At 37.8% G+C, this 69,070-nt stretch overlaps 3 protein-coding genes and 1 pseudogene across 3 annotated transcripts; all 4 read left to right on the top strand.

The window, feature by feature from the left end:
* The first annotated feature begins 12,143 nt into the window (after positions 1-12,143).
* LOC133795026 (GDSL esterase/lipase 1-like) lies at positions 12,144-14,020 on the top strand (annotated as a pseudogene).
* An 815-nt stretch (positions 14,021-14,835) lies between these two features.
* LOC133795024 (GDSL esterase/lipase 1-like) lies at positions 14,836-16,584 on the top strand. The gene is made up of 4 exons (XM_062232479.1): positions 14,836-15,100; positions 15,202-15,323; positions 15,669-15,890; positions 16,052-16,584. Exons 1-4 carry the CDS (start codon positions 14,836-14,838, stop codon positions 16,544-16,546), a joined length of 1,104 nt encoding a protein of 367 aa, XP_062088463.1. The 3' UTR covers positions 16,547-16,584.
* A 6,260-nt stretch (positions 16,585-22,844) lies between these two features.
* LOC133795023 (GDSL esterase/lipase 5-like) lies at positions 22,845-35,158 on the top strand. Its single transcript, XM_062232478.1, has 5 exons — positions 22,845-23,133; positions 23,349-23,470; positions 28,817-29,050; positions 33,010-33,265; positions 34,920-35,158. Exons 1-5 carry the CDS (start codon positions 22,845-22,847, stop codon positions 35,156-35,158), a joined length of 1,140 nt encoding a protein of 379 aa, XP_062088462.1.
* Positions 35,159-45,390: 10,232 nt separating this feature from the next.
* Positions 45,391-47,273, top strand: LOC133793493 (GDSL esterase/lipase 1-like). Its single transcript, XM_062230831.1, has 5 exons — positions 45,391-45,685; positions 45,812-45,933; positions 46,127-46,357; positions 46,454-46,709; positions 46,813-47,273. Exons 1-5 carry the CDS (start codon positions 45,451-45,453, stop codon positions 47,049-47,051), a joined length of 1,083 nt encoding a protein of 360 aa, XP_062086815.1. The 5' UTR covers positions 45,391-45,450; the 3' UTR covers positions 47,052-47,273.
* Positions 47,274-69,070: the final 21,797 nt, after the last annotated feature.

The raw sequence follows: 69,070 nt of genomic DNA, 5'->3' as shown, positions 1-69,070 counted from the left end.
GAACCTCACCTTGGACAACATTGAGGCAACCTTCTTTAGCATCTCCCAAACATGTCCGATCGAACATTGTATAGACTTTCCTTATGAAAGTCTAAGTCTCCATTCTCTTGCATGAGACTCCTCCTCCTTAGCTATTTACCTTGGACACGTTCGAGCCAACACTTAGAAAACCTTGGGAGGCTTGCCTCCTACACACCCTTGGGGTCTCCTAGGACCACACCCTCCTTGGGGTCTCCTAGGACCACATCCTCCTTGGAGTCTCCTAGGACCACTCCCCTTAGCTCTCCTAGGAGGCACTCTCCTAGATGCATTCTCCTTAGCCTCCTAGGATGCATTCTCCAATTTTTGGGTATAACACAAACATTATATAGATATATGCATTGTAGCTATACATTTATGTTATTTTCGTTTATCAATATATGTTTATATATTGAATTTAACATAATTTATCAATTATTATTTAATTTAGATTTAAATGTGTATATATTTCCAACATTTTATAGATATAATTTTATTAAGTTATAATTTCCTCATAATAATAAAATGTGTTAGTCCCAACATTACTATAGAGATATTTTACTATATATATAATTATAAATAAGAGGAAGAAAGTGAAGTGGTTGAGCCATGCATATTATGCAATTATCAACTAAATTCTAATGCAAAACGAGGTTGTTTTAAGAACTTTTTTGCTAGACAGTTTTTTGTCAGTGATTCAAGCTTAAATCGTCGGTGTTAAAGCAGATTAGTTTAGTTGTTTTTGTTGTTAGGTTCTTGGTTAAAGTTGTTAACCTTTTGGTTAACTTTTCTGTTAGTTGTTAGCTGGTTGAGCTCAGTTGTTTTAGCTCTGTAATTCTTCAATAAATAATATACACTTTTGGCCTCACTTCCTTAGCCTTAATATGGTATCAGAGATTCTAAGCTTCTAAGTCGATCCTTTTTCTTCTTCTTAGTCACAATCCTCTTTCTCCTTCACCCACTTTCTTCTTCTCATCAACAGGATTGTTCAAGCTTCCACCTCGAAAGCCACAATCAATTTCAAACACTCATTGTCCATCAAGCTTGATGACATCGTTACCTTCTGCTTGTAGATCAAACTCTACAGGAAGATGAGTTACTTTCTGCTTGGCAAACTCTTTTTCTATAACGCCGTCATAATAAGACCCATGACCCTTTTTGATACTGTCACTGTCATCTCTTGATCCTTCCATACTTCATTAGAAATTTTGCTACATTTATTATTTAAAAGCATTCATATAATATAATGGTCATATAAATTAATCAATAAAACGTAAGAAGATGGTTTGCAAAAATAAGTAGTGGAATTCAATAGATTAAAAAGTAAGTGTTGTTCGTATTTTCTACCAAGGACACGTGGCACTGCCTAATAGGCTTTGTTAACCCTAAGGGTAGGCCCAGGCCCAACTTAGGTCCAATAAATAATGATTGCCCGAAGTATGGTGAGAACCTGGACTTGAAGTGAAGGCACGGACCAACACCGTGACCACGAATGGCCCGTATCAACCTGGATAAAGGCCGTTACGGTGTATAGCCCAACTCAATGAAAAATTCCCCCATTTGAGAACCGGATGGTATCTCTAACTCCATCTGTGCTTCCCAGTTTGTTACACTAGGATATATTCTGGACTCACCATCACGAAAGACTATCTACCTTTGGAAATGAATCCGAACGCTCCGTCCGAGAAGCGCAAGACAGACACGTCATCATGCTGATGCCATCCCTGAGAAGTTTGGCGCTTGGTCTCCTCAACCAACCTGCAAAAGTGGTGTGCACAAAAGGTACAGTATTCTTAGGGATTGGCAGTACCATTACTGTGACACAACCTGTCCTCCGAATCCCCATGACGGCTCACGCGCGCCAATCACTGTCAACGTATAAAGGACAGCTAGAGTTTCCAACGTACAAAAGTTGTTAACCTTTTGAATGAGGACTTAACGGAGGAAGTATATGTTTAGCAACCTCCTAGTTTCGAAAATTCCACTTATCCTCATGCTCTTTGCAAGCTCCACAAAGCGGTTTATAATATTAAACAAGCGCCTCACGCATGGTTTGACAAACTCACATCTGCTCTCTTATCCTTTGGGTTCAGAGCATCAAGAGCTAACCATTCCATGTTTCTAAGGTATCATGGTAATCACACAACAATAATTCTGATTTATGTTGATGGCATTCTCATTACAGGGAGATGTCCTACATACATTAGTTCCCTTAAACCAACTCTACATAATACCTTTGCACTCAAAGATTTAGGTGAGATAAACTTTTTTTGGGCATAGAAGTAACTCACTCTATAGATGGAATTCACTTGAGTCAAGCTAAGTATCTAAAGGATCTTCTTGCACGAACAAAACTTCAGTTTGCAATGAATGCTGGTTTAAGGCTATTTGCCTATGGGAGTGATCCGATCGAAAGTCATTAGTATTACAGCTCTGCAGTACTTGACTGTGACAAGACCAGAGATGCCTACAGTGTTAACAAAGTTTGTCAATGTGGAGACCTTTCCTAAAAATCCTAACTAACCTAACTGTATTAGCTGTCAACTAATCTTGGCAGCCTATATATATGTTGTTGTCTTTCATTTTAGAGGGGTGAAAAAGTGAGTGTGAAAAAGATAGAGGAGATAAGTTGTATTGAGAGAAAGAGGGAATACAAAGAAAGAGAATTTGAGCGTGTGTGTTGTGAGGACTGAGAGAAAAACACAACTGTTAGAAAGTGTTTGAGATTAGAACCTTAGAGAGAGAAAGGTTCTTGGGAGTCCTGAAGTGCTTGTTCTCAACTGTAATTGTATTAAGAGATTGCATCGATTGATGATGATGATAGTGGATCAAACAGGATGTAGGCCAGTTTGATCTGATTCGAACCTGTATAAAATTTTTGGGTGTTCTTCCTTTATTTTTCTGCATTTAACTTTTGATTACTAGCCTTTCATTATTTTTAATCTGATATATTAGTTATTGTAATTGTTTTATGTCATTGCTGATTAAATTCTAAGAATCTTGATCACAGAAAACATAAGAGTTTTCCTACAGTCAATTCATGCAAAATCTTCTCCAATCTCACTAGTGTGTTGTGAAGACAATTTTCAGATATCCTTCAAGGAGTGTTGACTATGGTTTGCCCATTTAGAGATCTTCATCTTTTGATTTGGTAGGTTTCTGTGACGCTGATTGGGCTGCTAACCCAGATGATAGGCGTTCTACAAGTGGTTATTGTATTTTCTTTGGCAACAATCTCATTGCGTGGCAGTCTAAGAAACAACAAACCACTTCACGATCCTCAACATAAGCTAGTTCTGTAGCCTTGCTAACCTCACAACTGAGCTAACATGGGTCCAATCTCTACTCAGTGAGCTTCATGTCCAACTTCCCCATGTCCCAATAGTTTGGTGTGATAACTTAAGCACTGTCATACTCATTGCCAACCCGGTTCTGCATGCCCGTACAAAACACATAGAACTAGGCCTTTATTTTGTTAGAGAAAAGGTCATCAGCAAGGCTCTAGAAGATGTCTCAGCATATGACCAAATTGCAGATTGCTTCACCAAAGCCATTTCTAGCTCAAGATTTTCCATTTTACTTGACAAACTCAAAGTTGAATCACTAACAACTATGAGTTTGAGGGGACTGTTAAAGCATATTAGTGTAGCCGTTTTTGTTGTTAGGTTCTTGGTTAAAGTTGTTAACTTTTTTGTTAGTTTGTTAGCTGGTTGAGCTCAATTGTTTTAGCTCTGTATATATACCATTAGCTCTGTAATTCTTCAATGTATAATATACACTTTTAGTCTCACTTCCTTAGCCTTAATAGTCGACAAAGGTACTATTTCCGTGAAACGCGCCACCGAAAAGCTATTTTCCTGTGGTGAGTCTTCAGAAACTATATTAAATCAAATTATGATGATTGATTAGAAGTAAATACTTTCACAGTGTCAATAAATATACATATTTGCACAGAGTTTAGTTCCAACTTTAAGGAAGTCAGTGGCTATGCAAGGGGACAATCCTCACTCTGTGATTATGTAAGTGTCTTACTTTGTGTATTTTGTATTTTGGCAATTTCATGATTTATCGGTTAGTTTTTCAGTTGCATCTGTATTTTGTATTTTGACAGTATTTCAGTTCATCTGCTATTTTGCCAGTTGCATCTGGAAGTTTGATATTTTATAATTGTCTGTTTGCTTACGTGGCTTTGTTTAATGTGACTGTGTTGTTAGGTTTCGAGTTGTTAGTGTGTGCTGAGTTAATTAGTTTTCCTAACGATTTTCTGTTTTGAGTGTGGCTGGGTATTTGAGTTGGTTAGAACTCAGATCTATAAATGGGTTAATTGGTTTTTCTTAGCTGTGTGAGTTTTTGGGGGTTTTTCGTATGGTTTGTTTTTGTTGTCTTTCTTTTACAGGTTGAAGGACTTGATATTCAGAGGGTGTTCATCCATGGCTAGCTGTGACTGTTCTTCAGGCTAAGTATTGGAAGAAAGTTAGATCTGCAAGAGTTCAAGTGTAAAGATTCAAATAAATCAAGCTAAGGAATTTTGCAAGAGAGACAAGTATAGATGATTTACTGTTTTGGTTGTAAAATCAGAGATACTGTGTAGAACTTGCATATTATATCTTAGTGGAATTCTTTTTCTGGACTAGGTCCCAAGGATTAGCCATTACTTTGTATAATGGTGAACCTTGTAAAAATTGTTTGGTGTGATTCTTTTACTTGCTCTTTGTTATTTCTTTAAATCTTGTTTTACTTCTTCAATATTTTAGATTCTTAGGTAGTATATCACCTTCACATTCTTCTATTTAATTTCTCTATCAACTCACTTTTTTGTGTTTCTTTCTTCGTGTTCATCTCCCGACTTCTAACAAAATTTCCTAGAATACACCTTAACGCTTCTATTTCTTTAATTTATTAACTTGTTTTGATCTATAGACCGTTCTAATATTTTTTAATGGAGTTGAATGGTGAGCTTTTATCATTATTTTTATGGAAGTATGAGGTGAGTATTGATGAATATGGTGTTAGAATTTTATATGGACTAATATAATTACAAACATAATTCCATTATCACAATCATTTTCTAGAGTGCCTACGAATAGTTAAAGACCATAATGGGATGGTTAATATTAATCTAATTGCAATTGAGGCACATGGTAGCACCCTAAAGACTATAGGTTGGCCCATTAAATCATAGTCCACCATATCTGATAATATAAGCCCAATAGGCCCAATATACCCCTTAGGGTAAAAAGGCATATGAGACATATATATTGAACATATATGTTGTTGGGAAAAACACTGTGGCATATGGTTTGGTAAGGGTTGCTCTCCATAAGATCTCTCTTGTATTGTTTTCTAATATTGTCTTGTGTAGATCGTGAGAGATTCAAGGATGAACATTGGAGACTCAATGTCAGGTATGTTTCATCTCTATATATTCAATTCAATGCTCTAAATAAAAAGTGTTCCTGGATTATTGTATGAGCATGCTATGTTGATTTGAATCTAATTTATGAATTTATGCTCATAATATAATTTATATTTAACAATTGGTATCAAGAGCCAGGTCTTTTGATTTTAGAGCTTATTGTCAAATACCCCAATTTTTTGTCATTTTTTTTTACAATGAAATTTTGAATTGGGCTATGAAGAAAATTAGTATATTAATCATCAATGGGTTCAGACCATTTTTTTACAAAATTTTGGGGAAATTTATTGAGTGTTTTCGGCCATGGATACCAATTTTTTCCAAAAATTTTCATAGATAAAAGTATATATAATTGTTGATTTTGAGAGTTTTTTAACCCAAATGGAGGCCGGAAATTGATAGAGGATGAGATGTGGAGCAAAACCCCTAAAAAAGAGTCGGATTTGGTGGCCGGAGATGGTCTATACGACCGGGTCACGTAGACCCGAGATGCAGACCCACGGGTCAAAACTGGGTGACAGGGACGATAAAAACGACATGTCGTTTTGCCTCTGTCAGGAAAAAACGACATGTCGTTCGTACGGAAACGACACGTCGTTTGACGTCTGAGGGGGTTGAATTTTATTAAAAAACGACACGTCATTTTTTGAAACGACCCGTCGTTTTGAGGTGTGAAGGTCGATTTTTATAGTGACAAACGACAAGTCGTTTTTGGTAAACTACATGTCGTTTTTGTTAAACGACATGTCGTTTTTTTGGTAAACTACATGTCGTTTTTGGTAAACTACATGTCGTTTTTTGAAATTTTTTTTTTAAAAATAAATAAATAAATAAATAAAAATTTTGGGGCGCGTGGGGGCGCGTGAGGTGTCCTTTTTTGGCCAAATTTTTACCATTTCACTCCTATTCTTACACCCTATTTTATATATGTTTATGCACAAGATTAACCTATGAATGCTATTCATAATTGTATTTGTATTTAATCTTTTGTGGCATAAATCTTATTATATATTGTCAACAATTATTGTTTATTTTCTTGCCTGTCGTAAGAATAAGCATGTGAATTGTTTGGTAATGAGGAACATTTAAATATTAATTTATTTAAATTTTGTATCATCCTCCAAATTTGCATTAAGATCCATACAAGTAATTACTTATCCTATCGATAATAATTGCTTGCTAAGGATGCTTAATATGGTGAAGAAAATTTATTAAATATTATGAATCACAATTTATCTATCCTTTCGATAGTAAATTAATGTATTTGATTATAATGTTTAATAGATTGTTCTTACCTTTGTATGAGTTCTATTTTGTGTGTTTGTCTAAGAACTCTAGCATACATAATGATCATTTGTTATTTTGCGATCATATATTGATGAGAAAAGAGCACAAATGACATGGTTTATCATAACATGTATTTAATAGTTATTGCTCTTGTTTCTCATTCAGCTGTAAGCATTCCTAGATCTCCTGCCGTCTTGACGCTGAATGCAACCAACCACAAGCAGTGGATTGAAAATATCACGATGAACTTGACCTTCATGAAAGTGGACTTGGCCTTGAGAATTGATGCACCATCTAAGCCTGCTGATGATGCTACTGAGAAGGATAAGAAATCTTACGAGGACTGGGAACACTCCAATCGTTGTTGCTTGATGCTTATGAGATATCACATCATTCGTGATAGTATTCCCAAGTCTGAGAATGCAAAGGATTTTCTTGCTGCCATTAAGGAAAAGTATAAGAAATTCTCAAAGAATGAGAAGAATGAACACTTGAACATGCTGCATCACACTGTTTACGATGGTTCAGGTGACATCAGGGCTCACATTGACAAGCTCATGGGCCACTATCATAAACTTAAGGCCATGGATATGGACCTTGGTGAGGATTACATGGTGTGGTTAGTGATGGAGAATATTCCATCTCAGTTTGATTCAATCAGATCAAGCTACAATGCTCAGAAGGAGCAATGGACTGTTGGGGAGATGTCTGCTATTCTTGCCAAGGAAGAGGAGGACATGAGAAAAGGTAGGGCAAGAAGTATCTCCATGGTGATGAACCCAAACAATCCTCACAAGAGAAAGTTCACTTCCAACAACTCTAGTGACCAAAAGCATCCTAAGAAGAAAGCCAACCATCCTAAGGGAAATGGGCAAGCTAGCTCATCTTCAACTGGTCATAAGAATGAGTTTTTCAAAGGGAAGTGCAACTTTTTTCAATGCTTTGGGCATAAGAAAGTTGATTGTCGAAAGCTCAAAGCTCACTTAGAGAAGAAAGGTAATTGTCTTGTGATGGTTTGTTTAGAGTCCAATATTATTGATGTGCCCTCAAACACTTGGTGGTTAGATACTGGAGCTACAATTCATGTTACTAATTCCTTGCAGGCAGTGACAAACCGAAGAAGACCGAGTAGGTTGGAGGAGCATGTATACATGGGAGACGATACTAAAGTCAGAGTTGAATTTCTTGGGACTGTCAGACTGCAGCTAAATACTGGGCATTTTTTGGAGTTGCATGATGTTGCTTATTTACCCTCTATTAGGAGGAATTTGATTTCTGTATCTATTTTGGATAGACTAGGTTATAGTCTTCATTTTGGATCTGGAAAACTGACTTTGTATTGTGACTCTATGTTGGTTGGAAATGGAACTTTATGTGGAAACTTATATAAGCTTGATTTACATGATGTTGTTCCCGTTACTTCTACTTCTTCTTGTTCTTCTTCTCTTAATGCTATTGTTGGGTCAAAACGTGCAAGATCAGATTTGAAATCTTCTATGCTTTGGCATAAACGTTTAGGCCATATTTCTAGAGATAGAATGGAGAGATTGGTGAAGGATGGTGTACTTCAGGATCTTGATTTCTCTGATTTCACTGCCTGTGTTGATTGTATAAAAGGAAAGTTGACTGCCAAGGTTAGAAAGAGCAAGTCAGACAGGTGCACAGATGTATTGGACACTATTCATACTGATATTTGTGGGCCTTTTGTTCCACCTGCTATGGGTGGTTATAGATACTTTATCACCTTCATTGATGATTTTTCCCGGTATGGTCATGTTGAGCTCATTCGTGAAAAATATGAATCTTTGGATGCTTTTAAGATTTTCAAGACGAATGTTGAGCTTCAAAAGGGAAAGAAGATTAAAATTGTCAACTCTGATAGAGGTGGAGAGTATTATGGACGTTATGATGAAACTGGAAGGAACCCCGGGCCTTTTGCCAAATACTTGTAGGAATGTGGTATTAATACAAGATATACAATGCCAGGGACACCCCAACAGAATGGAATTGCTGAAAGGAGAAATCGCACTCTTCTTGACATGGTGCGATGTATGTTGATTCATTCTAGCTTGCCAGATTTTTTATGGGGTGAGGCATTAAAAATTGCAGCTTATATCTTGAATCAAGTGCCTAGCAAGTCTGTCCCAAAGACGCCTTATGAGCTATGGTCAAGTAAGAAACCAAGCTTGCGTCATTTTCATGTTTGGGGTTGCAAAGCAGAAGTGAGGCTCTATAATCCACAATCTAAGAAACTTGATCCGAAGACCATTAGTGGATATTTTGTGGGCTACACCATTGGATCAAGGGGTTCCAGATTTTATTGCCCATCTCACACCACCAGGGTTATAGAATTAGATAGGGCTGTCTATTTTGAGGATGAATTTGGTTCAAGTCAAGGGTCAAGAGAAATTGTTTTCAGGGAAGAACGTATTTTTGTCCCTGTACCTGTCGCTTCCGCTCCTATTGATGACCCTGTGATTGAATAGATTTCGGCAGAAACTCATGATGAACCTCAAAATCAAGAACAATGTGAAAATCTTGATATTGGGGATGATGAAGCTATGATGAGAAGATCACAGAGAACCCGCAGGTCTGCTATTCCTAATGACTACCTTGTCTATTTACAGGAACATGAGTTTGATGTCGGAGACACTTTTGAGCCAGTCACCTATCAAGAAGCTATGAATAGTCCTCAATCTGTGTTGTGGATGGATGCAATGAAAGATGAGTTGAATTCTATGTCACAAAATGAAGTTTGGGAGTTGGTTGAATTACCCAAAGGTTGCAGACCCATTGGATGCAAATGGGTGTATAAGATCAAACGTGACTCCAATGGGCAAGTGGAAAGGTATAAGGCTAGACTTGTGGCTAAGGGCTATAGCCAGAGAGAAGGTATTGATTTCAAAGAAACCTTTTCACCTGTTTCCACCAAAGATTCGTTGCGAATCATTATGGCTATAGTTGCTTATTTTGATCTAGAACTCAATCAAATGGATGTGAGGACTGCCTTCTTGAATGGAGATTTATTTGAAGATGTTTACATGACTCAACCTATTGGTTTTGAGAAGTCTGGCAAAGAACACATGGTTTGCAAGCTCAAAAAGTCTATCTATGGGCTTAAACAAGCATCAAGGCAGTGGTATCTCAAGTTCGATATGATTGTCTCTGCAAATGGCTTCAAGGAGAATGTAGTAGATCAATGTATATACATGAAGGTCAGTGGGAGCAGCTATATTTTTCTAGTATTGTATGTTGATGACATCCTGCTTGCATCTAATAATTCTGATCTGTTGTCTGAGACAAAACAACTTTTGTCTAGCCATTTTGATATGAAGGATCTTGGCGAGGCTTCCTATGTGCTTGGGATTCAGATTCTTCGAGATAGGGCTAATGGTATTCTTCGTTTGTCTCAGAAGACTTACATTGATCGGATCTTGAAAAGATTCAATATGCATACATGTTCTCCTGGGAAGGCACCGATAGTGAAGGGTGATAAGTTCTCAAAGGCCCAATGTCCACAAAATGATAAAGAGAGAGATGAAATGAAAGTCATTCCTTATGCGTCATTGGTTGGTAGCTTGATGTATGCTCAAGTATGCACACGCCCTGATATTGCTTTTGTTGTCAGCGTGTTGGGTAGATACTTGAGTGATCCTGGTCTTAGCCATTGGAAAGCGGCTAAGAAAGTCATGAGGTATCTTCAGGGTACAAAGGATCATATGTTGACTTATCGGCGAGCTGACACTCTTGATATAGTTGGGTTCAGTGACGCCGATTATGCAGGATGCGTGGATGATAAAAAGTCCACTTCAGGCTACATTTATATGATGGCAGGAGGAGCTGTTTCATGGAAAAGTGTCAAGCAGACACTCACAGCTTCTTCTACAATGGAGGCAGAATATATGGCATGTTATGAGGCTACTTGTCAAGCAATATGGCTGCGGAATTTCATTTCAGCTTTGAATGTTGTAGACTCTATTTCGAGGCCGCTGAAATTGTATTGTGACAACTCCGCAGCAGTAGCTTTCTCTAAGAACACTAGGAGTACTTCTCGCTCAAAGCATATTGATATAAAGTACTATTTTGTTAAAGAGAAAGTCGCTGAGTCCCTCATTTCTATTGAGTACACGCCTACCACTAGCATGTTGGCAGACCCACTAACGAAAGGCTTACCCATATGTGTATTTCTGGAGCATGTTGCTCGGATGGGATTGTTAGGAGCCTAGCTTGTTGAGCTCAGTGGGAGTTTTGTTATTATGTATCAAACATGCTAGTATTTTGTATGGATTGCTTATAGCTTGCGTTTTGTTATGAGCATGCATAATGATAATTGAAGTCACTTCTTATTGTTGCTGTTACGTATATATGTTTATATAAGTATATACTATTGTTCACCGAAGTGACGGGTACAAAAGGAGATGAATGCGCATAGTCTCAAATTAATGTACCACATGCATGTTTGGTTTAATGATTGTTATTGTTTTTGAATGTCCTCAAGACCGAATCATAAATAATATATGTATCCTATCGATATGATATTATATATGATTTATTAGACTGTCTTTTGTGATGGACAACATTATGGTGGTTTGATTATATTGTCCAAGTGAGAGAATGTTAGAATTTTATATGGACTAATATAATTACAAACATAATTCCATTATCACAATCATTTTCTAGAGTGCCTACGAATAGTTAAAGACCATAATGGGATGGTTAATATTAATCTAATTGCAATTGAGGCACATGGTAGCACCCTAAAGACTATAGGTTGGCCCATTAAATCATAGTCCACCATATCTGATAATATAAGCCCAATAGGCCCAATATACCCCTTAGGGTAAGAAGGCATATGAGACATATATATTGAACATATATGTTGTTGGGAAAAACACTGTGACATATGGTTTGGTAAGGGTTGCTCTCCCTAAAATCTCTCTTGTATTGTTTTCTAATATTGTCTTGTGTAGATCGTGAGAGATTCAAGGATGAACATTGGAGACTCAATGTCAGGTATGTTTCATCTCTATATATTCAATTCAATGCTCTAAATAAAAAGTGTTCCTGGATTATTGTATGAACATGCTATGTTGATTTGAATCTGATTTATGAATTTATGCTCATAATATAATTTATATTTAACATATGGTTGATATTGTTTTTATATATTATTATTGATATAGTAGATGTAGAGAAGAATTAGATGAAGCATACCCTAAACAGAGCCTAATTATGTGATCATGTAAATATGATCATATCAATTCAACCTTTAAAAGTTGAAAGTTCCTATGATGATCTTTCGGAATTCGGAGAAAGTTCATAAGCTTTTAAATAATAATTAACTTAGACTATAGGTTTTAGAAACTCTATATAAATGCTCACCAAACGTCTATAAAATCTAAATTAATTGAAAGAAGTCCTCATGGCGAAATCAAGCTTTGTTACTACTGTTCTCTTAATATTTTGCCTTGTAATTCCAACAAAATGTTACCGACATTATCCCCAGCCCTTAAAAGATGTAACCGCCATCTTGTTTGTTTTCGGTAATTCACTAATTGATGCTGGAAATAATAATTATATATCAACACTATAGGTCAAGCCAATTACTATCCATATGGAGAAACCTTCTTTAGGTACCCATCTGGTAGATTTTCTGATGGCCGAATTGCCCCCGATTTTATTGGTAAGATACCAGTGTTGTTTATTTAAGTTTGTTACTGTGTTATATATATATATATCCACCTATAACTAATTAATAATTATTAAAATGTGTGTATATGTATTTGTATGCAGCTGAATATGCTAATTTACCATTCATTCCACCGTATTTATACCCTGGAAATTACGACTTGAAAATTGGGGTGAAGTTTGCATCAGCCGGATCTGGTTAACTGAAATTGGAGGAGAATTTGTACGGAACATATTTACTTTTGTCTTTGTTGATAAATATTGTTAGACGCCACAACACGTGAAAACGTAACTACTTTATTGATACAAAAGTAATTACACTAAGACTTGATTACAATTCTTGACCACGCACACTAAACACTCTAGCTTATATTTTTTGGAACACTTTTAGATACACTTTGTGTACTCACTCTCTTTTTCTCACTTTTGGGACACTCATTACATTTCATTTGTATTTATAGGCTACAAAGGAAACATCCACGTCTTTCTAGAATTTTCTAACTTTATAATTTATTTAACTACTTTCTACATTTTTCTGAATGTTTCTAGAACTCTCTATATTGTCTAATTAGTTATAAGTTTATTTAAGAACTTTCTATAATATTCTATGTTCTTCCTAGTATATTCTAGAGCATTCTAGATACGGTAATGACTTTTAACAAATATAACATTGAAAATAATTTATGTTAGAAGGAGAATATGATACTTAATACTACAGATAATCAACAAGGGTGTTCCGAATTGATCTGATGCTTATTTCAGGTAATAGATCTCAAAACTCAACTTGGCTATTTCAAGAACGTTAGTTATCAGCTGAGACAACAAATGGCAGAAGCAGATGCCAAAACTCTGCTTTCAACAGCTATTTACCTCTTCAATGTTGAGAGCAACGATTACTCATTCCCTTTCGTCATTAACTCCACTGTCATTAATTCCTACACCACCAAGCAATTTGTGGGAATGGTCATAAGCAATATATACTCCTTAAATATATTAACTCCATCTTTGAAAACATTCTTCTGTATGGCTTTCAATATTTTTTTTCATTCATTATATGTGATTAAGGAAATTTACAACATTGGAGGAAGAAAAATTGGGTTTGTAAGTTTGGGTCCCTTGGGATGTTCACCATTCGTTAGAGTGCTTAAAGGGGGAAATAGTGGTGTCTGCTTCGAAAAATTCACACCCTTTATAAAATTACAACACACTTATTGACCTTTACTCATTTACGGAAGAAAGAATAAACCACCCCTCAAAATATGGTATGCACTATGCACTAGTAGTATATAGGGATTTAGTTTTTTCTTAAGCTAATTTCTTTTATACTTGACATAACTTTGTTGTTCTCTTGTGGTATGCTAAATTAAGGCTTTAAAGAAGGGAAGGTGGCATGTTGTGGAAGTGGTCCGTACAGAGGACATTCGAGCTGTGGAGGTAGGAGAGGAGTGAGAGTATGAACTATGTGACAACATCAAAGACTATGTCTTCTTTGACTTTGGTCATAACGCAGAAAAAGTCAACGAGCAATTTGCCATAGAAGCATGGAGTAGTGGAAAAAGCCTAGTATATGTCAGGGACTTACAATCTCAAAGCTTTATTTGAATCCAAATAAACTTCAAGGAGATCCATTACTTTCAATGTGTGTCTTTTAGTCGGTATTAGGTATTCTATTGTATTCTCTCAATTTTTTTATTTTTTTTCCTTTTTGTACTTATATATAATTATGTTTATCCTTTTATTTTATGTTCTAAGTTTTCTTGACTTGAAAAAGTCAAAATGTATATTTTGACTGGGATTCTGGTCAAACCAACGATGTCATACAAACTTGGTGATATTATTTTTTCAGTCTTTATTTAAAAAATTATAAATTTGTGCTATATATATTAATATAAACCAAAATGTTATAAACAAATGAGAGAAAGAAATAGCTAAGGAAAATTAAATAAATACAGAATATACAAATTGATCTTAATATTATATGATGAGATGAGCTTTGGTGAATGTTTACATTATTTGTGTATTATTATTATTATTATTATTATTATTATTATTATTATTTCTGACGTACGTAGTAAAAGTAGAGAAGAGCATCAAGCGCATGTAATAGTGTGATCATGCTAATATGATAATATTAATTTATGCGCTATCGGTGAGCTAATTAGATTGTTAGGGACTCGGTCTAGTACCTGCTTTTATTTATTATATTAAAATTTTCATTCAACCTTCAAGGTTGGAAGTTCAAATTTAAATTACAATTTTAATTGTTTCGTATCCCGATTATCGTCTTTTATTACTTAACATATATGTATATATTATTATTTATAAAATAATGTTCTCTAATTTAATATCTTTTGAGCATCGAGTATTATCTCTATATAAATGCTCACAAAACCGTAGCTAAAATCTAAATTAGTTGAAGAGGTCTCATGGCAAAATCAAGCTTTGTTATCACTTTTCTCTTCATATTTTCTTTTACAAGCAGCCTTGTAATTCAAAGTAAATCCTACCGTCACTATCCTCAGCTTGATGTAACAGCCAGTTTATTTATTTTTGGTGATTCCCTATTTGATCCTGGAAATAATAACTACATCAAAACTTTACGTCTGGCCAATTTTTATCCATATGGCGAAACCTTCTTTAAGTATCCAAGTGGTAGATTTTGTGATGGTCGACTCATCTCAGATTTTATTGGTAAGATAAAGTCAATTCTTGCATATACTTAAGTTTATTTTAGTGTATTATGTTGTAAATCTTCACTTAGAATTAACTAGTAAATATTAAATTGTATGCAGCTGAGTATGCTAAGTTACCTTTCATTCCACCGTATTTGTACCCTGGAAATCATGACTTCAAATATGGGGTGAACTTTGCCTCCGCAGGATCTGGTGCTTTGTTTGAGACTGCAAGAGGATTTGTATATAACATATAACCATTTTTGTAATCTATATTTATATTTACTTTCTCTCTTTCGACAGTATAGCATGTGAAATTAAAGATCATTTCAATTAGAGATCGATAGTCTTAATTAAGAGAGCATTGCCGGTGCTTATATTAGCTTATTAGCACTTGGTATTGATTAGGAGATGAAATCTACTTGTAATGTTAAAGATAGATAGTTAGATATACGACTCTCTCTTACATTCTTTATTCCCATGTTCAGTTCACCTTATTAACATGTAAAATAATTCATGTAAACCTTGATAAAAAAATCTGATCACAAAGATAATTATCAACAACAGTATGATGGTGGCATTTTCAGGTGATAGATCTTCATACTCAACTTGGATATTTCAAGAATGTTAGCAATCAACTGAGGCAGCAAATAGGGGATGCAGAGGCAAAAGCTTTGCTTTCAAGAGCTGTTTATATCATTAGTGTTGGGAGCAACGATTACTCATTCCCATTCGTCAGAAACATCACCATCCCTAATACCCAACAGTTTGTGGGGATGGTCATAGGCAACTTAACTGAAGTGATTAAGGTACTACACACACACACACATAAATATATACATATATAATCATCCTTGTAACCATTGTTCTCTGTTTTTCAAAGTTTGTTTTCTCATTAGGTACTGGACAAATGAATATAATAGATATATTTTCTTTCATTATATTCTAAATTGTTATGCGTATGAGTCAGGAAATCTACAATATTGGAGGAAGGAAAATGGGGTTTTTGAGCTTGGATCATTTTGGGTGCTATCCATACGGTAGAGTGCTTGAAGGGGGAAACAATGGCGCCTGCTTCGATAAATTCATACCCTTCATAAACTTACACAACACACAACTCTCCATACTGCTAAAAGAGTTGCAGACAGAGCTTAAAGGATTCAAATACTCACTTGCTGACCAGTACACATTCACGGAAGAAAGATTAAATCACCCTTCAAAATATGGCTTTAAAGAAGAGAAGGTGGCATGTTGTGGAAGTGGTCCATACAGAGGACATCCTAGCTGTGGAGGTAGGAGAGGAGAGAAAGAGTATGAACTGTGTGAGAATGTCAATGACCATGTTTTCTTTGACTTTGCTCATTCAACAGAGAAGTTCAACGAGCAATTTGCCTTAGAAGCATGGAATGGAAAGCCTAGTGGCTTAGGGTCTTATAATCTCAAAGGACTATTTGAGTCCGAGTAATCGTGGAGTGTAGACCCTTCAATTCATCACTGGTTGTCATTTTGTTCCCATCTTATTTACCAATAAGTTGTTTGTTTTAACGTATCAACTATATCAATAGTATCTACTCTCTATCAAAAGTATTGAAATTATGTATCCCATTTTTCATGTTACTAGATCTTCCACCTCTTGGAAAAGAATCGCCCCCTCAATCAAAATTATCATAATTATTTTAAATAACATAGTTATATAATTTTTTTTTTTTGAATAAAATAGCTATTTTTAGAAGTAGTCATTAAGGCCGGAAACGTAGTTGACTTTTTTGAGGTCAGGTTCCAGTATTGTCCTAGAACTGTAAATGAGGTTACCCATACTTTAGCTGGTTATGCTTTATCTCATGCTGGTTATGCCTTGTTATCGTGATTGTATTTGACTCTCAAGACTGATGCCTAGTTTTGATTGAATTCATAGCACTTTTTTTCCTCATGGCTTTTATTTCATTAGAGCATCTACATTGTTGGTAACACTGTTAATATTAGGAGAAATGTCAAAGATTATATTTTACTTAATTAGTACAAACTTAACTAAAAAAAAAAAAGCAACATTGCCAATAGCGTGCAATGTTGTCAAAAAATAGAATTGAATATTTGGTATTATGTTGACTTTGGGACCTACATAAATATAAGGCAACGCAATATTGATGGTGCTCTTAGGTTTTGCTTTTGGAGGTTTGAACAGACCATTGACAAGAAATGATAGAACACTCGCAAGAAATTAGAGTCACTATGAGTAAAAGTGATAGAATATTTCAAATGAAAATGTGTGGTGACATTCAATGATACATAAAAATATGAGGTTTCATCAAAAAATTAATTGATCATAAATAGAGTAATGCATGCTCTTATATTGAAATAATTGAATCGTTCTAACTTATTCCCAATATAATATTTGAGCAAAAACCAAAAATTTACTTCTCAATTGGAATAATTTAATTTAAATGTGTTTGTCAAACTTAATTATATTTGGGTTGTTTTGTGATTTTTTTTCTTGAAAAATATAAAATTTCTTATTAATTATAAGGTAAATAAGCATAAAATTTAAATCAAAGTTGTATAAATATATTTTAAAAAGAGAAAAGTCTAATTGAAAGGGAATTATTTTTATTACACACAAGAAAAAGGAATTTTGGGCAACATTTTCTTGCATGTGTCAAGGTAATAATTATTCTTAATCCTAATCGTTAAAGAAATAAGCATGTTTGGCATTGTTTTCTGTTTTTTGTTTTCAAAATTATGTTTTCATAAATGAGAACAAAAAACAGTTTTTGTAGTTTTAAAAAAAACAACAGATGTTTGGTTAATGTTTTCTAAAAATAATTTTTTAGTTTTATTTTGTTGACCCTCGTTTTGGTCAACTGACACGGAGTCAAATGCTTGATGTGATGAAAAGTGTTGAAATAGATCTAATGGAAAAAACAGTAAACGACACAACAAATTATAGTGGTTCGACCCCACGAATTGGTAATGACCTACGTCCACTTAAGCTATTATTAATATTAGTTCTCAAAGGAGTGATCAAAGAACTAGGGTTCTCTGAGTTTCACAAGCCTTAGAAGGATCAATAATACAATCAGAAGATAATAGATTTAATTCTCTTGTAAAGCACAAACTTAACTCAGCCAAAAAATCTCTCTCCCTTCCTTGAGCTATTTCTTCTCTATTTATAGGCTCAAGGAGGATTACATAAATTTGTTACAGATATTCTTTCCTAAATAATCGGATACTCAGGAATTATGGGAGATAATCTCGGATATGATTATAAATGTACAAGATCTTCTAAAAAAATACGAAGTATACGACCAAGCTGGTCGTATATAAATCCCAGATGTTATGCCAAGGGAATCTCCCTGGTCGATATTCAAACAACACCTTTGCCGGGTGTCAGCCACGTGTTAAAAAATGTCTGCCACGTCATCCACGCCTATTCTTTGGATAACATTTGCCCCCTAAGTTTATTTATTGCGACCAGCAATAAGTAAACTTAGGAAAACAACATTTCATATGCCCCACGAAATCTGTCAGAGCCCTTGTGCGTTTTTGAAAACCGTGACCTAATCACGTCTAATCAAGCCTTTTCAGTTTTCAAGAAACCACTTGGACGGCTGTTACACTCCCCCATGCTTCAAAAAAGGGAATTAATGATTATTACTTTTTGTCACACTTCGGCTTCTATAAGTAACCCTCTCATTCACCTTTTAACCTTTTACTCGCCATTTTATGCTAAGAACACTCAAGAACTTCATCTCAGAACTCAAAACTTCGAATGTAATGCTCTGGTTACCCCAGAACAGTTACGGTGATCGGTGAACCGGAAATTTGACCCGCTACCCGAGTCCTTTGGTTTAAAACGTGTTCTGAGTGTTATTAACAGGTTAAGGTGAAAAACAATAAAAAGAAAGGGATATATTTTATTAAGTATATAAAATGCTCATGAGCTATTCAAAACATTTACAAGTTATTTACAACTCAAAATGGCCTCTACTGTTTCAAATTTACAACCCCACCGGCCTAAGCGACAAAAATAGGGTAAACCCCCTAGTTCCTCTGAGTACTCCTTGGCCATGGTGGTCAAGTGGCCGCATATGTACACATCACCACCTAAGCTCTCCACTCAAGGCTGGGTGAGCTTTTCTTTCCCTTTACCTGCACCACATAGCACCCATGAGCCAAGGCCCAGCAAGAAAACATAATATAGCATGATATAATATCAACAATGATCATAATAATCATTCAGGACTATTAGTCCAAAGCAGATAGGTGACAATCACAAAAGTCACTAAGATGGGGACAGTTCCCTTTAGCCTTGTGACGATAGGGTCACCGGGGCTTAACAGGTAAGTGAACCTTTCATTAGCTTAACCAGGATAGGTGCATGGTGACTGGTCACCAACATAACCTTCCTCATGACCATAGAGTCATAACCCTGGAACATCGTTCCCTAGCCATGTGACAAACAGTCACCTGGGTCTTATGCCCTGGCTCCCAGTAACTAGTCTTAGACTAGCCAAGCGCTTATAAGTTCAACGACCTTAGGGTTGGTCTAGTGTTAATGCCTTAGAGCAATTCAACACTGATATCGATTAGATCTAATCTTCATTCAGCCCTGCGTTCATGACGCTTATGCCGTTTCTGACTCTTAGGTTAGTGTCCCTGACTAGTCAGTGCCATATACAAGTAATCAACATTCACTATCATTTAATATGCAATCCATGTCCACATTATCAATCAACATGCCTCAATAGCAAATACGCATGTCATATATAAATGTTTAGAGAAGAGATTATTTTCTTATTAATATTATCAGCCTTTAAATAGGCAAATACATGATATTTACAATATATCTTGGAGAACTAATTCACGTAAAGTAATGCTAGAAAATAGCAGTAAGACTAGGTAAGAAAATATTAATTAGAATAAATATATATACAAAGCATATAACAGATTAGACTTTAATGTGGAACAGACTTTGCATTGTTTATATCTTCTATATTCCCCCGCAAGATGGACGGTGGTTGAGCAAGTCCAATCTTAGTAAATAAGAGATGAAGACGAGACTTAGGTAGTGGCTTTGTGAGACAATCAGCCAATTGATCATGACCTGAGATATGTTGCACACGAAGTGTGCCTTTCTGAACTTGATCTCGTACAAAGTGGAAGGCCAGTGCAAGATGCTTCATGCGTGAATGAAAAACTGGATTGGCCGCATAATGAGTTGCTCCAAGATTATCACAGAAAATACTAGGAGGTTGTTGGAGATGAATATCTAGCTCTTGGAGAAGAGACTGAAGCCATATAACCTCAGCACTAGTGGTTGCCACAGCTCTAAATTCAGCTTCTGTCGAAGATCGAGCGAGGCTCTGCTGTTTCTTTGAACTCCAAGAGAGAGGATTTCGTCCCAAATAGACAATATAGCCAGTGGTAGATAAGTAGTTATCCATGATCGAGCGAGGCTCTGCTGTTTCTTTGGTTTATACATGATGATGTATGTTTTGTTTTCAAAGCTAACCATGCACGGGTTGTATTAAACTTTTGGGTCCTATGTTAGTAGTTGCTGTCCTACTAGGCTTTATAAGCTTACCCCTATCTCTCCCATTCCAGGAGCCTAGGTTCGCGTGGAAAAGATGAATTATCGATGGAGCCAATGTGTTTAGCCTATTTATATTTCCTGTCTTTGTCTTATCTTTTGAGCATTATGTATGTATTCGACTTCGAATCTAATGATCGATATATCTGAATGAGCTATGAAACAGTTAGGGAAGAGGAATGGTGGATGCTAGGTATTATTTTGGGTGTTTATGACTTATTAACTTTAACTATTTGGTGATTACATAACTGTGAGAATATTATTGTTTTATGTATAATGATAAGTGATCATACTTTTATTACTAATATTTTTATATATAATTATAGGAGTTATTTCATTATTTTAACTTATAATTATAGTACGATTTAATATAAATTAAATGATCATTTATAAAGACTATTTTTCAACGAGGGTCAAAGTTTGACTTTTGACCACCCAAATTATGGATATTACAAATCTACCACGGCCTAGGGCTCGGGTCGTAACACTCATCAAAACAAGTTATCTCTATATAAAGTCAAACGAACTTGTTCATGTATATATTTTCATACTTTATTTGAAAATTAATAAATTTGTGCTATATATAATCACAATATATAAATCAAAATGTGAAAAAATAAAAAAATTATTACTCTCTTTCACACAATTTATAAAAATAATTTTTCAACTACATTTTCTTAAATCAAAATAATTACCGTTTTTAATCCTCTATTCATGAATGAAATATCTTAAATAACTTGAGACTTCTTCCTTGTGAGGAGAGATGCAGTACCACAAGAGTATGTCTATGGCCACTTTTAAAATCATCTATTTTTAATTTTCTAAAACCATTTGGATTTTGGGATATATTTTTGAGAAAAAGAAAAGAGGTCATTGTTTTTTCTTACTCAATAGCTAGGCGCATATTAGTGGTGTCCCTTTTTTATTACTTTAAGTGATTAATATCCATCTATCTATCTAAATATATATAAATATATTTTGATACACCACACAAATAAATAGCTTTGACAAAATTCAAAAGGTTTAAAAAAGACTCCCATACCACCACCAATAATTTTGCAACAAAATGATCAAGTTCCATAACCCTTCAAAAGATAATAATAATAATAATAATAATAAATTAAAAAAAACTCCCAAACGTATATTAAAACTTTCATTAGCATCAACTTTACGAAAAACCGACCAATCCCTTAAGTGATCCATGTAGAAGCCTTTACAAGGTATTGTTAAATAAAATTCTTAAAAATCCACGTTTTATTATAGTAATAAGACAAGTATTAAAATGATTTTATTTAGATTTGTTTTACTAAAATACGAAGATTTGTACGTTATATAGTTTTCCATTAAAAATCAATTACATAATAAATTTTTTAGCCTTCTTTATTTGATTTTAAATGAAGACAATCCATACGAAACCATTTTAAGAAGCTATACAAGTTCGGTCAGGGTGAGCGTGGCACCACATGCATAAACAGGCCAGGTCCCTGGTCTAAATGTATTATATATTATGGGCCATGGAACCCCTTCCATCAGTTTCTTACTCCATGAGCCTGGCATGTTTCAATCCATGGCCCCATCTCAACTTTTTTCTAACTTCATATTTTATTTCTCAACTTTTTATTGTTCTTTTCCTGAGATCTCAAACCTATGCAAAACGTTGAACTTCGAGCAATTTTTTTTGGTTTTATTATGTTTGTGTCAAGAATGACCATAAATATATATAAACACTGTCCAAAGTTCAACGGTTTTGAGTTACTTGATTTCTAAGACAAGATTTTGACAAATAGGATTGCTATTGCTAAGATCAGCTCCACTGAGGTCTGACTTCTGCGCAACTTAAATAATACAGGTTGCAGGGATACGTTTTTGTTTTTTAGCCATATATTTGGTTTTAAACCGCTAATTAATTATATAATCAAATTAATCTTGTTCTGCCTTGTCTAACTATATATCTCATTATAAAACTCAAATCGAGAATATATATAGGAAACCCAAAAGGCTGGCTAATAAGAGGTTTACTAATTCAAAGTCAGACAGAACCAAAGTTGCTTGCTCTGTATATATAAATACAGATATATATGTACAACAATTATAATAAAACAAACCACATTATTGGATGAACACAACGTTAACATTGTAAACTTGTACGTTCTCTTGTTCTGAGAAGAAGTGAGTCATGGGCAGATCACGTTGTGCGTTGCTTGCAATTTTTCTTGATATTTATGTGGTCATACTGCTACTCATCACATCACCTGTTTGTGAGAGTAATACTGTTTTTAGTCCAACTTCAGAGAAACATGGAGTTGCTTTCTTCATGTTTGGAGATTCTTACTTGGATGCCGGTAACAACAACTACCTCAACACCACAACTCTTGCCCAAGCAAACTTCTGGCCTTATGGAGAGACTTACTTCAAGTTCCCCACCGGAAGATTCTCCGATGGCCGGTTGATATCCGATTTTCTTGGTGAGATTTGCTTATATACAACATATTTATATTAATTTATACGTGTACATCTCGAGTCGAGCTACCATTGTTGTCTAAATCAACTTTGATCTAACTTAACATATGCCTTGCATGTCTGCTATCAGCCACTCCCATAATAATATTTAATAACCCTTTGAGTTTATTATTTGTTCTTTATTTTGTATGTGTCATATATGTATATATGTATTTTGCAGCTGAATATGCTAACCTACCACTCATTCCACCTTTTCTACAACCGGGGTTTCGCCATTATTATGATGGGGTGAACTTTGCTTCTTCAGGAGCTGGTGCTCTGGTGGAAACGTTTCAAGGATCGGTATGTTATTTGTGCTAAACTATTTAGACTCTAATATTGAGTGAGACTATCAATTCAATTCAAACATACATTATAGTTGTTAGGCACTACTGTTAGTTCTGTTATAGCTGAGTTGTAATTAGTTAGCTTTCTGTTATTTCTTAGTTAGATTTCTGTTATTGCTGAGTTGTAATTAGTAATTCTGTTAAACAGAATCTTGGTAATTAGTTCTAAGTGCACCGACTGTAATATCTACCTCTGTAACAGAGTATATATATATATACTCTTCTCTTCAGTAAAAGAATTCATTCTCTCCAAAATTCTCATCTCAATTTTCACTTTCTCAACTAGTATCAGTGCCTAGGTCTTTTTTTTTTCTCTTCTTCTTCTCTCGAGTGTTCTTCATTCCTCTGTCAATGGCGTCTTCATCGAGCAATCTTCCTCAAGAACGTCCTACCACACAAGCTGCTGCATCACAGGCCAATTCTCTTCCGATGACTGGTCCTCCACTTCCAGTACACATGGCTCCTCTGAATCTCCGATTAACTCGCACCAACTACATGTACTGGAGATCTCAAGTTCTTTCGACCGTTCGAGCTTACGATCTTGAAGGTTTTCTCACCGGTGACCGATCTCGCCTGCCGGCAACCATCTTAGATCCGCTGGACCACGATCATCACATTTCAAATCCTGAAGTTGCTTCCTGGTTGCGGCTTGATCAGTTTCTAATGAGCTGGCTTTTCAACTCCATCTCTGAAAACATGTTCGGTCATGTAGCTCGATGTGTCTCCTCTGCTCAAATCTGGTATGAACTTGCTCAACTATTCTCCAATACCTCTAAGGCTCGTATTCTTCAACTCCGTACTCATCTTCAACTGGCCAAAAAAGGATCGGCACCTATTGATGAGTATATTCTTAAGATGCGATGCTTGGCTGATGCTTTAATGGCTGCAGGACAAGCAATCACAGATGATGAACTTGTTTTGTACATTCTAGGCGGACTAGGTCCGGAATATGAGTCTGTTGTGGTTAATCTTACTGCTCGAGAGACAGTCACCTTATCTGACCTACAATTCAATCTCCAAAATCATGAGATGAGACTTGAGAATCAACAAGTTGTAGCTACTGTGGATCTTCAAAATCCATCAGCCAACTACACTACTTCCACAAAGAAAAGTGGAAACTCATACAACTATACTCCGGGATCCCGTGGTCGTGGCTATCCTCCAAGAGGACGTGGTGGCCGTGGTTATTCACCGCGTGGCAACAACAACACCTCCAACAGACCGGTTTGTCAAATTTGTGGCAAAATGAGACATATAGCTCTGAAATGTTATCATCGATTTGATCTAAACTACCAAGGTGATGCATCAACAATCAACAACAACACTACTCCTTCTAATGGCTTGTCTCAGGATCCTACTCCTCAAGCACTTCTTGCCACTCCTACAACTATTGCTGACAATTCCTGGTATATGGACAGTGGAGCTTCTCATCATGTCTCGGCTCACACTGATTCTCTCACCTCTCCCACCAGCTACAAAGGCAAGGAAAAACTGGTTGTAGGTAATGGCTCCCAACTTCATATTCATCATATTGGTGATGCTTACATACATTCTAGTAGACCTCTACATCTTAAAAATGTATTACATGTCCCTGCCATCAAGAAAAATCCTATCGGCATATCTAAGTTTACCTTAGATAATAATGTTTCTTTAGAATTTACACCTAACTTGTGTTTTGTCAAGGACATTGTTACGAACCAGGTACTACTTCAGGGGCATTTACATGAAGGACTATATCAGATCATGCTTCCAACCTCTACCAAGACTTCAGCTCCCTTCAATCCCAAACCTACTGCCTATGTTAGCGATTTTTCTTCTGCTTTCAATAATTCCAGTAGCAATAAATCTTCTACTGTTTCACAAATTCCTCATTGTACTCAGTCCTCTCGAGTTGTTGCTCTATGGCACAATCGACTTGGACATCCCTCTCATGTTGTTCTAAACAAAGTTCTTAATAAAATTCAAGTTTCTTGTTCAAAATCTCTTTCTAATTTCTGTGATGCCTGTCAATATGGTAAAAATCATCTAATGCATTTTCCAAGTTCTACACTAAAAACAACTAAACCTTTGCAATTAGTGCACTCTGATTTATGGGGACCCTCACCAAATCTATCACCTGAAGGGTACAAATATTACATTCTGTTTGTTGATAATTTCACCAAGTATTCTTGGATCTATCCTATGCGTCTCAAATCTGAAGCATTTAGTATTTTTTTACTGTTTAAAACAATGGCAGAAAAACAACTTGATCTACCCATAAAATGCTTACAAACAGATTGGGGGGGAGAGTTTCGCCCATTTCAAACTCATCTTCAAAAGCTTGGTATCTTGTTTCGCCACCCTTGCCCTCACACCCATCAACAACAAGGTCGAGTAGAACGAAAACATAGACACATCACAGAAGTTTCTCTTACACTCCTAGCCAAAGCCAATCTACCCTTAAATTTCTGGTGGGATGCTTGTGTTTCTGCTGTCTTCCTCATAAACAGACTACCCACACTCACTCTTCAATACAAATCTCCTTTTGAATGCTTGTATAATATTGCACCTGACTATACCTTTCTAAAAGTCTTTGGTTGCGCTTGTTTTCCATATCTACGTCCTTATCGTCATCACAAATTTGAGTTCAAAACCACAAAGTGTGTATTCCTTGGTTACAGTCCATTTCACAAAGGATATCGCTGTCTACATCCCACTGGCCGTATATATATTGCTAGAAGTGTAAATTTCAATGAACTTGAATTTCCATATACTCACTTGTTCTCACAGTCCAATATCCCCTTCTTATCTCGGCAAAACACTACAGCCCCTGCCTTTATCATACCCTCTCCTTCGCCTATAACACCAACTCCTTCGAGCTTTCCAACTCATTCTTCCCTTGAGTCCACTCCTTCCATTTCTGGGCAACATATCTCACTGAATCAAGCTGATCCTTCATCATCATCCTCTCAAGTAGTACCTCCTTCCAACGATGTTCTTAACACAACTGAGGTAAGTGCTTCTTCTACTGATTCATTATTATTAGAGGTACCACTAAACTCTGCTGATGTTCTTCCTCCTGTACCGCCGGTCTTACCAAGTGGGCATCCCATGCAAACAAGATCCAAGTCTGGCATATACAAACCAAAAATTTATGTTGCTGCTGCTTCACACGAGATCTTGGGTGCTCCTACTTCTGTCAAAGATGCCTTAAGTATCTCAGCTTGGAAAAATGCTATGGAGGTTGAATATGCAGCCTTAATGAAGAACAACACATGGAGTTTAGTACCACCCACTGCCAACATGAACGTTGTAAATTGCAAATGGATATATCGTACCAAGTTCAAAGCTGATGGCTCTTTAGATAAGTATAAAGCTCGGTTGGTGGCCAAGGGATTTCAACAAACGCTGGGCCCTGATTTCACTGACACTTTCAGTCCAGTTATCAAAGCTTCTACAATAAGAGTGGTCTTTGCTCTTGCTGTTACTTATGGCTGGGATATTCAACAAATAGATGTCAACAATGCCTTCTTAAATGGAGTTTTACAAGAAAGGGTCTACATGAAACAACCCCCTGGTTTTATTGATTCTCAACATCCAAATCATGTTTGTCTTCTACATAAGGCACTCTATGGCCTTAAACAAGCTCCTAGAGCATGGTTTGATCAGCTCAAAACCACCTTACAAAGCTGGGTTTCAAGAGTTCTACTTCCGATCACTCCTTTTTCTACAAAACAACGCAAGGGTCTCCCTTGTTCATCCTTGTTTATGTTGATGATATTCTGGTTACTAGTGCAAATTCAGAGTCTATCGCTCATCTTATTCAGCAATTGCACACCAAGTTTGCGTTAAAGTCTCTTGGATCTGTTAGTTATTTTTTGGGCTTTGAGGCGACAAGGACAGCCACTGGGTTATATCTAACACAGTCCAAATATGCATCTGAGTTACTTGTCAAGACAAGCTTTTATGACTCTAAACCAGTTCCCACTCCAATGGTTCTTGCCAACAAGTTGTCTCTTGGTGATAGTGCTTTATTTGACAAACCTGAAGTGTATAGGAGTGTCATTGGTGCTTTACAATATCTTACACTTACACGACCAGATCTTTCATACTCAGTTAATAAACTGAGTCAATTTCTCAAAGCTCCTTCCATAAACCATTGGAATGCTTGCAAACGCATCCTCCGCTATATAAGAGGCACACTCCATCTTGGCCTACACTTTCAGTCATCTCCTATTCTTAACTTAGCAGCCTATTCAGATGCCGACTGGGCCTCTAATTTGGATGATCGAAAGTCTACCAGTGGTTACTGCCTCTTTCTTGGTGCAAATCTCATTAGTTGGGCCTCACGAAAACAACAAGCTGTTGCTCGCTCTTCTACAGAATCTGAGTATCGCGCTCTAGCCTCTGCTGCAATAGAATTAGTGTGGCTGCATTCGCTTCTTACTGAAGTAGGCATCAAACTATCTTCTCAGCTGCCAGTCCTTTGGTGTGACAATCAAGGAGCACAAGCTTTAGCTCTCAATCCTGTGTTTCATGCCAAAACCAAACATATTGAAGTGGATGTTCATTACATTCGGCATCTCCTAGCTAACAAACAACTGGAGGTTCGGTACATATCTTCAGAAGAACAACCTCCTGATATCTTCACCAAACCAATCTCCTCACCTCGCTTTGAGTTCCTTTGTAACAAGCTAAACTTGGACTACTCCAACTATAGCTTGAGGGGGGATGTTAGGTGCTACTGTTAGTTCTGTTATAGCTGAGTTGTAATTAGTTAGCTTTCTGTTATTGCTTAGTTAAATTTCTGTTATTGCTGAGTTGTAATTAATTATTCTGTTAAACAAAATCTTGGTAATTAGTTCTAAGTGCACCGACTGTAATATCTACCTCTGTAACAGAGTATATATATATACTCTTCTCTTCAGTAAAAGAATTCATTCTCTCCAAAATTCTCATCTCAATTTTCACTTTCTCAACTATAGTTAATATTTCTCTAAAATCATCATTAATGGTTCGGTTTCCTCTTTTCCATGAAGAAAAAGGGAATCTCTTTTGGAAGTATGGACATGTACCTAATGTTTTATGCATGTCCACAAGTTGATAAAGTGGACACGTGGTATAATATGAAATATTTATATATATATATATGTATAGGATTATTTTGAAGTCAAAAAGGCCGGAAATGGTAGGCTCGAAAGCAATTAATATTGCGATCAGGCTTTTACCAAAGAGAAAGTGATCGAAGTAGAGATTAGAGAACACATGCATTTGAGTTTGAGTACTTTGTATATAATTTAATTTTATATATAATTTTGTAAAGGTGATCGATCTGAAAACTCAACTAAGGAACTATAAGGAGGTAGAGGCTTGGTTGAGAAAGAAGTTAGGCAGTGTTGGAGCTGAATTGGCATTGTCTAAAGCTGTCTACTTGGTTAGCATCGGCACCAATGATTATTTGAGCCTTGCCTTAAACAATTCCACAATCCTATACACATACTCCTCCCAATCACAATACGTTGGGATGGTCATTGGTAACTTGACAGCTGTCATCAAAGTAAGCATTTTTACCTTCTCATGATTTCTCTTGTTTTATTTACGTAAATTAAATTTTTTATTTTAACAGTATTTTTTTTTAATATTAACTTTAATGAAATATTCATATATTTAACATAATATTATAATATTTAATTGTAGTTTGTAAACACTTAAACTTAAATAAAATAAAATAAATAATTAAAAAAATTAAATATGATATTTTTTAGATATTTTACAATAATAATTATTTAAAAATAATAAATAATTAAACAAATTAAATATATGATATTTTTGATATATTTTACAAGGATAATTATTTTTAAAAAATAAATAATTAAACAAATTAAAATATGATTTTTTTGAGATATTTTACCATGATAATTATTTAAAAATAATAAAATTATACGTTTTATAACTTAAAAATAAAATTTAATTAAACTTAAACTCACCTATTAGAATAATATCATATTAAACATATAATATAATCTACTGTGAATTAGCAACAAATTATTTAAAAAAAAAACTAGCAAGAAACTTAAATTTAAAATCTAAGTATAATATTTAATATTACATTAAACATATAATATATAATTTATTATTGTCACTCCCAAATTCAAAAATTAGAACAAACATAAACTTAAACAAAAATAAATAAATTATTTAATTAAAATAAGATATTTATTTCAAAATTTATATGACATTAATATAAATTTAATAAAAATAATTAATAAATTTTATAAATAAAACTAAGCGAACGTGCATATTGCACGTTGTTTGTATCTAGTAAAAAGTAAAAAAATGTGTAGATAAAAAAAATTCTTGGTTTTAATGGGTTTTATTTATTTTTGGTTAATTTTAACGAAATATTCTTATATTTAACGATAGATTGTAAACATGACTTAAACTTAATTAAATAAATAATTAAAAAAATTAAAATATAATATTTTTGAGATATTTTACAAATGATAATTATTCAAAAAAAATAAAACCATATATTTAATAAGTTAAATAAAATTTAATTAAACTTAAACTTAATATTATATTAAACATATAATATATAATATTTTGTTGTCACTGCCAAATTCAAAAATTAGAACATTAAACAAAAATAAATAAATTAATTAATTAAAATAGAATATTTTAAAGATATTTTATGATAATTTAAATAATTAAATCAAATTTATTTAAAAATAATAAATACATAAATATCATTTTTTTATCTTATAAATTTGTGTGATAGTTTGTTTTTTATCAAGTAATTAGAGCTTTTTTTCTTCATCAAATTCATCAAAGGACATTGTGAGATACATTAGAAACTAAAAATAGTTTATGTATGTATATTACTGTCTTCACTATGACTTAATCTATTTTTATTTTATTTCTATTATTAATTTTTTTTTATATATGTCATGTAGCCATGTAAATATATATCTATGTCAACATTGTGTTTAGATGTCATATATGTAGAAATTATTATATATACTATAGGAAGTATAATTTATTATATATATTAAAAAAAAACAGTGAACCGGTTTTTTTAAAATTATAGATAATGTTTACAACTTTAAAACTAAGCAAACGTGTATTACTCGTTGCTTCTACCTAATATATATATATATATCTAGATATTACAAACAATACCAAAATATAATTATTACACGTATAGACACTACTACAAAATAGAGTTTTCTCCACAGTTTTTCTCCTTAATACTCTACTGCTTTTTAGAGTAATCAGAACCGCAGTGTATTTGACCGCAGAAAAAAATTCACGAAAAACCTTAGAAAAAAGTGCTACTTTAATATATAATTATTTTCGTTTTCTTTTCATATATTATTTGATTTCGGATTAATTTTTTTAATACCAATAAAATTATATTAATGATACTATATTCAATACAAAATTATATTTAAAATTTTTAATATAAAATACCATATTTTATATAAGTAAATTTATATAATAATATAACATATTCTTATATACCTAATTTTATAAATTATTATATAAATAAACATAATGCATAAATTAAAATTAAGAAAAACATTCACATATCATTACTAATTAAAAAATGTCACTTATATATATATATACATAAGTAGTTCAATATACATACATAAGAAAAATTAGACTTCATAAATAAATGACATCAATCTTGCTAACCAGTGAGTTTGTAGTGGGAGTAGGTTGTCCTTGACACTGAATACGCTTTTGTCAAACCACTACAAAATTGACAAATAAATATAGATTAGATGATTAAGTACTATATATATATATATAGTTTTTCTTAAGCAAAAAAAAAATATATATATAACATACTTTCTTCTTGATAACTTCTTCTAGATTTGGTGCATTTACAAGATCATAAATGTATCTTAATACATAAAAACCACATTTTGTGCCCATTCGACAAACGACGAACCCATGTGTTAGTGCAACATATTGGACATCCCTGGTAACCTTTTGTGCTTAACCTAGACAGATTACCATATCTCGGGAAATCATTAACAGTCCACAACAACACAACTTTTAAGTTAAAGACTTCTTTCTTAAAAGTGTCATGCATAATTTCAATAATTATATCAATCTTTTAAAAAAATGGGCAGATTTTCCTCTATTTCTATAACATATCCCAATTTATTACTACCTATAAATTAAATTCAAACAAACACAAGAATCAACATGCATAATTTTGTCCATAAACCACCGCAGCATACAGAATTTGCAGAACCTACTTTTTTAAAGATGAATATCTAATATATTCAAACTTCTCCCATAATAGTTTGTATAATATCAAAAATAAAAATAAAACATTAAGTAGTAATTATTACTCACCTTCAAAATTAATCTTTAACAATTTCAACGCATACACTTCAAATTCAAACAAGTATTTCCTACAATAAAAGTTTAAACAATGAATAATAAATATGGTAATTGGTGTGATTAAGAGTATTCAAAATTATTTATTTAATTAAAACAAGTAAACTCGAATTTTAACTAGTAATTTTCTAATAAATTAGTTAAACCACTAAAATTAAATTTACTAAACCATAATTACAAAATTAGTGATAAATTAATAATAAATTTGGATTCCTAAAATAATTAACAAAAATTAACTTAAAAAATTTCATTATGTAAATAATATAAACATACATTAAAACCTCATTAAGCCTACTCGAAATTTCTTCATTTTTGACCTAAAAATTCAAAATAAATCATTTTTATAAATATATACATGATTTAAAGCATTAATGTGGAAAAGAATTAAATAAAAACACATAAAAAAGGTGAAGATGGTGATTACTGTGGTTGAGGTCGATGAATTTTCCGTTCTCGCGCGCGACTGAAGTGAGGAAAATGAAGAGAGTGAAGGATCGGGGTCGAGTATATGGGGAACGAGATTTTTCTCCGCAGTTATTTTGAAAAAACTGCAGAGAAAAGTAGCAGATAAAAGTAGTGAAGTTTTTCTCAGCAATTTTTTCAAAATAACCATAGAGAAAAGTCTCCGCCTCCCCTTTCAAATATTTTCTTAGCGCTTTTTATTTAAAGTTAAAAAAAAAACGTAGAAAAAACGTATAGTTGTAGTAGTTAGATTAATAGTAGGGTAAAAAAATAAATTAATCACTAGACTAATAATGCACTGGAACTGTCTAATAATCTTTAGAATTGACCTTTTGTTTAATCAGTCATAGAAGTATAAGATGTCATTGTCATTTGAATGTTGTTCTACATATACAGTGTTACTTAGTCTGAGAAGAAGTCTAACACACAAACTAAAAATATATTTTTATTGAGAACAAGTCTAACACAAACTAAAAATATTTTTTTATTGAGTTATGTTTTAAAATTTAAATATATGTTAGTCACATTATTAATGCATCTAAAAAATGTTTGACATCTCAAATTCATTGTATATGTGATTATATGATGAACTCTTCTATATAGTGGTGAAATATATGAAATGGAGTATCTAATTGGCAGGATATATATGACATTGGAGGTAGGAAATTTGGGTTTATAAACTTGCCAGAATTGGGTTGTTTACCAGGCGTAAGAATAGTTAAAGAAGAAACCAAGGGTAAGTGCTTTGAAGAAGCATCATCTATAACAAACTTACATAACGAAGCACTTTCAAAGCTTCTCAATAAACTATCGAAGCAGTCGAAGGGCTTCAAATATTCACTCTATGACTTCAATACCAATATAAGAAAAAGGATGATTCTTCCCTCCCACTATGGTAAGTACGCTACTTTTTATATATATGCACACTATCACTACCACTACCACTAACAGTAACTTTAATTTAGTAACTCTTTCACTCATTTTTATTAGATTTGTCAAGCAAAAATTTCAGAATACATCTGCTGTTTTAAATCGTTAAAAAGAACATGTTAATTTTTTTTTAAATATTTTAAGTGTTTTTTTTTGCACTTAAGTAAGTGTTTAATTGGTTGGAGTAAATAAATAAAGGGAATATATATTATTTTAGTCGTACGAGTTTATACAAAATACCAAATATGTCTCTCATTTTTTATAAATACTAAAATAATACCTTATGTTTTGTTGTTCATACCAAAATAGTGGTTAAATTTATTTTTTCAAAGAACCTTATACTCTCACCTATATATTTTTTCTAAGATTAAAATTATTTTTACTTCTTTTAATAAATTAATAATAATACTTAAACTTTTTTTTAAAAAAACATATAAAATAAAAAGAAAAAAATGATAATGAAATAAATACTTAAAATAAATAAATCAAGTATTACATCTTATTATTATTTAATATTTGACTTTTAACTTAAAAAAACTTATAGTATTATTTATGTAAGTATATATATTTATTTAAGTTTTATTATTATTTATATTTTATTTAAGTTTATTTAATTTATTAAATAATTATAAATATATAAGTGAGGTAAAAGTGTCTTTAAAATGACCAAAAATAAGTGTAGGGTACCATTTTGGTATGAACAATAAAACATAGAGTACTATATTGGTATTTATAAAAATTGAGAAACATACATGGTATTTTGCAAAAACAAAGGGAATTAAAATCGTATATTCCCATAAATAAATTGGTTGGGCTACGATGCGGTAGAAAATTAGAAATGTCCAAATATACCAAAAGTTTTTTTTTAATTATATGTATAAGATAAAGTCACTGTTTTTGAAATAAAAATACAAAATATTGTATAATTGTTCAAAATTATTCGTCCGATTATTATATATATTTTTTGAATTCTTTTTTTTTCTAGGAATTTCACAAACTTATGGTCAATATGATGCATTTTTATTTTAAAAATATCGCAGTCATAATTTTTGTGAATGTTTTGTGATTCATTACTACCAATAATAAATGTGAAGAGATTCTTAAAAACGTCATTATGGAGTAATAGTTCTAGAAAAATCATTTTGACCCGCAGTACTCACACGCGTATCCATTTCTCCGTAGTTATCTGAAAATAGACGAATGATTTTTTTGGAGCAAATAGTCTCAAGACCACTCTTCATAATGATATTTAGTACAAGCAACAAAAATTCTGATTTGTTGTGACATTTTTAAAAACCTTCTAGGACTCGTACTCAGAATTTTTGCAACGGTCCTAAAAAGTCACGAAATAGATAATTCAAAGTCATAATTTTGTAACTAGTCTTAAACAAGTTATTTTTAAAAAATATCATTAAAATATATTTTTGACCGAATTACTACTCAAATCCTAATTGGAAATCCTTTGTTGCCTTTGTGTTTTCAACATCCTAGCTCTATTGTTTCTCTCCAATTCATTATACCATAGATTAGTGACATGTAGTTTTACCTATATACTAATAAAGGTAAGGGATTAATGTAAAAACAAAATTATGTTATTTTAATTTAATTTTTGAATGAAGGGTTCAAGGAAGGGAAAAGTGCTTGCTGTGGAACAGGGGAATTTAGAGGAGTGTTTAGTTGTGGAGGAAAAAGAATTGTGAAGGAGTATCAACTCTGTGAGAATCCCAGTGACCATGTGTTTTGGGACTCTTTCCATCTCACTGAAATGGTTCACAAACAATTTGCTGATGAAATGTGGACAGGCCCTCAAACTTCACTTGGGCCTTACACTATGAAGGATCTCTTTCAGGCCCACTGAACAATCTGTCTTCTACTAAATGTTATTATTATCCTAAACTTTAGTTTACAATAATATCAAAAGTTACGTTTGTCCCAAATAAAGAAAAGGAAAAATAAATATAATATTAGTAATGAATAACTTATTAAATAAATACTCCATATCTCAAATTTTGATATTGATGATCAACCCCAGTAGCAATTTTATACGCATGGGATAATTGTGGAAAGAAAGAGTTAGAGGGCGGGGGTAATTAATTGGTAAAAAATAAATAAGATAATAAGTGTATATATAATTTATTTTTTTGTTAATTTCATTTTTTATCCCCACATCTTCATATATATTTTTAAAATAATACGTACATATGTAATTTATATTTATTATTTTACTGTTACTTGTGTTTCTATTATATTTTAGACTATAAAAGAGAAGAAGAAAAAAATACAGAAGGGGTGTACCTAATTGTTTTTCTTTTTGACATGCGGGTGTGCATAATTTAAAGGATATATATTTTATTTTAATTTTTTAATAATTGGTAAGGGTGTCTTTAGAGCGATTTGAGAGCCATTGAACTATAATATTATATATTAGGTTTTAGTTATTTTTGCTATTGTTGATTGCGAAATGCCTTACCATTTGTCAGTGTATTATTTTTACAGATTTTTCTGATCCAAATAGATGTTGTTTATTGTTTATTCTATCAAACACTGAACCGGTTGACTCTTTATGGATGACACATTGCTGGGTGGTTTTAGTTAACAAATATATCATAGAAAGGAACTTTATTATTTAGAAAACGGGTTTGAAGCCAAAGAAATAGCTGTACCAATGTCACTTAATTTTGTTTTTTATTTTTTGGGGTTTTTGATGAAAGGATAGCCCCAAAGCAGGGCACCCAGAAACTGCATTAAGAAACCATACCGAAAACGGCAATGAAACAAACACCAAAAACAAAACAGACCTAGAGCAACAAAACCTAGACATAAAAAACTTTGCTTAATGTCATCTATGACATGAATGATTAAAATCGTATCAATTGGAACAAAGTTAAGGCTGAAAACAATTAAAGTTTAAGTTCAGTATCATCTCTAAGAAGATCCAAATCAATTTGGTAATTTCGGCCCCATAAGATTGATTCGCAACGCCCACTTTGCTAGGTTATGAGCCGCAAATAGTTCCATCGACGATCGATCTTTTCAATTCCCTAGGCCAATAACCTGTCAGCAGCCACGTAAAACCAAGACCTTAGTTAGGCAAGTGAGTGGAGAGGAGTCTTAGTTCTGAACTCAAACGACGAGACCACATGAGCCGAGTCGATCAGATTGAAAAATAACCCAGTGCCGCGTATTTTTCACAGCCAGCTCGACTGCTTTTACCACCTTAAGGCCTTCAGCAATATGAGGATCTGTTTGATCAATCCAATCTGTCCAAAGACAGACAATTTCCGCTCTTGAGTTCCTTACCACCAAAGCAACCATAGAACCATCGTCCGAGACAGCCACATCAGAGTTCACCATCAGCCACCCATCCGGAGGAGAAATCCAGCCCACCTGGGCAGGGGTATGATCAGGAGGATTCAAAATCTCCCTGTGCTCATCGAACCGCTGGTTTATGGTGGTCCGGAGGCTGGACACGTCACACTTCTCCCCTCCAAAAACCACAGAGTTTCGTTCTTTCCAAACTACATCCATAAGAACCGAAGCTCCAGTGAGAAACTCATCAAAGGAAAGACTTGGTGGTCTATTCTGGTTCGAACTGAAATGCTTCAACCAAGCTGCCCACGAAGTAACATGCACCTGCATAGTACGAATGCCCCATAAGGCAGTAAACCATAGGACCGACGCCACTATCTATATTGACTAACATAAACGTTCAATCAATATATAGCTCCGAATAAAATTAGTATCTTTGCATCATGGCGAAGTTAATTAGGTTCAGCCATTGTCTCCTTATCATTTGTACAATCAACCTTATACTACTTGCAATATCTCTAAATTGAAATGCAGCCTTGTTAATAATTGGGAAATCAGCTTTTGATGTTGGAAATAATAGCTATGTCAACACAAGTTTTGAGGCAGCAAAATTTTTCCCATATGGCCAAACTTTCTTTGAGTATTTAACTGGAGATTTTCAAATGGTCGTCTTGTTCCTAATTTCATCGGTAACAAGCAACAAATATTAATTATGTTTATAAGTACATATTCAAATAAAAAATATTCAAATAATGAAAAATAGAGAAAATTACATGTGGCATCATTTTTATCATTTTTAATTTCAATTTTACAGATGTTTTTTTTTTAATTACAAATTTCACTTTTTTTTACCATAATTAAAACTTGAGAATCTAATGGGTACTATTGTGCCCAATACCATAAAGAGAGATGACATATGAAATTTAATATCTAGTCTCACACAATTTAATTTAATAATTATTGTAAGGAATAACTAATCAATTAAATTGTGACATCTCTCGTGGTGTTAGACACCTTAATGTGCTGAATAAAAACACTCTTAGAACTTAATGTATGATATTATTGACATTTTATGACTCAATTGTTCAATTTGCTCTCATAATACATGTTTGAAACTAATTTTCTCTTTCTCTTTTCTCTCTTCTCGGCAACTTTAAAATTCTTTTCAGGGCACACCACTTATCATTTAGGCTCAAGGATGCTATCATCACGACTTACTCTTCAATATAATTATTTTGATATGTGGGAATAATATATATTTTTGTTGTCGTCGGTAAAGATGACTGAAATTAAAAGTAATTTTTTAGTTTATTTTATAATTAGTTTTTGTGTTGTGTTTGAAAAGTAATTTTTAAGTTTCTTTTCTACTTTGTTTATAAAAAATAAACGAAAATGTGTCTTTAGTAATTGTAATTTGTTGTCGCTTTTATTTATTTTGAATAAAATGAAAAGCTTTCATTAATGGTTACTATCCTCTAAGCATAAGGATAATTAAACAGAGGGAACAATACTCTCTCTAATACTACAATCTAGTTGAGAACAAAATGTCCTTGCAATATGATGGGCAACCTTGTTAGTAGATCATTTTGCAAAGAAAATAGATACATTATTTAACTCTTGAAACAACTCTTTATAATCGTTGATAATAAGCCCATAAGGAGACACCATACACACAGAGCTCCAGATTGCTTAAACCACTTTCTCACAATTAGATTCAACTATGACCAGTTGCCAGTATTTTTGTTTGATCCCACTCGAGGCTTCTTTGACCCTAATGGCGTCTACAATTTCAGGTGACACTGGTTGATTAAACAAAAAATAATTATAAAAATACCAAAATATTTATTTTATTATAATTCAAAACTAAATTCTAAATTTATTTTTTGTTTGATTAATAAAAAAACTATTATTATTCACATGTAAATTACATTAGTGACTTGTATTAATACTATTCATTAAAAAAGTAACTACATAGCATACTAAAAATTGATTTTGATGATATAAAGAATATAATAATTTGTTATATTGTAACTCATTAGTTTCTAAAATAAGTTTCAAGATAACGTATAAATATTGTATTAATAATTTGTTATATTGTAACTCATTAGTTTTTAAAATAAGTTTCAAGGTAACGTATAAGTATTGTAAATAATAAGACGCTATAATATAACTTAAAAATGAATAATTAGTATTTTAAGATAAAAAAAAAATTCACAAATAAGAAGTAACCTGAATATATATGAAATATTATCCTCTAAAAATGAATTTTTTTATACAAAAGTAACAAATTGGTATCTTATTAGCATTGAGAAAGAAAAAATATGAGATTTTGTGAAGTTTTCCAATTCATGCATATTATTTTTGGAATCTAGTATTTTTTGATGACATGACAAGAAATTTTTGTAAATAAAAAGTTGTATGTAATTTTTGTAATTATTTTATGTTATATGTATAATTGAAAAAAAAATCTCAAATTCCATTACCCAAAATCCATAAACACAAGTCATGGAAGCCAAAACAAATAATTTCTCAAAATTTGCTCGGGAGATATTCAACAAAAACAACTACCATCTTTGGGAAAAATATTTGCTCCTAATCAAGTTATTTAAACGAAAAATACATAATAGAGATAGTTTTGACCAAATTACTCTTACTCATATCATAATTGGAAATCTCTTGTTGCTTTGTGTTTTCAATATCATAGTTGTACTTTTTCACCAAAATATATCACCAAAACATATATTTTTATAATTTACCTCAAATTTTTATATTATACTATACATATGTTTTTCTATTTTTTCTCAACATTATTTATATATTATATTTTTTAAAATATTTTATTCATTTTAAGAAATAAAATAATTAAATATAATAGTATTACACTTATATATATACAAAAATTTATAAAAAAAATAACCAAATATTTATAACTTGATGAATAGTATTTTACTACATTTAGAGAAGTACTATTCATTTAGGTAAAAAAATATATATTTACATCATCATTGCAATACTACTTAACCAATTTTTATCTATATTATAAAGAATAACACATTTTAACTCATTCATTGGAAGTGCCCTTATAAACTAAGTAACTGATCTACATACTAACAATATTTAGTTACAAGGATGAACTAACTAACCAAACGATCAGATGATGTAACAAACTCTTTAACAGAAAGCTCAGACTCAAAGGGTCTTGTAGTCTCAAGGGACAATTTGAATCAAATTATGATTCAGTAGAAGTTACTTTTACAATGCCGATAAAATTTCATATTGCCAATTCTAAGGACGTTAGTATTGCCTAAAAGTCATATGTCTCCACGGATTAAAGAATATGACACAAGTTATGTATGCTTATCAAGAGAGATCCTCTGTTAATCTAATCAATTTCTCTGTCCCTTTGTAAAGGTTTGGAAAAACTAGAGAAAAGAAACCAAAACGTAGAGAAGAGACTTGTGAAAAATGAAGAGCTCAAATTCAGCACAGTGAGACTCTTGATATATATATTGATAGTGTAAAGAATTTGTTACAAAGAAATGGTTACAAAAGCTGTTAAGACAGCTGTGAAACAGAATTCTGTTATAAAACAGATTTACACTAAATGATCACGTGTTGTCAAGCTCATCATATACAGTGTGTCTAATATCCCCCCTCAAGTGACACGGTGAAGCACTAAGTGTCAACTTGGAACTGAGAAAACTGAACTGAGGAATAGGCAAAGGCTTCGTTAAGATGTCTGCAATTTGATGAGATGAGTCAACGTATCTAACATCCAAGAGATTGGCTAATACACGATCACGAACAAAATGAAGGTCGATTTCGATGTGTTTCGTACGAGCATGAAAGACTGGATTTGAAGACAATGAACCAGCTCCTAGATTGCCACACCATAGTATAGGACACTGAAACAATCGCACGTCCAGTTCAGAGAGGAAGGGATTGAAGCCAAATCAACTCAGTTGTTGCCAAGGCCAAGGATCTGTACTCTGCTTCAGTACTTGATCTGGAGACAACTTGTTGTTTCTTTGAGGACCAGCTGATTAAATTGCCACCAAGAAACACATAGTAGCCCGAAGTAGATCGACGATCATCAAGGCATCCTGCCCAGTTAGCATCAGTGAAGCCTTGGAGATCAAGATGAGAGGAAGATTTGAAGCAAAGACCAAGTTCTTGAGTACCAACCAGATAATGAAGGACCCTTTTGCAGGCAGCCCAGTGAGCAGTGGTGGGAGCCCGTAGAAACTGACTTAAACGATTTATAGCAAAAGCTATATCAGGTCTGGTCATGGTAAGGTACTGAAGTGCCCCAATAATACTGCGGTACATCTTAGGATCAGCTAGAGGAGTGCCAGAGTTGAGGGTCAATTTTGAGTAGGAGCACATGGGAGTAGGTTGAGGCTTAGCATCTGAGAGATGGACCTTATGCAGCAAATCTTTAATGTACTTTCTTTGACTGAGATAAAAACCAGATGAGTCACGATAAACCTCAAAGCCTAAGAAGTATTGCACTGAACCAAGGACTTTAAGTGCAAACTGTAAGTGGAGATCAGTAATGAGCTTATGAATCTGAGCTGTATCTTCACCAGTGATGAGTATATCATCAACATAGACTAGCACAATCAACACCTTGGTATGTTTTCTGGTAAAGAACAAACTAGTATCAGCTTTAGAATTTGTAAAACCCCATTGAAGTAAAGAGTTTCTGAGTTTGTCAAACCAGGATCTAGGGGCCTGTTTGAGACCGTATATAGCTTTGTTAAGCTTGCAGACATGATTAGGAAACTCTTTACTGATGAAACCCGAAGGTTGTTGCATAAACACAGTCTCTTCCAAATGACCATGCAAGAAAGCATTGTTGACATCTACTTGCTGAATGTCCCAACCATAAGTAACAGCAAGTGTAAAAATGACCCGTATGGTACAAGGCTTGATAACTGGGTTGTATGTCTCAAAAAAATCTAAACCTGGGGTTTGCTGAAAGCCTTTGGCAACCAGTCTGGCCTTGTACCTATCCACACTCCCATCTTGATGATATTTGACGCGAAACACCCATTGTTGCTGACAATAGCCATATCTTGTGAGAATGGTACCAAAGTCCAAGTATTATTGTCAAGAAGTGCCTGAAATTCAATTTGCATAGCTTGTTTCCAAGCTGGATTAGCAAGAGCAGACTTCACATTTAATGGTTCTAAATCAATATTACTAGCATTAGTAAGAAAAGCTTTTGGTTTAAACACATTATTTTTAGACCTGGTAACCATGTGATGAGTGTTGCGGGGTTGAGGAGGAGGAGGAAGGGCAGTATGGACATCTGAGATGGGAACACAGGAATTGAAATCAGGTAATAGGGAAGTCTCAGTAGACGGAATAGGAGTGGTGTGAGAAGTAGGTTGACTGGAAGGACTAGGAAGAGATGGGCTGGGAGAAGGAGCTAAAGGAGTTGGACTTGGAGAAAAAGAAGTGGGAATGAAAGGAGAGGGAACTCTGTACGAGTTCACATCAACAAAGGCAGGGGTGGGGTTAGAACACTGGTTTGAGGTAGGGAAGAGAGTGGAATAGGGAAACTCACTTTCATTAGATGTAACACTCCTAGCTATGTAGAGCCTACCACTCGGGTGTAAGCATTTATATCCATGATGAGTAAGACTATAACCTAGAAAGAGACATTTGGATGACCTGAAACTAACCTTATGAGGCTGGTAAGGTCTAAGAAGAGGAAAGCAGGAACACCCGAAAACTTTGAGAAGGTTATAGTCAGGTTTGAGGTGGAATAACTTTTCAAATGGAGAAACAAAATTCAAAGTAGGAGTGGGAAGTCTATTAATCAAGTAAGCTGCAGAAAGATAAGCTTCCCACCAAAATTTTAGAGGCATTTCTGCCTGAGCAAGGAGTGTTAAACCAAGATCAACAACATGCCTGTGTTTTCTTTCGACACGACCTTGTTGTTGATGTGTATGAGGGCAAGAGTTTTTTCTGGTAATTCCTAGATCTTTGAACAGATTATATAAAGGTTGATACTCTAGACCAAGATTTGTTTGAATCGACTTGATTTTTGACTGAAAGTTTCTGTCAACATAAGCAAGAAATTGTCTAAAAATATGTTGGACTTCAGACTTAGTATGCATAGGAAAAATCCAAACAAACCGAGTAAAATCATCAACAAAACTAAGATAGTATTTGTAACCATCTGGAGATGGGTAAAAAGAAGGACCCCATACATCAGAATAGACCAACTCAAATGGTGCAAAAGGTTTATTACGTGAGCTTTTAAAGCTGAATTCATGAAGCTTGCCCATTTGACAAGCATTACAGAAGCCAACAATGTTGGTGCTTACATTTGGAGAGACAACTGATAAAACTTTGGCTAAGACAGACTTAGATGGGTGACCAAGGCGGCAGTGCCAAACAGAAGCTATCTTAGACTTATTATGTACAGGATTACTTGAGGTTGTACAGTTGAAAGCAGTAGGAATACAAGATAAACGGTTGGAGTTACAACTGGAAACAGAACTGGAATTTGGGGTGGGCATTTGAAGCTTGTACAGGCCATCACTGAGGGAACCCCGAAGAAGTACATGCCTCGTGCTCTTGTCCTTTATAAGACAGCAAATCGAGTCAAATTCAAGTACAACATTATTATCTTTAGTGAATTGAGAAATGCTAAGTAAATTCTTGGTAATGGTAGGAACATGAAGTATATCTTTTAAGACTAAAGAATGATTTGAAATGCTAGTATTAACTGAATTAGACCCTATGTGAAGTATAGGCATAGAGTTACCATTACCAACAATGACTTTAGCTTTGCCTTTGTAATCTGCTTTGGTGTTGAGATTGTGAGCATCAATGGTCATGTGATGTGTGGCTCCACTGTCCAAGAACCATGATCCAGGAGAGTCATCAGCAAGAGGCGATTCAGTGATGTAAGCCTGAGGGGATTCAGATCCATGGGGAGTGGAGGAAGAATCAGAGGTAGGTTGAGTACCATTGAAGGTGATATCAAACCGATGATAGCACTTGTGAACAGTATGACCAGTACGCCCACAAAGTTGGCAAACAGGCCGGTTGCCTCGTCCTCCACGACCTCCAAAGTTGTATCTGCCACCACGGTTTGGTGTACGACTGCCACCACGTCCTGAACTTCTATAGGCACCATGAAAATTCATACTGGCAAGATTTGCTTGAACATTTTCAAAGGCAGTGCTAGTCTGTTGAGTAATTCACATTTCTTGGTTGTGCAGGCTGAATCGAAGTTCTTGGAGAGTGAGATTCTCATATCGATTGGTGAGGTTAACAATAGTAGCTTCATATTCGGGGCCAAGACCTCCCAAGATGTAGAGACAAAGGCTGTCGTCAGATAGTGGTTCCCCTGCTTCAGTAAGGGCATCGACATAGTGCTTCATCTTTAAAATGTAATCATCAATGGAGGTGGATCCTTTCTTGGTTGCTTGAAGAAGACCTTTGACTTGCAGAATCCGAGCCTTAGACTTCGTTGCAAAGAGTTGAGCAAGAAGATTCCAGATCTCAGCAGATGAACGACAGTGAATGATATGTCCAAGCATTGCCTCAGAAACAGAGTTCATTAACCAGTGCATTAGAAACTGGTCGAAGCGAAGCCATTGAAGATAAGCAGGGTTGGGAACATTACCTGCAAGAAATGGAGATGGAGAGGGAATGGTGCCAAGAACATAGCCATCGAGACTATAAGCACGGACAGCTGCTAGCACAAGAGCTCGCCAGTAGGAATAATTTGTGCGATCTAACCGGAGATTCAGCGGAAGAAGATTGTTGTTAGGAAGATTAGCAGGATCGATTACTGGAGCTGGAGCAACGATCGGTGCTGGAGGTGGTGCTGGAGGCGGCGGTGGTGCATTGTTGCGAGGATTAGGAGAAGTTGACTGCACGGATTGAGAACCTTCTTCGGCCATGGCAAGAAGAACTCTGATACCATGTAAAGGTTTGGAAAAACTAGAGAAAAGAAACCAAAACGTAGAGAAGAGACTTGTGAAAAATGAAGAGCTCAAAGTCAACACAGTGAGACTCTTGATATATATATTGATAGTGTAAAGAATTTGTTACAAAGAAATGGTTACAAAAGCTGTTAAGACAGCTATGAAACAGAATTCTGTTATAAAACAGATTTACACTAAATGATCACGTGTTGTCAAGCTCATCATATACAGTGTGTCTAATACCCCTCATTTTATTTGTCTATTTTGTGTACTGCAGGTGGCTCTCTTGAGTACACGTTAACGCTTCAATTTCTTTTATTTATTAACTAATGTTGACCCATAGACCGTTTTAATATTTTTCATAGGGAAATATTGAATGGTGATTTTTTTAATTATTATTTTTGATCGGGAATATATATGAGATGACTTTTGGTGAATGTTGACAATGTTTGTGTATTATTTTTTGACGTGCTATCTAGATGTTGAGAGGAAAATGAAGAATCACATGAACAGAGCTTAATTATGTATGTGATCATGTTAATATGATTATATTAATTTATACATACTGGTGAACTTGGATTATTAGGCACTCAGTGTAGTCTATACTTTTTGTTTTTTTAATCTTAAGTCAACCTCCAAAAGTTGGAAAGTTCATATGATGAGCTTTCGGTGAAAGTTCATATGCTTTAGAAACATTGAATGTTTTCGTATCCGATCATTTTATTGTCTTTTATTAAACAATTTTTTATTATTTATAAAAATATATATTTTATTAGTTTTTTTTTGGACATGAGTAACTCTATATAATGCTCCCAAAACGTAGATAAAATCTAAATTAGTTGAAAGAAGTCCTCATGAGAAATCAAGCTTTGTCATTACTGTTCTAGTTATGTTTTACTGTATATGCAGCTTAGTAATTCCAACAGAATGTTACCGTCATTATCCCCAGCCATCAAAAGATGTAATTGCCAGCTTGTTTGTCTTCGGCGATTCACTATTTGATGCTGGAAATAATAACTATATCAACACTTCAGGTCAGGCCAATTATTATCCATACGGTGAAACCTTCTTTAAGTACCCATCTGGTAGATTTTGTGATGGCCGAATTATTCCCGATTTTATTGGTAAGATAAAAGTATATAGTTTATTTCAGTTTATGAATGTGTATTTTTTAGTTATATAAATTTCAAATTATAATTAACTAACAATTGTTAACATATATATATATGTGTGATTTGTATTGTATGCAGCTGAGTATGCTAAGCTGCCGTTCATTCCCCCTTATTTGTACCCAGGAAATCATAACTTTAAATATGGGGTGAACTTTGCATCAGCGGGATCTGGTGCTCTAACTGAAACTAGACAAGGAATTGTACGTGTATATGAGACTTTTTTGTTTTTAGAGATGTTTAATTAATTAGCTTAACACTTCTTATAGTGATTAAGATCATTGGTCTACGTGTGTAAGTAATTTCATCTTATTAATTAGTATATTTTATATAATCACAGGGAGAATTTGATAATACTACAGATAATCAACAAGGGTATTGTGATGCTTGTTTCAGGCAATAGATCTCAAAACTCAACTTGATTATTTCAAGAACGTTAGCAATCAGCTGAAGCAACAAATGGGGTATGCAGATGCCAAGATTCTGCTTTCAAAAGCAGTTTACATCTTCAGTGTTGGGAGCAACGATTACTCATTCCCTTTCGATACTAACACCACCATCCTTGACTCCTACACCACCGAACAGTATGTGGGAATGGTTATAGGCAACATAACTGAAGTTATTCAGGTACTTTCAAAACCTTCTTATATATATACGTGCTTTCAAATATTATTATAATTTTCTTTTTCATTCATTATATTCGAAATTATGTGAGTTTATCAGGAAATTTACAAAATTGGAGGAAGGAAATTTGGGTTTCTAAGCTTGGGTCGTCTAGGGTGTTCACCATCCGGTAGAGTGCTTGAAGGGGGGCATAGTGGCGCCTGCTTTGAAAAACTCACACCCTTTGTGAAATTACATAACAGACAACTCTCCATGCTACTAAAAGAGTTATACACAAAGCTCAAAGGGTTCAAATACTCACTTGTTGACTTTTACTCATTTGCAGAAGAAAGGATAAATCACCCCTCAAAATATGGTATATATATGCATTGAGTTTTTTTTTCTTAAATAGCTAATTTCTTCCATGCTTATATATACATATCTAACTTTGTTGTTCTCTTGTGCAATACTAAATTAAGGCTTTAAAGAAGGGAAGGTGGCATGTTGTGGAAGTGGTCCGTACAGAGGACATGCGAGCTGTGGAGGTAGGAGAGGAGAAAAAGAGTATGAGCTATGTGAAAATGTCACAGACTATGTCTTCTTTGACTTTGCTCATCCTACAGAAAAGGTCAACGGGCAATTTGCCACAGAAGCATGGAGTGGAAAGCCTGGTTTCTCAGGGACTTACAATCTCAAAGCATTATTTAAGTCCAAGTAAAATGCATGGAGACCTTCTATTAATTTCAATATGTGTCGTTGTTTAGTCGTGTTTTTATGTATTCTGTAAAAAAAAAAATTCATTATGTATTGTTAAAGACCTTGAAATGTTACTTTTACCTATCTGTCCTTCTCATATTCAATCATGTTCATGTTATGTTCTAAGTTTTGTTGACATGAAAAAGTTAAAATATTCCTGTGGAGCTCAATCAATACGAACTCATTTTCATAAATATCGAGTACATGTCTAGAGGGAATCTGGTCAAACCAACTAAGTCAAACGAACTAGTTATTATACTATATATATTCATTCTTTATTTGAAAATTAATAAATTTATGCCATATACATAAGCTGTTAGTTTTAGCTAAACAATGCAGAAAGAAAAAGAGAGAAGAAAGGATGAAATTCTCTGTGTATTGATCATCAAAAAAATGAATTACAGAATAAAGAGAGCTTTATATAGCATCTATGTATAGCAAGATACAACCTGACACTAACTAACTCTAACTGACTCACTAACAGCTTGACAAACTTCCCAACTAACTCTGTCTATTCTTGATACTCCCCCTCAAGATGGATGGTATATGTTTACCAATCCAATCTTGTCTTTGAGTGCCCTGAATTGATTAGGAAATAGAGCCTTTGTTAGAATGTCTGCAAGTTGTTCTTTTGTAAAAACATGAGCAATTTTTATAACTCCTTGCTGTACCTTTTCTCTAACTAAATGACAATCTATTTCAATGTGTTTTGTCCTTTCATGAAAATCAGGATTGGCTGCTATATGTTGAGCAGCTTTGTTGTCACAGTACATTATGGCTGGCCCTTTGTGTTCAATCATTAATTCCTTAAGTAAAGAAAACAACCAAACAAGTTCACTAGTGGTATTTGCCATTGCCCTGTATTCTGCTTCAGCAGAGGATCTAGAAACCGTTTGTTGCTTCTTACTCTTCCAAGATATGATTGAACTACCAAGAAATATACAAAACCCAGTTGTAGATCTTCTAGTGTCTACACAAGCAGCCCAATCTGCATCTGTATAGGCCCTTAGTTGAATCTTCGATGCAGCAGGAAGAAAAATTCCTTGTCCAGGAGTGGACTTTACATATTGAAGAACTCTTTGGGCAACTTGAAAGTGTTTGGATTTAGGCATAGCTAGAAATTGACTCAGTCTATTAACTGAGTATGCTATGTCAGGCCTTGTAATTGTGAGGTATTGTAGCTTACCAATCATCTTTCTGTACAGTGTAGGATCAACAAGCTTGTCATTTTCATCCTGTGACAACTTTAGATTTGGCTCCATAGGTGTACTAACTGGTTTGCATCCAAGGTAACCAAGGTCCTCAAGTAACTGAAGAGCATAAGCTCTTTGAGACACAAAAATTCCTTTGTTAGACCTTGCCACTTCTAAACCAAGAAAGTACTTTAAATCTCCAAGATTTTTGAGCTTAAACTTGTTATGTAATCTGGTTTTCAGGTCCTCTAGTTCTGTGATGTTGTTGCTCACTAGTATAACATCATCAACATAAACAAGTAAGATGATAAAACTGGTTGAAGAATGTCTTATGAACATGGAGTGATCAGTGGCAGAATGAGAGAATCCTTCTTCTAACAGGGCAGTGGAAAAAATTTCAAACCACTGCCTGGAAGCTTGCTTTAACCCAAGAGGAATTTCTTGAGTTTGCATACTGCATTATGTGGTAATGGCGTCTCCCCCTTAGGACTATACCCTGGAGGTAGAGTCATATACACATCTTCATGAAGATCTCCATGAAGAAATGTGTTATTAACATCGAGTTGATGCAAAGACCAGCCATAAATCGTTGCCAAGGCCAAAACTAACTTGACTGTAACAAGCTTAGCAACTGGTGCAAAAGTATCTGAGTAGTCGACCCCTTCTTTTTTACTGTAGCCTTTGGCAACAAGCCGGGCTTTGTGTCTTTCTACAAAACCATCTACATGATACTTGATTTTATAGACCCACTTGCACCCAATAACATGTTGGTCTGGTGGAAGAGAAACAACATCCCAGGTCTGATTGTTTTCAAGAGCCTCTATTTATGAATTCATAGCATTATCCCAGACAGGAACACCTTGGGCCTATTGAAAACAGGTAGGTTCTTGGAGGCTAGAAATGGAAATAACCATAGCTCGAAACTTTGGAGAAAGCTTGGAATAATCAAGCACCTGGTATAAAGGATGTGTAGTGACTGGCATGTTGTCCTGAGAAGCACAGAGAGATTATTAGTGGATAAAAAACAGTGATAATCATTCAAATATGAGGGTTTGGCAGTATGTCTAACAGGTCTAGCTGAATGTTGAGAAAAATCTGAGTTGATGTCATGGTTAAAGGAAAAATGAAGAGAAGAATCTGAAGCATGAAAAGATGAATCAGGCAAAGAGAAAAAAATTTGATGCTCAGGAGGTAATGTGGCAGAAGTAACAAAGGGAAATATAGTCTCATGGAAGATAACATCCCTGGAATAAAAAAGTTTGTTTGTATTGAGATCTAAAAGCTTGTAGGCTTTCATTCCAGTGGGGTAACCCAGGAAAACACAAGGAGCTGCTCTTGGTGAAAACTTAGACCTAGAGGTGAGTAATGTGGAAGCATAAGCAAGGCACCCAAAAGCTTTCAAATGATCATAAGCAGGCACTTTGGATTTTAGAATCTCAAAAGGTGTCTGAAGTTTTAGATTAGGTGTTGGGTTTCTATTGATTAGGTAAGCAACAGTGCTAACACACTCATCCCAATAAGCTAGAGGTATGTAGGATTGAAAAAGCAGGGCCCTAGCAACATTGAGTAAGTGTTGATGTTTTCGTTCTACAACTGAATTCTGTTGTGGCCTTTGGACACAGGAATGATAATGTATAATGCCTAAGGAACTAAACAGATCAGGAAATTGTAATTCTTTGGCATTATCTGACCTAACCCCTTTAATTGGAACACCATATTGAGTTTTGATAAGCTGTAAAAACTTAGGAATAGTTGTTTGTGCCTCAGATTTGGTTTTGATGAAATAAACCCAAGTGTATCTAGAATGATCATCAACTATGGTGATAAAATATTTATAACCAGCAAGAGTAAGAGTGTTAAAAGGCCCCCATATATCAATATGAATGAGATCAAAAGAATGAGCAGCAATGTTGTGATGAGATATGAATGTGTTGATGCGGTTCTTCGGCAACAGGTAATTAAGAGAAGAAGAGAAAGAGATTAGTACTTAAAAGTAGAACCGCCGCAGATATGAAATCTTTGTGAAAAGAACTAGGTGACCTTAAACACGTTTTTAAGTGGTTCGGAGGTTAAAATCCTTCTACTCCACTAGTCAATATTATTGATCTTTTCTGGGTAATTGGTTTACAAAATATATAGTTCTTACAAGACTATTTTTTCCAACCCTATCAATTCCCAGGGTCTCCATATTTATAGGAGAAGGCACCTGGAAATTGGTAGGGAGGTCATCCCGTGACCTTTCCATTTGTCATATCAAGTCTGTGATATTCATGATTAATTCCTAAACCTGAAACACAAGTGTGGTCTAATCAGTATGGAAGGAGACAATGGGCCGCACGGCCCAACCCGTCCGTGGGTGTCTGAATACGCACGTTCCTGCTGCGTGTCCGAGAAGTCAGGGGGATATCGGACACGTGATGGCAGGATTATGCACGTTTATCTTGCGTGTTGACTTCCCATAGGGTCAGAGCTTCCTGAGAAGCTCGCTGCCGGAACAATCCATAACCCGAGCTGATCCGTCAGTGGTCGCCGGATGTTGTTCCCAGCTCCTGGTGCAACAAGAGGGAGCAGGAAACTCCATCCCCTCGAGCTAGAAAGGGCCCGTCCTGAAGATAAAGCCTCTGGCCTGTGGGAGCCTCGGGCTAAATCATGTTTAGTCCGAGACTCGTCCTGCTAAACAGCCCGTGGGAAAGCCAGGGCGTACATCTGCCCCCCAAGCTCCTGCTCGTGGTCCATGACGTCAGATATGGGAGACCACAGTAGGGGCTTTTAGACTTCTCCCACAACCCTTCGCATTCCATGCTTTTCGCATGCGTCTGATACGTGGAACGCCGTGGGTGGCGACGGTACACTCTACGAGAACCGCATTAAATGGCCTAGCCTACTGTCCAGCCGTCGTTTCACATTTCGAGTGGAGGGTCTCCCAGGAGCCTTTTACACGTGATCCTCCCTTGTATAAAAAGGGGGTGGTCATCCCACGCACGGGCCACCTTACCATTCAGAACCTCTCAAATTTCCTTCTTTTCTCTCTGACCTTCCGAAGAACAAAACCCTCATTTCCATTGCTCTCATCTTCTCCGTTCACGAAGCTTAAGCGTGCGAGTTCCTTCAAGGCCTTGGAGACTACTGTGCCAATGAAGCTCCTACCAGCGCAGCAACCTCGCTCACCATCCAACCCTATACTGTAAGTCTTCTGTCCCTGTTTATTTTTGAAAGCATGCCACTGTAGCCTAGGTAAATTTTTTTTACTGTAGCCACATGCAGAGGTTTTCTGGGTCGCGCGGATATGGAGGGTGATGGCCCTTCTTAGATTAGGGCACGCTTGCCATGGGACATCGCCTTAGAACATGGGTTCCATGATTCTCTCTTAGGAACAATTTCTGGGTAGGATCCTTAGGAATTTTGGGTGCAAAAACCGGGTAGCTTAGGGAATACGCCTTAAAAGCGGTTTTGCCATGCCTTGCCTGTTGAAACTTTCCCCCCAAGGCAATTTTTTTTACTCTGAGCCATCTGACACATGAATTCCGAGTAATCTGGGATCTGTTGAGGGCATAGGCGCGTGTTCCTTGGAACGCGTGGCACCACTCTCCACGGGCTGGGCTTACCCCAGCTCGTGTACATAATACTTGCTTCACTCTCCTGCTTGGGTCGCCTTTTCTAAAGTGTTTTCTTTTGTTCGATAGGCGACCAGATGGCTCCAAAGAGAAATCTGCCACAGAAGAATGTGGGAAGTTCGGCCTCCCAGAAGGATAAAGGAAAGGCGGTGGTGACCAGCTCGCCAATTCCTCACTTTGGGCTGGCGGTGGAGAAGCAGGCCGAGGTGGCTCCTGATGCGTTTTTCGAGGCGGAGAGAATCGTCTCGAAGATAACCAGCCAGGCAAAGATCACCAAAATCTTCCTTAACCACAACATTCCTCTGGGGAAGACCTCCGTGATCGCCCGACCTGCTGCGGATGGGGAGAGGAGCTGCACGCCGCTCGACGAGTCGTTCGCGGCCTGGAGCGGGGAACACTTCAAGGCAGGGGCCTTCCTCCCCCTGGATCAGTATTTTGCTGATTTTCTGAACTATGTGGGGTTGGCCCCATTTCAGCTCCCCCCCAATTCATACCGTCTGCTGGCGGGACTGAGGTATTTGTTCCAAAAGCATGAGTGGGAGGTCCCCACTCCTGCTGATATCCTATATTTCTTCTGCCTCAAAGCCAGCCCGGACCAGCGGGGGCGAGGCGACGGGTTCTATTACTTAACCCGCTTCCCTAACACAGCAGCAGTGATCGAGCTGCCGAGCCATCCAAACGACTTCAAAGACCAGTTTTTTATGTCTACTGGGTTCCGAAATTGCGATCATCATTATTTCAATCGCCCTCGTAAGTAATCCTCCATTTAGCTCGCCTTTTAACGGTTATCTTATTTTAGCTCGTCCCTTATTCCAATTCTGATTTCAACCAACCTTGCAGCCATCTACTCGAGGACCGAAAAGTCCGTGACCCTCGGGGGTCAATACGATACACTGGCGAACCTGCCCCCCAGTGAGAAAGACTACCGCGTGCTCGTGACGGATGAGGCGATGGTATTCTGCAAGCTGATTTTCCCAAATCAGACTTTGAATTTGAAAAGGCCCCGGGGTCCTCCCCCAGCCCGCGACAACAGGCCGATCGTCGCGGAGGAGGTCGCAGATGACGAAGGCGAGGAAGAAGGTGAGGAAGTTCCTCTGGTGAGGAACAGGAAGAGGAGCTTGGAGGTCGCCCAGGGGATGAGCGAGGAGAGGGCCCAATCCGGAGCAGCCGCGGGTCCTTCCGGTCAAGGTAACTCTTACTTATTTAAGAACGTAGATAGGGCCACTGCAGACCCCCGGCTGGTTAGGTTCAACCCTAGGCAGCTCGTCCATCGTCACCCAAGGAATCCGAACCTGGACACGCTTCTGCTCCACTGCGTTGACCAGCTCGTGCTGGACAACCAAGAGAGTCGGCCCAAGGGTACCGTAGTAGTAGATAATACCCTAGCCTTTAGGTCGGCCATTTTTGAGGAGTACGGGACCAATTTACACACGTGGCCTGCGCTCCAGAGGGGCGTCTACGCTCCGGGGATTAGGCAGTACGTAGAAGAGTCCAGCCCCGATTCAGAACCGGACCTAGAACCTTCGCCAGTTCGTGAGATAATCGTCCTAGGCTCTTCCAGCTCGGGGGGTAGGGCTCCCTTAGTATTTGCTTTCTTATTGCCTTTATTTCTGTATGATTGCTAATAACCGTGTTTTTTGCTCTTTGGCAGAAGAGATGTCTCAGCCCGGGAATAGTCTGCGGGGCGTTGTGTTCGGTGGGAATCCCCCAGCGGGGCCGAGGTTAAAGAGGCTTCGCGAGTCCAAGAGCTCGACCGGGGTCTCCACCAAATCCCCAGCTACGGAGAAGGAGAGAGACCCGCCATCCCAGGTCGCGGGGGCGAACCTCCCTGTCGCCAGGACAGGACTCATGCATCCGCCACCCCAACGATCTCCACTGGCCGCCCAGGACGGGGTAATAGAGGTCGGGAATCTGGCCGCGGCAGCCCCGGACGTGCGTATCCCGGTCGACCCCCGGGCTCTGGAGAAGATGCCCGAAGCATTCCGGGGTACGGTGTACGAGTCGGCCAGCTACGCCGTCAGCCACTATTACAATATCAGGGAGAAGGAGCTCCGGGCCATCGAAACAACGAGCCCGGTCCGAGTTATAGAATCTGCTATGGACATGACTTTAACGGTAAAGTGCCCCCTTCCTCTAAGGCTTTGACACTCACACGCCGCCTTTCTCCTTCCAGTTTGCCAATTTATCATTCTTTTCTTGCAGGGCATGGCTGCCGCCTATAGAGGTATCGTTAGGACCAAGGCCCAACTCGAGGGTTTGGAAGCAGATCGCCAGACTGCCCTCCAGGAGTCTCAGGAGGCGAGAGACGCCCTGGCGGCCTCCAAAGCCGAGCTAGAGAAGGTCCGCTCGGAGAACCAAGAGCTTAAACGCTCCCTGGCCGCATCCGAGCTAGAGAAGCTTCGCTCCGAGAACCTAGAGCTTAAAAACTCCCTGGCCGCATCGCGGGCAGACCTTGAGGTGGCGAAGGCCGAAGTCCAGACCTCCCAGGCCGCCCTGAAAGACGAGCGGGTCCTGTCGGAGCAGTCCTTACAGGACCTATTCTATCACTGCTGGTCCCACAATCCGGACGCGGACTTCTCCTTCATGCCGCCGGACCTCTGGGCATTCCTGTTTCCGCGGCTTCAAGCCCGCCTGAATAAGGAGGCTCCTCCTTCGGAGACTGGAGAGGCTTCTGCTGCGGCGGAACAGGGCGAGACCGCGACCTCCAAAGGGCCAGCTGATGGGGCTTAGGATGCTCCTCGTTTACGCACTTTGAGCATTTTTTTTATTGTAATTCTCTTTTTGTGTGGGGCGTTTCCGCCTCGAGACATTTTGCTCAGCCAGTTTTATATATATACTTGTATGCATTTGGTCACAATTTATCTTTTTATTTTTATGACTTAGTTCATGTTAACATTATTTGTGTCCCGGGCTCTCTAAAGAAGATCCGCGTTCAACAAATTTTAGCTAACTTCTAAGTTTTCCGACCTGGTTAAGACCAGGAACTTATTTTGAAAAAGCTTAGATCGCGTTAACTTTTATCCGTATCCCGGGCTCTTTAAAGAAGAACCACGGTCAACAAATTTTAGCTAACTTCTAAGTTTTATGACCTGGTTAAGACCAGGAACTTATTTTGAAAAAACTTAGATCGCGTTAACTTTTATCCGTATCCCGGGCTCTTTAAAGAAGAACCACGGTCAACAAATTTTAGCTAACTTCTAAGTTTTATGACCTGGTTAAGACCAGGAACTTATTTTGAAAAAAACTTAGATCGTGTTAACTTTTATCCGTATCCCGAGCTCTTTAAAGAAGGACCACGGTCAACAAATTTTAGCTAACTTCTAAGTTTTATGACCTGGTTAAGACCAGGAACTTATTTTGAAAAAACTTAGATCGCGTTAACTTTTATCCGTATCCCGGGCTCTTTAAAGAAGAACCACGGTCAACAAATTTTTGTTAACTTCTAAGTTTTATGACCCGGTTAAGACCAGGAACTTATTTCGAAAAAACTTAGATCGCGTTAACTTTTATCCGTATCCCGGGCTCTTTAAAGAAGAACCACGGTCAACAAATTTTTGTTAACTTCTAAGTTTTATGACCCGGTTAAGACCAGGAACTTATTTCGAAAAAACTTAGATCGCGTTAACTTTTATCCGTATCCCGGGCTCTTTAAAGAAGAACCACGGTCAACAATTTTTTGTTAACTTCTAAGTTTTATGACCCGGTTAAGACCAGGATAGGACTTAGTTTGTGATGACTCTTATCCGTAGATAAAAATTAACACCTAAGTCGTTAAGGAGACCTGGATATATCCAGGTACCATATGCCCCCCAAGTAACTGGGAAATGGCCTTTCGTTGTTACTTTAAAATTACACTTGCAAATAACGAGAAACATTTGATTTTTATTTATACATGGAAGGTGACCTTCTAGGTCTTACAAATGTTTATTGATAATATTTCTTTAGGTGGATTGCATTCCAAGTCTGCGGGACCGCCCCTCCACCAAGTCGAGCTAATTTATACGTCCCTTCTTTGATGACTTCGATGACCTGGTATGGTCCTTCCCAGCTTGGTCCCAAAACCCCATCTTTGGGATCTTTCCCGGCCAGGAAAACTCTCCTCAAGACCAAATCGCCTACGCTAAAGGCACGTCTTTTGACCTTAGTGTTGAAGTAGCGAGTGATTTTCTGTTGATAATGGGCGAGCTGGAGTTGTGAATCCTCTCGCCTCTCATCCATCAAGTCTAAGGAGTGGCATAGGAGCTCGTGGTTCTTGTCTTGTTCGTAGGACCGGACCCTGTGCGACAGGACCTTCACCTCCACGGGGAGGACCGCTTCACTTCCAAAGGTTAGGGAGAAAGGAGTGTGACCTGTGGGAGTCCGATGTGAGGGTCCTATAGGCCCACAGAACTTGGGGGAGCTGTTCTGGCCAGATCCCCTTTGCCTCATCTAGCCTCTTCTTGAGGCTTGCCTTCAGAGTTTTATTGACAGCTTCGACCTGGCCGTTCGCATGGGGATAGGCCACGGATGAGAAGCTTTTCACAATTCCGTGCTTTTCGCAAAATTCGGTGAACAGGTCGCTGTCAAATTGAGTGCCATTGTCGGAAACGATCTTTTTGGGTAGGCCGAATCGACAAACGATGCTTTTAACCACGAAGTCTAGCACCTTTTTCGATGTTATTGTCACCAACGGCTCTGCTTCGGCCCACTTTGTGAAGTAGTCAATGGCTACCACGGCGTAACGGACCCCGCCCTTTCCGGTGGGCAGGGCGCCTATTAGATCTATGCCCCAAATGGCGAAGGGCCAGGGAGACGATATCATTTTTAGCTCGGTCGGGGGTGCTCGTGCAACCGCGGCGAACCGCTGACATTTGTCGCACTTTTTTACATATGAGATCGAGTCTTTGGACAGAGTCGGCCAGTAAAAACCCTGCCGAAGGATCTTCAAGGCCAGGCTTTGCCCCCCAGTGTGATCTCCGCAGAATCCGTCATGAACTTCCTGCAGGATGGCCTTCGCTTCACCTGGAAGAACACACCGGAGGAGAGGTAATGAATGCCCACGTCGGTACAACACCCCCTCGACTAGCGTATATCTCGGAGCTTGATAAAGGACTCGCCGTACGTCGTTGCGCCCTTCGGGTAACTTGCCCTCGACGAGGTACTCAACAATGGGAGTCATCCAGGTCGGCCTGATGTCAATCATCTCAATATCTGCTCGATCTCCGTCTATGCTTGGTTTGTCCAAGAACTCAATTGGCACCAACCCCAGGGTTTCTGCCTCCCCCGAGGTGGCGAGCTTGGCGAGAGCATCTGCATTGGCGTTCTGCTCCCGAGGTATCTGCTCGATCGACCCTTGCCCAAACGTAGACAATTCAGATTTTACCTTAGCCAAATAAGAGGCCATCTTGGGACCCCGCGCCTGATACCCGCCTAGGACCTGATTCACCACGAGCTGGGAGTCGCTGAAGCATTGGACAGAGCTTGCCTTTAGCTCGCTAGCTATCCTAAGTCCGGCTAACAAGGCCTCGTACTCTGCCTCGTTGTTGGACACCTTGAACCCGAACCTCAGCGCCGAATGGAATCTATGTCCTTCTGGGGATATCAGAATGATTCCGGCCCAGGAGCCGTTCTCGTTAGATGAGCCATCAACGAAGATCCTCCACGATGAACCTGAGGAGGTGAGCTGCTGTGAATCTTCCGATGGGATCTCACGGAATCCCGCGCATTCTGCCACGAAGTCGGCCAAGGCTTGAATTTTTATGGTAGTTCGGGGAGTATAGAAAATCTCGAACTGACTGAGTTCGACCGCCCACTTTAGCAAGCGTCCCGAGGCTTCAGGCTCTTGCAAAACCTGCCTTAGAGGCTGATCGGTCATGACGTGTACAGAGTGGGACTGGAAGTATGGCCTGAGTTTTCGCGAGGCCGTGATTAGGTAGAACGCCAATTTTTCCATCAATGGGTACCTCGACTCAGCTCCGAGGAGTCTCTTGCTGATGTAATAAACCGGTTTCTGAGCCTGGTCCTCTTCTCGCACCAGAACGGCACTAGTTGCGTCCTCCGTCACGGCCATGTAGAGGAAAAGAGGTTCTCCTACCCTGGGCTTTGATAGCACATGTGGCTCAGCTAGGTGCGTTTTTAGGTCGAGGAATGCGCCCTCGCATTCTACTGTCCATTCGAACTTCTTGTTTCCGCGGAGCAGGTTGTAGAAAGGCAGGCACTTGTCGGTCGATTTGGAAATGAACCGGTTCAGTGCTGCCACCCTTCCTGTGAGGCCTTAGACATCTTTCCGCGACCTGGGGGATGGAAGCTCGAGCAGTGACCTGATCTTGTCGGGATTTGCCTCGATTCCTCGAGTATTGACTATGAAACCCAAGAACTTCCCCGATGCGACACCGAAAGTGCATTTCTGAGGATTGAGCCTCATGCCATATTCTCGCAGTATGTTAAAACATTCTTCCAGGTCGGCGACGTGGTTGGTGGCAGTCTTTGACTTGACAAGCATATCATCGACGTACACTTCCATGTTTTTCCCGATCTGATCCGCGAACATTCTATTTACCAGCCTTTGGTAGGTAGCCCCGACATTCTTAAGACCGAACGGCATGACCTTATAACAATAGACATTAGTCGGGGTCATAAAGCTGGTATGATCCTGGTCTGCTGGATTCATCGCGATCTGATTGTAGCCCGAGTACGCGTCCATGAAGGACATGAGCTCGTGCCCCGCCGTGGCATCCACCAGTTGATCGATCCTCGGCAACGGAAAGCAATCCTTGGGGCAGGCTTTATTCAGGTCAGAAAAGTCGATACAGGTCCGCCACTTGCCATTGGGTTTTGGAACTAACACGGGATTGGCAACCCAAATGGGAAATCTGGCTTCGCGGATAAAGCCACATTTTTTGAGCCGGGCCACTTCTTCTTCAAGGGCCTCGGCTCGGGTTGTCCCTAAACGCCTCTGCTTTTGAGACTTTGCAGGGACGCTTTTGTCTAGCTGGAGCGTGTGCATGATTACGCTCGGACTGATCCCTATCATGTCCTCGTGCAACCATGCGAATACGTCTAGGTTCTTTTTCAGAAACGCAGTCAGATCCGCCTTTCTTCTATCGCAGAGGTTCTTTCCGAGCTTCACCGTCCGTGACGGATTTTGTTCATCGATGCCTACCTCCTCGAGATCTTCAATAGCTTGGAGCTCGGACCTGTCCTCGCCTACTCGGGGGTCAATGTCCTCGCTTAAGGCGAGCTTTTCGTCTTCGGAAACCCGAGGTTTTTCAATCTAAGGGGCCGCCTTGGGTCCCTGCGATTCCTCTTCATCCTGAATGGCCATCGCCATCTTCCCGGGTTTAGATTTTCCCTTCATGGAAATGCTGTAGCATTCCCTGGCAGCGAGCTGATCGCCCTTGATAGTGCAGACCCCTGTCGAAGTAGGGAACTTCATGGCGAGGTGCCGGACGGATGTGATAGCTTCGAAAGCAACGAGCGTTGGTCGGCCCAAAATTGCATTGTAGGCAGCGGAGCAGTCAATGACTACGAATTCGAGCAGTTTGGACACTGTTCGGGACTCGTCGCCTAGGGTGATCACCAGCTCGATCGTTCCTATCGCTGCTGACCCTTCGCCTGAAAAACCATATAGCACCATCGAGGTTGCCTTTAGCTCGGAGACGGTCAGACCCATTTTTTCTAAGGTGGAACGGAATAGGAGATTCACCGAGCTCCCATTGTCCACTAACACCCTCCTTACTCTCCGGTTGGCGAGCTGGACTGCTACGACCAAGGGATCGTTATGAGGGAATTGGACATGGCCCGCGTCCTCCTCCGTGAAAGTGACTGGTTGTTTCTCTAATCTTTGTTGTTTTGATTGACGCTGTTCCGGGACGAACTCCCCTCCATTGTGGGCCTTCAACTCATTTATGTACCTCTTCTGGGCGCCTCTGCTCGTGCCAGCCATGTGTGGCCCTCCAGAGATGGTGGAAATCTCTCCCTCGACCACGGGGGGAGGGACGTCCTGATCTACTCGAGGTCCAGGTTGACTGGCTGGGATCTCCGGAGCGGGTCGACCTGTCGGGACCCTGTTCCGCGAGTATTGCGCCAACGGACCTGCTCGGATGAGAGTCTCGATTTCATCTTTGAGGTGCCTGCAGTCGTCGGTATTGTGCCCGACGTCGTTATGAAAACGGCAGAATTTGGAAGCGTCTCTCTTTCCCTTAGGGTGCTTTATTGGCTCCGGTCTTTTCCAGGGGACTCGCGTAGCGTTGGCCAGGAAAATATTCTCTCTGGTTTGGGTGAGCTCGGTATACGTTGTGAACACGGGCTTGAATTTATCCACGGACTTATTCTTCTTTTGACCGTGCTGGATGTTTTCACCACTCCCTTTTCTTTTGCCGCCACCGGGCTGGTTGCTCTGCGTGACGTCGGGAGTCGCTACTACGATCTCTGTTCCCGCCCCAGCGGGCTTCTCGAGGGCCTGGCTGGTCCCCGCAGCTGAAGCTTCAGCTTCCTCCAAGTTTATCCATTCTTGGGCTCTGTTAAGGAATTCACTAACTGAGCTGACCCCCCTCCTTTGAATATCCTTCCACAGATCTCCGCCTACTAGGATCCCGGTCCTCATAGCCATGAGTTTGGAGCTGTCGTCGGCGTCTCTGGCTCGAGCAGCGACATTTGCAAATCTGCTCAAGTAGGCTTTTAGCGTTTCTCCAGGTTGCTGTCTCACGTTAGCTAGGGAGTCGGCCTGGACCCTGGCGGCCTGAGAGGCGCGGAATGCCCTCTTGAAGTCAGCCGAAAAGGTCTTCCAGGAGCTGATTGACTGCCTTTTACTTTGTTTGAACCACTGCCTGGCAGGTCCAGTTAGGGTGGAAGGAAAGATCAAGCAACGAAGCTCTGGCCCGATGTTATGAGCCATCATTAGGGTGTTGAACATCCCTAAGTGGTCAGATGGGTCTCCATCCCCGTTGAACTTTGACAAGTGAGGCATACGAAAACCAGAAGGGTATGCCGTTGCTGCTATGTTGGGGGCGAAGAGCTCCATCTCATCCCCTGAATCATATTCGTCTTTTTCTTTCTCCGACAGGAGCTTCTTCATCAGCTCCTCCATTTGAGTTAAGCGCTCTAGGGTTTTGTCCTGAGATCCTGGGTTATTCCGGGGCTGTTCAACAGCTCCGGACCCGTTGTACATATTAGGCGGGTTATTGCCCCTCCTATCTGGAGATAGGTCATTTGGGGCATTCCCGCCATTACGTACTTCGGATCGGACCCCAACTGAGCGGGCCTGGCTACCATCCCTAACTGGACCCTCTCTGTGAGAGTTGAGGCGATCTCGAAGGTCGCCTCCATGGGAATTATGGTGACTTTGTGCTGAACTTAGTCGCTGTCGCAGGTCTCCTCCCGAAAGATCACTCCGTGCACTACCGGTCCAGTGACTCCTGCTGGACAGGCTCGATGTGCGTCTTTGGCGGCTCCGACCTGCTCCTCCTCCCGGTGCCCTGCTGCGGCGGGAAGGCCCGGCCGATGGTGGGTCTCTCCTACTATTTCCGTAGGTCGGGATGTCTCGGACGGTCTGAGGAGACGAATATCTGATGGGAGAAGGAGGATGCCTGACCGGAGAGGCGATCCTAGTGCCGTCTGGACGGACTAAATTTGGTGGGGGCCTCTCGGCCCTGCCAGCTTGATGGTTTCGCACTGGGCGATCTGGACGAGGAACTGGACGTCCTTCGGGGACGGGCTGACGTCTCCGGATCTCCTCGGCCCTCCTTTGGGAATTTCCCCTATCTCTTCTGGGCGTCCTCGAGGAAGGCTGAGAGCTAGGGGTTGATGTCCTAACCGAACGGCTGTACTGCTGCGGATCGGTCTGAGGCATTTCCCTGAAGTTCGCCTCTTGATGGCGTGATGAAGGGGTGGAGTTGGCTGCAGGGAGTCTACCCGAACGGCTATGCCTAGATCGATTACTCCGGCGAGACTTAGGAGCCTCGCCTTGCCTCTCTCCAACGTTACCGTTGGTTGTGAGAGGGGGTAGTCGACTCAGAATATCCTGGATTTGCTGACCAGCTGCTGCTAGCTGGCTCCTCAGCTGAGCATTCTCCATCTCCACCGCAGTATAATAACATGGATTCGGATTAGGCGGCCGGGGCGCCGAACTACCAGTGTCGTCTTGGCCGGCCGGCTGCTTCCCTGGCCTTTGCTGGACTTCAGGAACTTGCTCCTCGGGGAGGGCAACATGGCGGGCCTCCTGCCCATCATGCTGTTCTGTCTCGTTGCCATGTTTGGATCGAGTGGTCACCATAGTTGTATGTTTGTGGTAGTACTAATCGGACTTGCTCTCAATGAAAGCACCAAACTGTTGACGCGGTTCTTCGGCAACAGGTAATTAAGAGAAGAAGAGAAAGAGATTAGTACTTAAAAGTAGAACCGCCGCAGATATGAAATCTTTGTGAAAAGAACTAGGTGACCTTAAACACGTTTTTAAGTGGTTCGGAGGTTAAAATCCTTCTACTCCACTAGTCAATATTATTGATCTTTTCTGGGTAATTGGTTTACAAAATATATAGTTCTTACAAGACTATTTTTTCCAACCCTATCAATTCCCAAGGTCTCCATATTTATAGGAGAAGGCACCTGGAAATTGGTAGGGAGGTCATCCCGTGACCTTTCCATTTGTCATATCAAGTCTGTGATATTCATGATTAATTCCTAAACCTGACACACAAGTGTGGTCTAATCAGTATGGAAGGAGACAATGGGCCGCACGGCCCAACCCGTCCGTGGGTGTCTGAATACGCACGTTCCTGCTGCGTGTCCGAGAAGTCAGGGGGATATCGGACACGTGATGGCAGGATTATGCACGTTTATCTTGCGTGTTGACTTCCCATAGGGTCAGAGCTTCTTGAGAAGCTCGCTGCCGGAACAATCCATAACCCGAGCTGATCCGTCAGTGGTCGCCGGATGTTGTTCCCAGCTCCTGGTGCAACAAGAGGGAGCAGGAAACTCCATCCCCTCGAGCTAGAAAGGGCCTGTCCTGAAGATAAAGCCTCTGGCCTGTGGGAGCCTCGGGCTAAATCATGTTTAGTCCGAGACTCGTCCTGCTAAACAGCCCGTGGGAAAGCCAGGGCGTACAGAATGGTAAGCGTTTTTGTTTTGCATAGTGACATACGGAACAATGAAAGTTTGGGGAAGAATCATTGTAAAATTGTAAATTTTTATTCAATGAATGATTTTTGATACAAGCAGGATGGCCCATTCTATAGTGCCAAACAATTTCATTGGTTGTTTTGGAATCAGAAAGAGAAAAAGTAAAAGGTACAGTTTTTGAAGAATCAGAAAGTAGGTAATAAAGCTTTCCAATCTTTTCACCCGTCCCAATCATTTGCTTCTTCAAATTGTCCTGGATATCACAATGTTTAGAATGAAAGAAAAATGAATAAACACCAGATTCTGTTTGTGCAGTCACAGATAACAGATTATGCTGAAAAGTTGGAACATAAAGGACATCAGTAAAGGAGAGGTGAGGTGAAAGATTGACTGTACCAATACTTTTTACTTGGGCACTACCACCTTGGGGTAATCTTACATGAGTGATAGAGCTATCAACATATGTATTATGAAATAAGGAAATGTCAAAACAAACATGGTACGTAGCACCTGTATCAATGATCCAATTAGAACTTGAAATAGGCAGATCCTTACCAGAAAAATGAGAGACTAGAGGTGGCTCTTTTGAAGAAGTGGGTGGTGCATCTGGTGATCTTTGAGACAACAATGCCATAAGTCTTTGACACTGCACAGAGGATAAACTTGAAACCAGGTCTTGATCTCCCTTAATAGCATCTCCGTTATGATTCTCATTCCCATCTGAATTAACTTCAACAGTTGCTGCAGAAGGCTTCATGTTATTGTGTCCAGCAGGATGAGCATTTCAGTTAGGAAATTTCCCATACAGTTTGTGTCCTGGAGGATATCCATGTAGTCTGTAACACTTGGACATGGTGTGACCAGTAATACCACAGTGATTACACACCAGCTTAGGTCGAAATGGTTGAACACTTCCAGCAAATTGTCCAGAATTGGATTCAGATGCGGATTTATCAGCATCAGAAGGAGTGAGAGAACTTGGAGCATTGGTTAAGCACCTCTGTCTTTCTTCTTGAATAACAGACGCATATGCCCTGTTGATATTAGGAAGAGGATCTTGCATCAGAATTTGTGACCGAGTTCCATTATAGGACTCATTCAAACCAACCAGGAATTCAAGAACTCGATCCTCGTCTTGATATTCTTGGATGATCTTCATGGTACCACAAGTGCAAGCTGGTTGTGGTCGATACTCTTGAATGAGATCCCATAGGGACTTGAGATGAGTGAAATAGTTAGTAACACTACTTGATCCTTGTGCAAGAGACTGCTTGGTTCTGATCGCTTCAAAAACTCAAGGAACATTCTTCTGATTGAATCGCTCTTCAAGATTCATCCAGATTGTAGTAGCACTCTCCATATACATGATACTTTCAGCTATTTCATTTGATACCGCATGAAGAATCCAGGATATCACTGTAACGCCCTGGTTACCCCAGAACAGTTACGGTGAACAGTGAATCGGAAATTTGACCCGCTACCCGAGTCCTTTGGTTAAAAACGTGATCTAAGTGTTATTATCGGGTTAAGGTGAAAAACCAGTAAAAAGGAAATGATACATTTCATTAAGTAAATAAACTGATCATGAGCCTTTCAAAATGTTTACAAGTTGTTTACAATTCAAAATGGTCGCTAATGTTTCAAATTTACAATCCCTGCCGACCTAAGCGGCAAAAATAAGGTGAACCCCTAGTCCCTCTGAGAACTCCCTGACCGTGGTGGTCAAGCGGCCAAATATGTACACAACACTGCCTAAGCTCTCCAATCAAGGTTGGGTGAGCTTCTCTTTCCCTTTACCTGCACCACATAGCACCCATGAGCCAAACCCCAGCAAGAAAACACAATAAAGCATGATATAATATCAACAATGATCATAATAATCATTCAGGATCAACAGTCCAAAACAGATAGGTGACAATAGCCAAAAGTCACAAAAGTGGATACAGCTCCCTCTAGCCATGTAGCGATAGGGTCACCAGGGCTTAATTGATAAGTGGTTCTTTCATAAGTTTGATCAGGATAGGTGCATGGTGATTGGTCACCAACATAACCTTCCTCCTGACTCTAGAGTCGTAACTAAGGACAGCGTCCCCTAGCCATGTGACAAACAGTCACCGGGGCCATATGCCCTGGCTATAAACATCTGGTCTTAGACCAGGCAAGCGCTTATAAATTCTTCGACTTTAGGATCGGTCCAACATTAATGCTATAGAGCCATTCAATGCATGTTCATTGACTTTAGGGTCGGTCCCTGACTAGTTAGTGTCTCAAACAAGTAATCAACATTCACTAGCATATAATATGCAATCCATGTCCACATATATCAACCAACATGCATCAATAACAAACCACACATGTCATATACATATACAGGGTGCAATTGTATTCATACACTGTTTTCTTACCTCTGGTTTGAGTGAAAGTTATTATAAGAACGACCCGTGAGAACGATCAATCTTTAAATTCCTTGACGGTCACCTGGTCATAACCAAAATATAGGATTCATCAATGAAAATGATAACAAAGGATTTCCAAATCAAAACCTAGCCTCCGAGACATCAAACACCACTCAACCGGGTAATAGGTTCGACCCCGAGGCCCTAAGCTTGAATCCCCAAGCTAAAAACACAATTCTGGCCAAAAATGCCCTAATGGGCCGTGGCTCACCACAGACATGTTGCGACTCACCTCCCTGACAGAGGCATTTTTACCCCAGAAGCCAATTTAGGCCGTGACACACCATAGACAGGCCGAGGCTCATTTCGCAAAACAGCAAGCACCAGCTGAATTTTCCCTGTGTTTTCCCTTGGAACCAAAGCTTCAAACCAGTTCCAAACCTCTTCCAAACATTCAATTTAACCCCTAAACAACATCTATAACTTACCCTCATCAAAACCCAAACTAAACATCAATCAAAACCTCCACAAATCCAAACTATCATCAAGAAGTCATAAGCTGAAAAACTAAAGAAAAACAGAGTATAAACCAGAAACTTGTGGCTGAACTCACCTCAAATCCAAGTTTAAACCTCCTTCAATGGCTGAACCAAGTCCACAAACCCAGCCCCTTGATTTCCTATCTTGAAACCCCACTTTGAGCTCAAAAACACCAAAGGAAAGATGGAGGAGAATGATGTACAGGAAGGAAGAAGATAACCCTGTTTTTCTCTATTTTATTCTATATGTTTCTACAGCCAACTAAAGGGTTATATAAATCCATCCAAATGACCTAAATGGCCCTAGGTCACTTAAAGCTTCTAAAACCATTCCAAGGGTAAAATTGGTACTTTCCACTTATCCCGTTAATCATAATTAATGCTTCCCAATTCCCACTAATCTCAATATTCTCAAACACCAATAATTCATATCCCGTTACCCCATAATTCCCGGTAACGCTCTAATCATTAAAAACACCCCGAGACTCACCCCGAGCCCCGAGCTTAAACTCGTTATGACCAAACCGATAAATCACACTTAAAGATCGTCTCATGCTGGGATACTCGAACCAATCCACATTATAATGTGGCCTCACAATATATCATTGACATGCAAACAAATATTCAATTACGCCCTCAACGGGCCAAATTACCAACACACCCCTATAACAAAATGTGGACTCACATGCATGCATTTAACATCATATTATAATATAATTCTCATAAACATGCATAAATACATTTAATGGCATAATTAAGCAGTTATGGCCCTCCCGGCCTACTAATCCAGCCATTAAACCATATTAGGGAATCCGGGGCATTACAATCACTGTGCTATTACACCGATTCCATAGCTCAAAATCATCATCGTCTTCATCAGGGGCTGGAAGTTTGCCATTAACAAATCTGAGCTTGTTTCTTGTGATCAATGCCACTGTCATTGCTCGACGCCACGAGCTATAGTTTTCACAACCAGATAGAATTTTTGGAACTAAACTAGCTCCAGGATTATCACTATTGGATAGGAAATATGGATTCCTAGAATCATCGGAAAACGATCGGCCACTAGGATCCAGAGCAGAAAATCAATTGGAAGTCTCTGAGGAGCTTCGAGTCTGAACACCTTCACCTCGAGCCATGGAGATGAAGATCAAAGGAATAAGAATGGAATTTACATAGAGATTGGCACTGATACCATTTTAGCTAAACAATGCAGAAAGAAAAAGAGAGAAGAAAGGATGAAATTCTCTGTGTATTGATCATCAAAAAAATGAATTACAGAATAAAGAGAGCATTATATAGCATCTCTGTACAGCAAGATACAACCTGACACTAACTAACTCTAACTGACTCACTAATAGCTTGACAAACTTCCCAACTAACTCAGCAACTAACTATGTCTATTCTTGATAGTTAGCGAGGCCCAAAAGGCTGGCCCGATTGAGTTGGACCCTATTGCAATACAAGAGCATATGGGAAGCTTGGAGTGGGACTCGGGTCGACCTACTGAAGAAGCCCAAAGGGCACCTGCAACATTCCAACAGAAGAGAACGACACTAGCAGTAAAAGAGGAGAAGAAATGGCGCGTAGCAAGAGAGAGCGCGTGTGTCTTGCTGGATGAGAGATTACCTGATGAGGCTGGGACATTGAGGGGTTGTGATTGTGTAACCAAATTCAGTTAGCAATTGTTTGTTAGCTACTGAATATAAATAATGAGGGTTGCTATTTGGCCCAATATCACATGAGGGGTGACTTCATTATTGATTAGCGATACTGTATAATTCATATTAAATTCAAATAATTGAAACTCGATATTTGATTGCAGCAATAACAATACGCCACCTATTTATAGTTTCCTTATCAATTCTCATAAATAATAGTTGTAATCCTTTCAGAATTAGGTGGAATGAGAATTGCAATTTGCATTGGGAGACTAGCTCTCTCTCTCTCGGAGAGCCTTTTTCTAATATAAGCATAAAATATAAATCAATATGTTGAAAGAAAAAAAAAAGATGAGAGTACGTACTAAGAAAAAAAAAAGACATTACTCCATTTCGCACAATATATAAAAATAAAATTTTCACTACATTTTCTTATGTCAAATTAATTTTGTTTTTTAATTCTATTTGTAACGTCCCTAAGGTAGGGTACGTCTGCCACATACTCGTAATTCTAGGGTTTACGAGTATGTAAGGCACTTGACCAAAAGAATTAAATAAAATGATACGAAGAAATACAGAAAAATTTAAACTTTTATATAAACTTATTAGAAGAAATTATTACACGTATGAATACTTTAAATTTAAGGCAGCCATATGAAAACTCTAAACCATTATTGCATTGCTACTGAGTCCGTGCTCCACAAGTTGCTCAACAGCTAAAGCCACACCTGGAAAAATGTTGGAAAATAACATAATGAGCTAACGCTCAGTAAGCAAATCTCATGCATACACATACACATGAATGTCGTGAGTTTGTAGTGCACATATACTAATATGCTGACTTATATACTTATGCATTTCATTTATTGCTCATGCACTTTCAAACTTTACTTTTATGCTCTTTCTTTTAGTTTCACATTTTTATGGGCCCAATATCACTTGTGCACACTGTTTGATTCAGCCAATGCCTGCAGGGCTTGTTACACATATCATATAGAATCCCATGGGTTCTCCTCCGGCTAGCCATCATCTCAGCTAGGCTCATCATAACACTCATTTCATCGTTGCCATAGCTGCCATACTTATTACACATATGGAGGAGAAAGACGGAAACATGGCAAACATATCTGAATGGTCAACTCTGACCTAGCCCACACTAGTGGGCAGCCACTATAAGTCTTATAGACTTCCGTCTTCTTTACTGAACTTACTTGATTGCTTCATCGAAACAGTGGCACCCTTTTTAACATCTTATTATCACTTTGCTTAAGCCTTGTGTCATTAAAATGTTTAACTTTACATAAAACTTTTCAAGGCATTTCATAACTTTTTTCATATTCATATGCATGGTCTTATATCACATAATAATGTATCACATAACTGTACATGCCATGCATACATGCTGATGCTGAAATGCCAATGTTCATGTTCATGATTCATGTTGATGGTATTCAATCAAGGCATTGTATCACATCTCATAT

This window comes from Humulus lupulus, chromosome 8 (genome assembly GCF_963169125.1).
Source record: "Humulus lupulus chromosome 8, drHumLupu1.1, whole genome shotgun sequence".
NCBI classification, from domain to species: Eukaryota; Viridiplantae; Streptophyta; class Magnoliopsida; order Rosales; family Cannabaceae; genus Humulus; species Humulus lupulus.
This window is presented reverse-complemented; position numbering and strand designations above follow the sequence as displayed.

What these genes read in the sequence shown, in the direction of transcription:
- LOC133795024 (XM_062232479.1), top strand. Translation starts at nt 14,836, where the DNA reads ATGGCAAAATCAAGCTTTGTTATCACTTTTCTCTTCATATTTTCTTTT. An exon ending in TTGAGACTGCAAGAGGATTT is followed by an intron (nt 15,324 to 15,668) that starts GTATATAACATA and finishes TGGCATTTTCAG; the next exon opens with GTGATAGATCTTCATACTCA. An exon ending in ACTTAACTGAAGTGATTAAG is followed by an intron (nt 15,891 to 16,051) that starts GTACTACACACA and finishes CGTATGAGTCAG; the next exon opens with GAAATCTACAATATTGGAGG.
- LOC133795023 (XM_062232478.1), top strand. Translation starts at nt 22,845, where the DNA reads ATGGGCAGATCACGTTGTGCGTTGCTTGCAATTTTTCTTGATATTTAT. An exon ending in GTTGATATCCGATTTTCTTG is followed by an intron (nt 23,134 to 23,348) that starts GTGAGATTTGCT and finishes TGTATTTTGCAG; the next exon opens with CTGAATATGCTAACCTACCA. An exon ending in ACTTGACAGCTGTCATCAAA is followed by an intron (nt 29,051 to 33,009) that starts GTAAGCATTTTT and finishes TCTAATTGGCAG; the next exon opens with GATATATATGACATTGGAGG.
- LOC133793493 (XM_062230831.1), top strand. Translation starts at nt 45,451, where the DNA reads ATGTTTTACTGTATATGCAGCTTAGTAATTCCAACAGAATGTTACCGT. An exon ending in AATTATTCCCGATTTTATTG is followed by an intron (nt 45,686 to 45,811) that starts GTAAGATAAAAG and finishes TATTGTATGCAG; the next exon opens with CTGAGTATGCTAAGCTGCCG. An exon ending in AAATCACCCCTCAAAATATG is followed by an intron (nt 46,710 to 46,812) that starts GTATATATATGC and finishes TACTAAATTAAG; the next exon opens with GCTTTAAAGAAGGGAAGGTG.